Source organism: Myxine glutinosa, chromosome 10 (genome assembly GCF_964187855.1).
Source record: "Myxine glutinosa chromosome 10, kmMyxGlut1.1, whole genome shotgun sequence".
Lineage (NCBI taxonomy): Eukaryota > Metazoa > Chordata > Myxini > Myxiniformes > Myxinidae > Myxine > Myxine glutinosa.
The window spans coordinates 48,793,716-48,865,804 of NC_136270.1; positions in this window are offsets into that span (position 1 = coordinate 48,793,716).

The window sequence follows — 72,089 nt, forward strand, 5'->3', positions numbered from 1 at the left end:
TGAAAACCACTTTTCGCAAATGGGTAGTGTTGCAAAACCACTTGTCGCACTTGTGCTCATGTCGAAAACCACTTTCCACACTTGTGTTAGTGTGTCAAACCACTTTCCGCACTTGTTCTACTGTTGTAAACCACTTTTCACACCTGTATTAGTGTTGCAAAACCACTTTTCGCACTTGTGTTAGTGTTGCAAAACCATTTTCCGCACTTATGCTGGTGTTGAAAACAACTTTTCACACATGTGCTGGCATTGCAAAACCACTTTTCGCACTTGTGCTGGCGTTGAAAACAACATTTTGCACTTCTGGTCGTGTTGAGAATCACTTTTCGTGCTCCTGTTAGTGTTCAAAACCACTTTCGCATTTGTGTTAGTGTTGCAAATCCACTTTCGCACTTGTGTTAGTGTTGCAAAACCACTTTTCGCATTTGTGTTAGTGTTGCAAATCCACTTGTCGCACCTGCGCTCGTGTTGAAAACCACAATTCGCATTTGTCTTGGTGTTTCAAAACCACTTATCGCACTTGTGTCCGTGTTGCCAAACCACTTTTCGCACTTGTGCTTGTGTTGATGTTGCAGATGTTGTTGAGCTCATGTTGCAGAACAACTTTCCGCACTTGTGCTGTTATTGAATACCACTTTTTGCACTTGTGTTCGTGTTGCAGAACCACTTTCGCACTTGTGTTAGTGTAGCAAAACCACTTTTTGCACTTGCGCTAGTGTTGAAAACCACAACTCGCATTTGTCTTCGTGTTGCAAAACCAATTTTCGCATGTGTGCTGGCATTGAAAACCACTTTCCGCACTTGTGCTCGTGTGTCAAACCACTTTCCGCACTCGTTCTACTGTTGTAAACCACTTTTCGCACTTGTATTAGTGTTGCAAAACCACTCTTTGCACTTGAGCTAGTTGTGCAGAACCACTTTTCGCCCTTGGGCTGGCATTGAAAACCACTTTTTGCAGTTGTCTTAGTGTTGCAAAACCACTTTCCAGACTTGTCCTCATATTGCAAAACAACTTTGGGCACTTGTGCTGGCATTGAAAACCACTTTTTCCACTTCTGCTAGTGTTGAAAACCAATTTTCGCGCTCCTGTTAGTGTTCAAAACCGCTTTTTGCACTTGTGTTAGTGTTGCAAAAACCACTTTCTGCGCTCGCACTGGCGTTGAAAACCATTTATCGCACTTGTGTTAGTGTTGCAAAACCACTTTCACACTTGGGTTAGTGTTGCAAAACCACTTTCGCACTTCTGTTCGTGTTGCAAAACCAATTTCCACACTTGTGTTAGTGTGTCAAACCACTTTCCGCACTCATGCTACTGTTGTAAACCACTTTTCGCACTTGTATTAGTGTTGCAAAACCACTTTTCGCACTTGAGCTGGTGCTGCAGAACCACGTTTTGCACTTGTGCTGGCATATAAAACCACTTTCCACACGTGTGCTGGCGTTGAAATCCACTTTTCGCACTTGTGCTAGTGTTGAAATCCACTTTTCGCAAATAGGTAGTGTTGCAAAACCACTTATCGCACTTGTGCTCATGTTGAAAACCACTTTCCACACTTGTGTTAGTGTGTCAAACCACTTTCCGCACTCGTGCTACTGTTGTAAACCACTTTTCGCACTTGTATTAGTGTTGCAAAACCACTTTTCGCACTTGAGCTGGTGCTGCAGAACCACGTTTTGCACTTGTGCTGGCATTTAAAACCACTTTCCGCACTTGTGCTGGCGTTGAAAACAACTTTTTGCACATCTGATCATGTTGAAAACCAATTTTCGCGCTCCTGTTAGTGTTTAAAACCACTTTTCGCACTTTGGTTAGTGTTGAAAACCACTTTTTGCAATTGTGTTCGTGTTTAAAACCACTTTTCACACTTGTATTAGTGCAGCAAAACCACTTTTTGCACTTGCGCTATTGTTGAAAACCACAAATCGCATTTGTCGTCGTGTTGCAAAACCAATTTCCACACGTGTGCTGGCATTGAAAACCACTTTCCGCACTTGTGCTGGTGTTGAAAACCACTTTTCGCAAATGGGTAGTGTTGCAAAACCACTTTTCGCACTTGTGATCATTTTGAAAACCACTTTCCACACTTGTGTTAGTGTGTCAATCCACTTTACGCACTCGATCTACTGTTGTAAACCACTTTTCGCACTTTTATTAGTGTTGCCAAACCACTCTTCGCACTTGAGCTATTGTTGCAGAACCACTTTTCGCACTTGTGCTGGCATTGAAAACCACTTTTTGCAGTTGTGTTAGTGTTGCAAAACCACTTTCCACACTTGTGCTGGCATTTAAAACCACTTTCTGCACTTGAGCTGTTGTTGCAGACCACTTTTCGCACTTGTGCTGGCATTGAAAACCACTTTTCACACATGTGCTCACATTGCAAAACAAATTTGGGCACTTGTGCTGGCGTTGAAAACCACTTTTTCCACTTCTGCCAGTGTTGAAAACCACTTTTTGCGCTCCTGTTAGTGTTCAAAACCGCTTTTTAGACTCGTGTTAGTGTTGCAAAAACTACTTTCCACGCTCGTACTGGCGTTGAAAACCATTTATCGCACTTGTGTTAGTGTTGCAAAACCACTTTCGCACTTGTGTTGGTGTTGCAAAACCACTTTCGCACTTGTGTTAATGTTGCAAAACCACTTTTCGCACTTGTGGTAGTGTTGCAAGTCCACTTTTCGCACTTGCGCTCATGTTAAAAACCACAATACGCATTTGTCTTGGTGTTTCAAAACCACTTATCGCACTTGTGCCCGTGTTGCCAAACCACTTTTCGCACTTGTGCTTGTGTTGAAAAGCACTTTCCGCACTTGAGCTCATGTTGCAGAACAACTTTCCGCACTTATGCTGGTATTGAATACCACTTTTTGCACTTGTGTTAGTGTTGCAGAACCACTTTCGCACTTGTGTTAGTGTAGCAAAACCACTTTTTGCACTTGTGCTAGTGTTGAAAACCACAACTGGCATTTGTCTTCGTGTTGCAAAACCAATTTCCACACGTGTGCTGGCATTGAAAACCACTTTCTGCACTTGTGCTAGTGTTGAAAAGCACTTTTCGCAAATGGGTAGTGTTGCAAAACCACTTATCGCACTTGTGCTCATGTTGAAATCCACTTTCCCCACTTGTGTTAGTGTTGCAAACCACTTTCCGCACTCGTGCTACTGTTGCAAAACCACTTTTCGCACTTGTGTTAGTGTTGCAAAACCATTTCCCGCACTTGTGCTGGTGTTGAAAACCACTTTCTGCACTTTAGCTATTGTTGCAGAACCACGTTTCGCACTTGTGCTGGCATTTAAAACCACTTTTCACACATGTGCTGGCATTGCAAAACCACATTCCGCACGTGTGCTGGCGTTGAAAACAACTTTTTGCACTTCTGATCGTGTTGAGAACCACTTTTAGCGCTCCTGTTAGTGTTCAAAACCTCTTTTCGCACTTTGGTTAGTGTTGAAAACCACTTTTTGCAATTGTGTTCGTGTTGAAAACCACTTTTCACACTTGTGGTAGTGTTGCAAAACCACTTTTCGCACTTGCGCTGGTGTTGAAAACTACAATTTGCATTTGTTTTAGTGTTGCAAAACCAACTTCCACACTTGTGCTGGCATTGAAAACCACTTTCCGTACACATGCTAATGTTGAAAACCATTTTTCGCAATTGTGTTGGTGTTGTAAAAATCACATGCCGCACTCGTGCTCGTTTTGAAAACCACTTATCGTATGTGTGTTAGTGTTGCAAAACCACTTTTCGCACTCATGTTGTTGTTGCAAAAACCACTTTCCACACTCGTACTGGCATTGAAAACCACTTATTGCACTTGTTTTAGTGTTGCAAAACCACTTTCATAGTTGTATTAGTGTTGCAAAACCACTTTTCGCACATGTGTTAGTGTTGGAAAACCATTTTCCGCACTTGTGCTGGTGTTGAAAACCACTTTCCACACTTGAGCTAGTGTTGCAGACCACTTTTCGCACTTGTGCTGGCATTGAAAACCACTTTTTGCACTTGTGTTAGTATTGCAAAACCACTGTCCACACTTGTGCTGGCATTGAAAACCACTTTTCACACATGTGCTCATATTGCAAAACAACTTTGGGCAATTGTGCTGGCGTTGAAAACCACTTTTTCCACTTCTGCTAGTGTTGAAAACCACTTTTTGCGCTCCTGTTAGTGTTCAAAACCGCTTTTTGCACTTGTGTTAGTGTTGCAACAACCACTTTCCGCACTCGTACTGGCATTGAAAACCATTTATCACACTTGTGTTATTGTTGCAAAACCACTTTTGCACTTGTGTTGGTGTTGCAAAACCACTTTCGCACTTGTGTTAGTGTTTCAAAACCACTTATTGCACTTGTGCTTGTGTTGAAAAGCACTTTCCGCACATGAGCTCATGTTGCAGAACAACTTTCCGCACTTGTGCTGGTATTGAATACCACTTTTTGCACTTGTCTTAGTGTTGCAGAACCACTTTTGCACTTGTGTTAGTGCAGCAAAACCACTTTTTGCACTTGCGCTAGTGTTGAAAACAACAACTCGCATTTGTCTTCGTGTTGCAAAACCAATTTCCACACGTGTGCTGGCATTGAAAACCACTTTGCGCACTTGTGCTAGTGTTGAAAACCACTTTTCGCAAATGGGTAGTGTTGCAAAACCACTTGTCGCACTTGTGCTCATGTCGAAAACCACTTTCCACACTTGTGTTAGTGTGTCAAACCACTTTCCGCACTTGTTCTACTGTTGTAAACCACTTTTCACACCTGTATTAGTGTTGCAAAACCACTTTTCGCACTTGTGTTAGTGTTGCAAAACCATTTTCCGCACTTATGCTGGTGTTGAAAACAACTTTTCACACATGTGCTGGCATTGCAAAACCACTTTCCGCACTTGTGCTGGCGTTGAAAACAACATTTTGCACTTCTGGTCGTGTTGAGAATCACTTTTCGTGCTCCTGTTAGTGTTCAAAACCACTTTTCGCACTTTGGTTAGTGTTGAAAACCACTTTTTGCAATTGTGTTCGTGTTGAAAACCACTTTTCACACTTGTGGTGGTGTTGAAAACTACAATTCGCATTTGTCTACGTGTTGCAAAACCAACTTCCACACTTGTGCTGGCATTGAAAACCACTTTCTGCACACGTGCTAATGTTGAAAACCACTTTCGCAATTGGGTTGATGTTGCAAAAAACACATTCCGCGCTCGTGCTCGTTTTGAAAACCACTTATCACACGTGTGTTAGTGTTGGAAAACCACTTTTCGCACTCGTGTTATTGTTGCAAAAACCACTTTCCACACTCGTACTGGCATTGAAAACCACTTATTGCACTTGTGTTAGTGTTGCAAAACCACTTTCATAGTTGTATTAGTGTTGCAAAACCACTTTTCGCACTTGTGTTAGTGTTGCAAAACCATTTTCCGCACTTGTGCTGGTGTTGAAAACCACTTTCCACACTTGAGCTCGTGTTGCAGAACTACTTTCCGCACTTGTGCTGGCATTGAAAACCACTTTCTGCACTTGAGCTGGTGTTGCAGAACCACTTTTCGCCCTTGTGCTGGCATTGAAAACCACTTTTTGCAGTTGTGTTAGTGTTGCAAAACCACTTTCCACACTTGTGCTCATATTGCAAAACAACTTTGGGCACTTGTGCTGGCATTGAAAACCACTTTTTCCACTTCTGCTCGTGTTGAAAACCACTTTTCGCGCTCCTGATAGTGTTCAAAACCGCATTTTGCACTTGTGTTAGTTTTGCAAAAAACACTTTCCACGCTCTTGCTGGCGTTGAAAACCATTTATCGTACTTGTGTTAGTGTTGCAAAACCACTTTCGCATTTGTGTTAGTGTTGCAAATCCACTTTCGCACTTGTGTTAGTGTTGCAAAACCACTTTTCGCATTTGTGTTAGTGTTGCAAATCCACTTGTCGCACCTGCGCTCGTGTTGAAAACCACAATTCGCATTTGTCTTGGTATTTCAAAACCACTTATCGCACTTGTGTCCGTGTTGCCAAACCACTTTTCGCACTTGTGCTTGTGTTGATGTTGCAGATGTTGTTGAGCTCATGTTGCAGAACAACTTTCCGCACTTGTGCTGTTATTGAATACCACTTTTTGCACTTGTGTTCGTGTTGCAGAACCACTTTCGCACTTGTGTTAGTGTAGCAAAACCACTTTTTGCACTTGCGCTAGTGTTGAAAACCACAACTCGCATTTGTCTTCGTGTTGCAAAACCAATTTTCACATGTGTGCTGGCATTGAAAACCACTTTCCGCACTTGTGCTCGTGTGTCAAACCACTTTCCGCACTCGTTCTACTGTTGTAAACCACTTTTCGCACTTGTATTAGTGTTGCAAAACCACTCTTTGCACTTGAGCTAGTTGTGCAGAACCACTTTTCGCCCTTGGGCTGGCATTGAAAACCACTTTTTGCAGTTGTGTTAGTGTTGCAAAACCACTTTCCAGACTTGTCCTCATATTGCAAAACAACTTTGGGCACTTGTGCTGGCATTGAAAACCACTTTTTCCACTTCTGCTAGTGTTGAAAACCAATTTTCGCGCTCCTGTTAGTGTTCAAAACCGCGTTTTGCATTTGTGTTAGTGTTGCAAAAACCACTTTCTGCGCTCGCACTGGCGTTGAAAACCATTTATCGCACTTGTGTTAGTGTTGCAAAACCACTTTCACACTTGGGTTAGTGTTGCAAAACCACTTTCGCACTTGTGTTCGTGTTGCAAAACCAATTTCCACACTTGTGTTAGTGTGTCAAACCACTTTCCGCACTCATGCTACTGTTGTAAACCACTTTTCGCACTTGTATTAGTGTTGCAAAACCACTTTCACACTTGGGTTAGTGTTGCAAAACCACTTTCGCACTTGTATTCGTGTTGCAAAACCAATTTCCACACGTGTGCTGGCATTGAAAACCACTTTCCGCACTTGTGCTAGTGTTGAAAACCACTTTCCACACTTGTGTTAGTGTGTCAAACCACTTTCCGCACTCGTGCTACTGTTGTAAACCACTTTTCGCACTTGTATTAGTGTTGCAAAACCACTTTTCGCACTTGAGCTGGTGCTGCAGAACCACGTTTTGCACTTGTGCTGGCATTTAAAACCACTTTCCACACGTGTGCTGGCGTTGAAAACCACTTTCCGCACTTGTGCTAGTGTTGAAAACCACTTTTCGCAAATAGGTAGTGTTGCAAAACCACTTATCGCACTTGTGCTCATGTTGAAAACCACTTTCCACACTTGTGTTAGTGTGTCAAACCACTTTCCGCCCTCGTGCTACTGTTGTAAACCACTTTTCGCACTTGTATTAGTGTTGCAAAACCACTTTTCGCACTTGTGCTGGTGCTGCAGAACCACGTTTTGCACTTGTGCTGGCATTTAAAACCACTTTCCGCACTTGTGCTGGCGTTGAAAACAACTTTTTGCACTTCTGATCATGTTGAAAACCACTTTTCACGCTCCTGTTAGTGTTCAAAACCACTTTTCGCACTTTGGTTAGTGTTGAAAACCACTTTTTGCAATTGTGTTCATGTTTAAAACCACTTTTCACACTTGTGTTAGTGTTGCAAAACCACTTTTCTCACTTGGGCTGGTGTTGAAAACCACAATTCGCATTTGTCTTGGTGTTAGCAAAACCAATTTCCACACTTGTGCTGGCATTGAAAACCACTTTCCGCACAGGTGCTTATGTTGAATACCACTTTTCGCAATTGGGTTAGTGTTGCAAAAACCACATTCCGCGCTTGTGGTCGTGTTGAAAACCACTTTTCACACATGTGCTCACATTGCAAAACAAATTTGGGCACTTGTGCTGGCGTTGAAAACCACTTTTTCCACTTCTGCCAGTGTTGAAAACCACTTTTTGCGCTCCTGTTAGTGTTCAAAACCGCTTTTTAGACTCGTGTTAGTGTTGCAAAAACTACTTTCCACGCTCGTACTGGCGTTGAAAACCATTTATCGCACTTGTGTTAGTGTTGCAAAACCACTTTCGCACTTGTGTTGGTGTTGCAAAACCACTTTCGCACTTGTGTTAATGTTGCAAAACCACTTTTCGCACTTGTGGTAGTGTTGCAAGTCCACTTTTCGCACTTGCGCTCATGTTAAAAACCACAATACGCATTTGTCTTGGTGTTTCAAAACCACTTATCGCACTTGTGCCCGTGTTGCCAAACCACTTTTCGCACTTGTGCTTGTGTTGAAAAGCACTTTCCGCACTTGAGCTCATGTTGCAGAACAACTTTCCGCACTTATGCTGGTATTGAATACCACTTTTTGCACTTGTGTTAGTGTTGCAGAACCACTTTCGCACTTGTGTTAGTGTAGCAAAACCACTTTTTGCACTTGTGCTAGTGTTGAAAACCACAACTGGCATTTGTCTTCGTGTTGCAAAACCAATTTCCACACGTGTGCTGGCATTGAAAACCACTTTCTGCACTTGTGCTAGTGTTGAAAAGCACTTTTCGCAAATGGGTAGTGTTGCAAAACCACTTATCGCACTTGTGCTCATGTTGAAATCCACTTTCCCCACTTGTGTTAGTGTTGCAAACCACTTTCCGCACTCGTGCTACTGTTGCAAAACCACTTTTCGCACTTGTGTTAGTGTTGCAAAACCATTTCCCGCACTTGTGCTGGTGTTGAAAACCACTTTCTGCACTTTAGCTATTGTTGCAGAACCACGTTTCGCACTTGTGCTGGCATTTAAAACCACTTTTCACACATGTGCTGGCATTGCAAAACCACATTCCGCACGTGTGCTGGCGTTGAAAACAACTTTTTGCACTTCTGATCGTGTTGAGAACCACTTTTAGCGCTCCTGTTAGTGTTCAAAACCTCTTTTCGCACTTTGGTTAGTGTTGAAAACCACTTTTTGCAATTGTGTTCGTGTTGAAAACCACTTTTCACACTTGTGGTAGTGTTGCAAAACCACTTTTCGCACTTGCGCTGGTGTTGAAAACTACAATTTGCATTTGTTTTAGTGTTGCAAAACCAACTTCCACACTTGTGCTGGCATTGAAAACCACTTTCCGTACACATGCTAATGTTGAAAACCATTTTTCGCAATTGTGTTGGTGTTGTAAAAATCACATGCCGCACTCGTGCTCGTTTTGAAAACCACTTATCGTATGTGTGTTAGTGTTGCAAAACCACTTTTCGCACTCATGTTGTTGTTGCAAAAACCACTTTCCACACTCGTACTGGCATTGAAAACCACTTATTGCACTTGTTTTAGTGTTGCAAAACCACTTTCATAGTTGTATTAGTGTTGCAAAACCACTTTTCGCACATGTGTTAGTGTTGGAAAACCATTTTCCGCACTTGTGCTGGTGTTGAAAACCACTTTCCACACTTGAGCTAGTGTTGCAGACCACTTTTCGCACTTGTGCTGGCATTGAAAACCACTTTTTGCACTTGTGTTAGTATTGCAAAACCACTGTCCACACTTGTGCTGGCATTGAAAACCACTTTTCACACATGTGCTCATATTGCAAAACAACTTTGGGCAATTGTGCTGGCGTTGAAAACCACTTTTTCCACTTCTGCTAGTGTTGAAAACCACTTTTTGCGCTCCTGTTAGTGTTCAAAACCGCTTTTTGCACTTGTGTTAGTGTTGCAACAACCACTTTCCGCACTCGTACTGGCATTGAAAACCATTTATCACACTTGTGTTATTGTTGCAAAACCACTTTTGCACTTGTGTTGGTGTTGCAAAACCACTTTCGCACTTGTGTTAGTGTTTCAAAACCACTTATTGCACTTGTGCTTGTGTTGAAAAGCACTTTCCGCACATGAGCTCATGTTGCAGAACAACTTTCCGCACTTGTGCTGGTATTGAATACCACTTTTTGCACTTGTCTTAGTGTTGCAGAACCACTTTTGCACTTGTGTTAGTGCAGCAAAACCACTTTTTGCACTTGCGCTAGTGTTGAAAACAACAACTCGCATTTGTCTTCGTGTTGCAAAACCAATTTCCACACGTGTGCTGGCATTGAAAACCACTTTGCGCACTTGTGCTAGTGTTGAAAACCACTTTTCGCAAATGGGTAGTGTTGCAAAACCACTTGTCGCACTTGTGCTCATGTCGAAAACCACTTTCCACACTTGTGTTAGTGTGTCAAACCACTTTCCGCACTTGTTCTACTGTTGTAAACCACTTTTCACACCTGTATTAGTGTTGCAAAACCACTTTTCGCACTTGTGTTAGTGTTGCAAAACCATTTTCCGCACTTATGCTGGTGTTGAAAACAACTTTTCACACATGTGCTGGCATTGCAAAACCACTTTCCGCACTTGTGCTGGCGTTGAAAACAACATTTTGCACTTCTGGTCGTGTTGAGAATCACTTTTCGTGCTCCTGTTAGTGTTCAAAACCACTTTTCGCACTTTGGTTAGTGTTGAAAACCACTTTTTGCAATTGTGTTCGTGTTGAAAACCACTTTTCACACTTGTGGTGGTGTTGAAAACTACAATTCGCATTTGTCTACGTGTTGCAAAACCAACTTCCACACTTGTGCTGGCATTGAAAACCACTTTCTGCACACGTGCTAATGTTGAAAACCACTTTCGCAATTGGGTTGATGTTGCAAAAAACACATTCCGCGCTCGTGCTCGTTTTGAAAACCACTTATCACACGTGTGTTAGTGTTGGAAAACCACTTTTCGCACTCGTGTTATTGTTGCAAAAACCACTTTCCACACTCGTACTGGCATTGAAAACCACTTATTGCACTTGTGTTAGTGTTGCAAAACCACTTTCATAGTTGTATTAGTGTTGCAAAACCACTTTTCGCACTTGTGTTAGTGTTGCAAAACCATTTTCCGCACTTGTGCTGGTGTTGAAAACCACTTTCCACACTTGAGCTCGTGTTGCAGAACTACTTTCCGCACTTGTGCTGGCATTGAAAACCACTTTCTGCACTTGAGCTGGTGTTGCAGAACCACTTTTCGCCCTTGTGCTGGCATTGAAAACCACTTTTTGCAGTTGTGTTAGTGTTGCAAAACCACTTTCCACACTTGTGCTCATATTGCAAAACAACTTTGGGCACTTGTGCTGGCATTGAAAACCACTTTTTCCACTTCTGCTCGTGTTGAAAACCACTTTTCGCGCTCCTGATAGTGTTCAAAACCGCATTTTGCACTTGTGTTAGTTTTGCAAAAAACACTTTCCACGCTCTTGCTGGCGTTGAAAACCATTTATCGTACTTGTGTTAGTGTTGCAAAACCACTTTCGCATTTGTGTTAGTGTTGCAAATCCACTTTCGCACTTGTGTTAGTGTTGCAAAACCACTTTTCGCATTTGTGTTAGTGTTGCAAATCCACTTGTCGCACCTGCGCTCGTGTTGAAAACCACAATTCGCATTTGTCTTGGTATTTCAAAACCACTTATCGCACTTGTGTCCGTGTTGCCAAACCACTTTTCGCACTTGTGCTTGTGTTGATGTTGCAGATGTTGTTGAGCTCATGTTGCAGAACAACTTTCCGCACTTGTGCTGTTATTGAATACCACTTTTTGCACTTGTGTTCGTGTTGCAGAACCACTTTCGCACTTGTGTTAGTGTAGCAAAACCACTTTTTGCACTTGCGCTAGTGTTGAAAACCACAACTCGCATTTGTCTTCGTGTTGCAAAACCAATTTTCACATGTGTGCTGGCATTGAAAACCACTTTCCGCACTTGTGCTCGTGTGTCAAACCACTTTCCGCACTCGTTCTACTGTTGTAAACCACTTTTCGCACTTGTATTAGTGTTGCAAAACCACTCTTTGCACTTGAGCTAGTTGTGCAGAACCACTTTTCGCCCTTGGGCTGGCATTGAAAACCACTTTTTGCAGTTGTGTTAGTGTTGCAAAACCACTTTCCAGACTTGTCCTCATATTGCAAAACAACTTTGGGCACTTGTGCTGGCATTGAAAACCACTTTTTCCACTTCTGCTAGTGTTGAAAACCAATTTTCGCGCTCCTGTTAGTGTTCAAAACCGCGTTTTGCATTTGTGTTAGTGTTGCAAAAACCACTTTCTGCGCTCGCACTGGCGTTGAAAACCATTTATCGCACTTGTGTTAGTGTTGCAAAACCACTTTCACACTTGGGTTAGTGTTGCAAAACCACTTTCGCACTTGTGTTCGTGTTGCAAAACCAATTTCCACACTTGTGTTAGTGTGTCAAACCACTTTCCGCACTCATGCTACTGTTGTAAACCACTTTTCGCACTTGTATTAGTGTTGCAAAACCACTTTCACACTTGGGTTAGTGTTGCAAAACCACTTTCGCACTTGTATTCGTGTTGCAAAACCAATTTCCACACGTGTGCTGGCATTGAAAACCACTTTCCGCACTTGTGCTAGTGTTGAAAACCACTTTCCACACTTGTGTTAGTGTGTCAAACCACTTTCCGCACTCGTGCTACTGTTGTAAACCACTTTTCGCACTTGTATTAGTGTTGCAAAACCACTTTTCGCACTTGAGCTGGTGCTGCAGAACCACGTTTTGCACTTGTGCTGGCATTTAAAACCACTTTCCACACGTGTGCTGGCGTTGAAAACCACTTTCCGCACTTGTGCTAGTGTTGAAAACCACTTTTCGCAAATAGGTAGTGTTGCAAAACCACTTATCGCACTTGTGCTCATGTTGAAAACCACTTTCCACACTTGTGTTAGTGTGTCAAACCACTTTCCGCCCTCGTGCTACTGTTGTAAACCACTTTTCGCACTTGTATTAGTGTTGCAAAACCACTTTTCGCACTTGTGCTGGTGCTGCAGAACCACGTTTTGCACTTGTGCTGGCATTTAAAACCACTTTCCGCACTTGTGCTGGCGTTGAAAACAACTTTTTGCACTTCTGATCATGTTGAAAACCACTTTTCACGCTCCTGTTAGTGTTCAAAACCACTTTTCGCACTTTGGTTAGTGTTGAAAACCACTTTTTGCAATTGTGTTCATGTTTAAAACCACTTTTCACACTTGTGTTAGTGTTGCAAAACCACTTTTCTCACTTGGGCTGGTGTTGAAAACCACAATTCGCATTTGTCTTGGTGTTAGCAAAACCAATTTCCACACTTGTGCTGGCATTGAAAACCACTTTCCGCACAGGTGCTTATGTTGAATACCACTTTTCGCAATTGGGTTAGTGTTGCAAAAACCACATTCCGCGCTTGTGGTCGTGTTGAAAACCACTTTTCACACTCGTGTTATTGTTGCAAAAACCACTTTTCACACTCGTGTTATTGTTGCAAAAACCACTTTCCACACTCGTACTGGCATTGAAAACTACTTATTGCACTTGTGTTAGTGTTGCAAAACAACTTTCATAGTTGTGGTAGTGTTGCAAAACCACTTTCATCGTTGTGTTAGTGTTGCAAAACCACTTTTCGCACTTGTGTTAGTGTTGCAAAACCACTTTTCGCGCTCGTGCTCGTGTTGAAAACCACTTTTCACACTCGTGTTATTGTTGCAAAAACCACTTTCCACACTCGTACTGGCATTGAAAACTACTTATTGCACTTGTGTTAGTGTTGGAAAACAACTTTCATAGTTGTGGTAGTGTTGCAAAACCACTTTCATAGTTGTGTTAGTGTTGCAAAACCACTTTCCACACTTGAGCTGGTGTTGCAGAACTACTTTCCGCACTTGTGCCGGCATTGAAAACCACTTTCTGCACTTGAGCTATTGTTGCAGAACCACTTTTCGCACTGGTGCTGGCATTGAAAACCACTATTTTGCACTTGTGTTAGTGTTGCAAAACCACTGTCCACACTTGTGCTGGCATTGAAAACCAATTTTCACACATGTGCTCATATTGCAAAACAACTTTGGGCATTTGTGCTGGCATTGAAAACCACTCTTTACACTTCTGCTAGTGTTGAAAACCACTTTTCGCGCTCCTGTTGGTGTTCAAAACCACTTTTTGCACTTGTGTGAGTGTTGCAAAAACCACTTTCCGTGCTCGTCCTGGCATTGAAAACCATTTATCGCACTTGTGTTAGTGTTGAAAACCACAATCGCATTTGTCTTAGTGTTGCAAAACCAACTTCCACACTTGTGCTGGCATTGAAAACCACTTTCTGCACACGTGCTAATGTTGAAAACCACTTTTCGCAATTGGGTTAGTGTTGCAAAAACCACATTCCGCGCTCGTGCTCGTGTTGAAAACCACTTTTCGCACTCGTATTATTGTTGCAAAAACTACATTCCACACTCGCACTGGCATTGAAAACCACTTATTGCACTTGTGTTAGTGTTGCAAAACCACTTTCATAGTTGTGTTCGTGTTGCAAAACCACTTTCATAGTTGTGTTAGTGTTGCAAAACCACTTGTCACACTTGTGTTAGTGTTGCAAAACCACTTTTCGCACTTGTGTTAGTGTTGCAAAACCACTTTTCGCACTTGTGTTAGTGTTGCAAAACCATTTTCCACACTTGTGCTGGTGTTGGAAACCACTTTCCACACTTGAGCTAGTGTTGCAAAACTACTTTCCGCACTTGTGCTGGCATTGAAAACCACTTTCCACACTTGAGCTGGTGTTGCAGAACCACTTTTCGCCCTTGTGCTGGCATTGAAAACCACTTTTTGCAGTTGTGTTAGTGTTGCAAAACCACTTTCCACACTTGTGCTCATATTGCAAAACAACTTTGGGCACTTGTGCTGGCATTGAAAACCACTTTTTGCACTCCTGTTAGTGTTCAAAACCGCTTTTTGCACTTGTGTTAGTGTTGCAAAAACCACTTTCCGCGCTCGTGCTGGCGTTGAAAACCATTTATCGTACTTGTGTTAGTGTTGCAAAACCACTTTCACACTTGTGTTAGTGTTGCAAATCCACTTTCGCACTTGTGTTAGTGTTGCAAAACCACATTTCGCACTTGTGTTAGTGTTGCAAATCCACTTTTCGCACCTGCGCTCGTGTTGAAAACCACAATTCGCATTTGTCTTGGTGCTTCAAAACCACTTATCGCACTTGTGTCCGTGTTGCCAAACCACTTTTCGCACTTGTGCTTGTGTTGAAAAGCACTTTGCGCACTTGAGCTCATGTTGCAGAACAACTTTCCGCACTTATGCTGGTATTGAATACCACTTTTTGCACTTGTGTTAGTGTTGCAGAACCACTTTCGCACTTGTGTTAGTGTAGCAAAACCACTTTTTGCACTTGTGTTAGTGTGTCAATCCACTTTCCGCACTCGTGCTACTGTTGTAAACCACTTTTCGCACTTGTGTTAGTGCAGCAAAACCACTTTTTGCACTTGCACTAGTGTTGAAATCCACAAATCGCATTTGTCTTCGTGTTGCAAAACCAATTTCCACACGTGTGCTGGCATTGAAAACCACTTTCCGCACTTGTGCTGGTGTTGAAAACCACTTTTCGCAAATGGGTAGTGTTGCAAAACCACATTTCGCACTTGTGATCATTTTGAAAACCACTTTCCACACTTGTGTTAGTGTGTCAATCCACTTTACGCACTCGATCTACTGTTGTAAACCACTTTTCGCACTTTTATTAGTGTTGCAAAACCACTCTTCGCACTTGAGCTATTGTTGCAGAACCACTTTTCGCACTTGTGCTGGCATTGAAAACCACTTTTTGCAGTTGTGTTAGTGTTGCAAAACCACTTTCCACACTTGTGCTGGCATTTAAAACCACTTTCTGCACTTGAGCTGTTGTTGCAGACCACTTTTCGCACTTGTGCTGGCATTGAAAACCACTTTTCACACATGTGCTCACATTGCAAAACAAATTTGGGCACTTGTGCTGGCGTTGAAAACCACTTTTTCCACTTCTGCCAGTGTTGAAAACCACTTTTTGCGCTCCTGTTAGTGTTCAAAACCGCTTTTTAGACTCGTGTTAGTGTTGCAAAAACTACTTTCCGCGCTCGTACTGGCGTTGAAAACCATTTATCGCACTTGTGTTAGTGTTGCAAAACCACTTTCGCACTTGTGTTGGTGTTGCAAAACCACTTTCGCACTTGTGTTAATGTTGCAAAACCACTTTTCGCACTTGTGGTAGTGTTGCAAGTCCACTTTTCGCACTTGCGCTCGTGTTAAAAACCACAATACGCATTTGTCTTGGTGTTTCAAAACCACTTATCGCACTTGTGCCCGTGTTGCCAAACCACTTTTCGCACTTGTGCTTGTGTTGAAAAGCACTTTCCGCACTTGAGCTCATGTTGCAGAACAACTTTCCGCACTTATCCTGGCATTTAAAACCACTTTCCACACGTGTGCTGGCGTTGAAAACCACTTTCCGCACTTGTGCTAGTGTTGAAAACCACTTTTCGCAAATAGGTAGTGTTGCAAAACCACTTATCGCACTTGTGCTCATGTTGAAAACCACTTTCCACACTTGTGTTAGTGTGTCAAACCACTTTCCGCCCTCGTGCTACTGTTGTAAACCACTTTTCGCACTTGTATTAGTGTTGCAAAACCACTTTTCGCACTTGTGCTGGTGCTGCAGAACCACGTTTTGCACTTGTGCTGGCATTTAAAACCACTTTCCGCACTTGTGCTGGCGTTGAAAACAACTTTTTGCACATCTGATCATGTTGAAAACCACTTTTCACGCTCCTGTTAGTGTTCAAAACCACTTTTCGCACTTTAGTTAGTGTTGAAAACCACTTTTTGCAATTGTGTTCATGTTTAAAACCACTTTTCACACTTGTGTTAGTGTTGCAAAACCACTTTTCTCACTTGGGCTGGTGTTGAAAACCACAATTCGCATTTGTCTTGGTGTTAGCAAAACCAATTTCCACACTTGTGCTGGCATTGAAAACCACTTTCCGCACAGGTGCTTATGTTGAATACCACTTTTCGCAATTGGGTTAGTGTTGCAAAAACCACATTCCGCGCTTGTGGTCGTGTTGAAAACCACTTTTCACACTCGTGTTATTGTTGCAAAAACCACTTTTCACACTCGTGTTATTGTTGCAAAAACCACTTTCCACACTCGTACTGGCATTGAAAACTACTTATTGCACTTGTGTTAGTGTTGCAAAACAACTTTCATAGTTGTGGTAGTGTTGCAAAACCACTTTCATCGTTGTGTTAGTGTTGCAAAACCACTTTTCGCACTTGTGTTAGTGTTGCAAAACCACTTTTCGCGCTCGTGCTCGTGTTGAAAACCACTTTTCACACTCGTGTTATTGTTGCAAAAACCACTTTCCACACTCGTACTGGCATTGAAAACTACTTATTGCACTTGTGTTAGTGTTGGAAAACAACTTTCATAGTTGTGGTAGTGTTGCAAAACCACTTTCATAGTTGTGTTAGTGTTGCAAAACCACTTTCCACACTTGAGCTGGTGTTGCAGAACTACTTTCCGCACTTGTGCCGGCATTGAAAACCACTTTCTGCACTTGAGCTATTGTTGCAGAACCACTTTTCGCACTGGTGCTGGCATTGAAAACCACTATTTTGCACTTGTGTTAGTGTTGCAAAACCACTGTCCACACTTGTGCTGGCATTGAAAACCAATTTTCACACATGTGCTCATATTGCAAAACAACTTTGGGCATTTGTGCTGGCATTGAAAACCACTCTTTACACTTCTGCTAGTGTTGAAAACCACTTTTCGCGCTCCTGTTGGTGTTCAAAACCACTTTTTGCACTTGTGTGAGTGTTGCAAAAACCACTTTCCGTGCTCGTCCTGGCATTGAAAACCATTTATCGCACTTGTGTTAGTGTTGAAAACCACAATCGCATTTGTCTTAGTGTTGCAAAACCAACTTCCACACTTGTGCTGGCATTGAAAACCACTTTCTGCACACGTGCTAATGTTGAAAACCACTTTTCGCAATTGGGTTAGTGTTGCAAAAACCACATTCCGCGCTCGTGCTCGTGTTTAAAACCACTTTTCGCACTCGTATTATTGTTGCAAAAACTACATTCCACACTCGCACTGGCATTGAAAACCACTTATTGCACTTGTGTTAGTGTTGCAAAACCACTTTCATAGTTGTGTTCGTGTTGCAAAACCACTTTCATAGTTGTGTTAGTGTTGCAAAACCACTTGTCACACTTGTGTTAGTGTTGCAAAACCACTTTTCGCACTTGTGTTAGTGTTGCAAAACCACTTTTCGCACTTGTGTTAGTGTTGCAAAACCATTTTCCACACTTGTGCTGGTGTTGGAAACCACTTTCCACACTTGAGCTAGTGTTGCAAAACTACTTTCCGCACTTGTGCTGGCATTGAAAACCACTTTCCACACTTGAGCTGGTGTTGCAGAACCACTTTTCGCCCTTGTGCTGGCATTGAAAACCACTTTTTGCAGTTGTGTTAGTGTTGCAAAACCACTTTCCACACTTGTGCTCATATTGCAAAACAACTTTGGGCACTTGTGCTGGCATTGAAAACCACTTTTTGCACTCCTGTTAGTGTTCAAAACCGCTTTTTGCACTTGTGTTAGTGTTGCAAAAACCACTTTCCGCGCTCGTGCTGGCGTTGAAAACCATTTATCGTACTTGTGTTAGTGTTGCAAAACCACTTTCACACTTGTGTTAGTGTTGCAAATCCACTTTCGCACTTGTGTTAGTGTTGCAAAACCACATTTCGCACTTGTGTTAGTGTTGCAAATCCACTTTTCGCACCTGCGCTCGTGTTGAAAACCACAATTCGCATTTGTCTTGGTGCTTCAAAACCACTTATCGCACTTGTGTCCGTGTTGCCAAACCACTTTTCGCACTTGTGCTTGTGTTGAAAAGCACTTTGCGCACTTGAGCTCATGTTGCAGAACAACTTTCCGCACTTATGCTGGTATTGAATACCACTTTTTGCACTTGTGTTAGTGTTGCAGAACCACTTTCGCACTTGTGTTAGTGTAGCAAAACCACTTTTTGCACTTGTGTTAGTGTGTCAATCCACTTTCCGCACTCGTGCTACTGTTGTAAACCACTTTTCGCACTTGTGTTAGTGCAGCAAAACCACTTTTTGCACTTGCACTAGTGTTGAAATCCACAAATCGCATTTGTCTTCGTGTTGCAAAACCAATTTCCACACGTGTGCTGGCATTGAAAACCACTTTCCGCACTTGTGCTGGTGTTGAAAACCACTTTTCGCAAATGGGTAGTGTTGCAAAACCACTTTTCGCACTTGTGATCATTTTGAAAACCACTTTCCACACTTGTGTTAGTGTGTCAATCCACTTTACGCACTCGATCTACTGTTGTAAACCACTTTTCGCACTTTTATTAGTGTTGCAAAACCACTCTTCGCACTTGAGCTATTGTTGCAGAACCACTTTTCGCACTTGTGCTGGCATTGAAAACCACTTTTTGCAGTTGTGTTAGTGTTGCAAAACCACTTTCCACACTTGTGCTGGCATTTAAAACCACTTTCTGCACTTGAGCTGTTGTTGCAGACCACTTTTCGCACTTGTGCTGGCATTGAAAACCACTTTTCACACATGTGCTCACATTGCAAAACAAATTTGGGCACTTGTGCTGGCGTTGAAAACCACTTTTTCCACTTCTGCCAGTGTTGAAAACCACTTTTTGCGCTCCTGTTAGTGTTCAAAACCGCTTTTTAGACTCGTGTTAGTGTTGCAAAAACTACTTTCCGCGCTCGTACTGGCGTTGAAAACCATTTATCGCACTTGTGTTAGTGTTGCAAAACCACTTTCGCACTTGTGTTGGTGTTGCAAAACCACTTTCGCACTTGTGTTAATGTTGCAAAACCACTTTTCGCACTTGTGGTAGTGTTGCAAGTCCACTTTTCGCACTTGCGCTCGTGTTAAAAACCACAATACGCATTTGTCTTGGTGTTTCAAAACCACTTATCGCACTTGTGCCCGTGTTGCCAAACCACTTTTCGCACTTGTGCTTGTGTTGAAAAGCACTTTCCGCACTTGAGCTCATGTTGCAGAACATCTTTCCGCACTTATGCTGGTATTGAATACCACTTTTTGCACTTGTGTTAGTGTTGCAGAACCACTTTCGCACTTGTGTTAGTGTAGCAAAACCACTTTTTGCACTTGCGCTAGTGTTGAAAACCACAACTGGCATTTGTCTTCGTGTTGCAAAACCAATTTCCACACGTGTGCTGGCATTGAAAACCACTTTCTGCACTTGTGCTAGTGTTGAAAAGCACTTTTCGCAAATGGGTAGTGTTGCAAAACCACTTATCGCACTTGTGCTCATGTTGAAATCCACTTTCCCCACTTGTGTTAGTGTTGCAAACCACTTTCCGCACTCGTGCTACTGTTGCAAAACCACTTTTCGCACTTGTGTTAGTGTTGCAAAACCATTTCCCGCACTTGTGCTGGTGTTGAAAACCACTTTCTGCACTTTAGCTAGTGTTGCAGAACCACGTTTCGCACTTGTGCTGGCATTTAAAACCACTTTTCACACATGTGCTGGCATTGCAAAACCACATTCCGCACGTGTGCTGGCGTTGAAAACAACTTTTTGCACTTCTGATCGTGTTGAGAACCACTTTTAGCGCTCCTGTTAGTGTTCAAAACCTCTTTTCGCACTTTGGTTAGTGTTGAAAACCACTTTTTGCAATTGTGTTCGTGTTGAAAACCACTTTTCCCACTTGTGGTAGTGTTGCAAAACCACTTTTCGCACTTGCGCTAGTGTTGAAAACTACAATTTGCATTTGTTTTAGTGTTGCAAAACCAACTTCCACACTTGTGCTGGTATTGAAAACCACTTTCCGTACACATGCTAATGTTGAAAACCATTTTTCGCAATTGTGTTGGTGTTGTAAAAATCACATGCCGCACTCGTGCTCGTTTTGAAAACCACTTATCGTATGTGTGTTAGTGTTGCAAAACCACTTTTCGCACTCATGTTATTGTTGCAAAAACCACTTTCCACACTCGTACTGGCATTGAAAACCACTTATTGCACTTGTTTTAGTGTTTCAAAACCACTTTCATAGTTGTATTAGTGTTGCAAAACCACTTTTCGCACATGTGTTAGTGTTGGAAAACCATTTTCCGCACTTGTGCTGGTGTTGAAAACCACTTTCCACACTTGAGCTAGTGTTGCAGACCACTTTTCGCACTTGTGCTGGCATTGAAAACCACTTTTTGCACTTGTGTTAGTATTGCAAAACCACTGTCCACACTTGTGCTGGCATTGAAAACAACTTTTCACACATGTGCTCATATTGCAAAACAACTTTGGGCAATTATTCTGGCGTTGAAAACCACTTTTTCCACTTCTGCTAGTGTTGAAAACCACTTTTTGCGCTCCTGTTAGTGTTCAAAACCGCTTTTTGCACTTGTGTTAGTGTTGCAACAACCACTTTCCGCACTCGTACTGGCATTGAAAACCATTTATCACACTTGTGTTATTGTTGCAAAACCACTTTTGCACTTGTGTTGGTGTTGCAAAACCACTTTCGCACTTGTGTTAGTGTTGCAAAACCACTTTTCGCACTTGTGGTAGTGTTGCAAATCCACTTTTTGCACTTGCGCTCATGTTAAAAACCACAATTCGCATTTGTCTTGGTGTTTCAAAACCACTTGTTGCACTTGTGCTTGTGTTGAAAAGCACTTTCCGCACATGAGCTCATGTTGCAGAACAACTTTCCGCACTTGTGCTGGTAATGAATACCACTTTTTGCACTTGTCTTAGTGTTGCAGAACCACTTTTGCACTTGCGCTAGTGTTGAAAACAACAACTCGCATTTGTCTTCGTGTTGCAAAACCAATTTCCACACGTGTGCTGGCATTGAAAACCACTTTGCGCACTTGTGCTAGTGTTGAAAACCACTTTTCGCAAATGGGTAGTGTTGCAAAACCACTTATCGCACTTGTGCTCATGTCGAAAACCACTTTCCACACTTGTGTTAGTGTGTCAAACCACTTTCCGCACTTGTTCTACTGTTGTAAACCACTTTTCACACCTGTATTAGTGTTGCAAAACCACTTTTCGCACTTGTGTTAGTGTTGCAAAACCATTTTCCGCACTTATGCTGGTGTTGAAAACAACTTTTCACACATGTGCTGGCATTGCAAAACCACTTTCCGCACTTGTGCTGGCGTTGAAAACAACATTTTGCACTTCTGGTCGTGTTGAGAATCACTTTTCGCGCTCCTGTTAGTGTTCAAAACCACTTTTCGCACTTTGGTTAGTGTTGAAAACCACTTTTTGCAATTGTGTTCGTGTTGAAAACCACTTTTCACACTTGTGGTGGTGTTGAAAACTACAATTCGCATTTGTCTACGTGTTATAAAACCAACTTCCACACTTGTGCTGGCATTGAAAACCACTTTCTGCACACGTGCTAATGTTGAAAACCACTTTCGCAATTGGGTTGGTGTTGCAAAAAACACATTCCGCGCTCGTGCTCGTTTTGAAAACCACTTATCACACGTGTGTTAGTGTTGGAAAACCACTTTTCGCACTCGTGTTATTGTTGCAAAAACCACTTTCCACACTCGTACTGGCATTGAAAACCACTTATTGCACTTGTGTTAGTGTTGCAAAACCACTTTCATAGTTGTATTAGTGTTGCAAAACCACTTTTCGCACTTGTGTTAGTGTTGCAAAACCATTTTCCGCACTTGTGCTGGTGTTGAAAACCACTTTCCACACTTGAGCTCGTGTTGCAGAACTACTTTCCGCACTTGTGCTGGCATTGAAAACCACTTTCTGCACTTGAGCTGGTGTTGCAGAAGCACTTTTCGCCCTTGTGCTGGCATTGAAAACCACTTTTTGCAGTTGTGTTAGTGTTGCAAAACCACTTTCCACACTTGTGCTCATATTGCAAAACAACTTTGGGCACTTGTGCTGGCATTGAAAACCACTTTTTCCACTTCTGCTAGTGTTGAAAACCACTTTTCGCGCTCCTGTTAGTGTTCAAAACCGCATTTTGCACTTGTGTTAGTTTTGCAAAAAACACTTTCCACGCTCTTGCTGGCGTTGAAAACCATTTATCGTACTTGTGTTAGTGTTGCAAAACCACTTTCGCATTTGTGTTAGTGTTGCAAATCCACTTTCGCACTTGTGTTAGTGTTGCAAAACCACTTTTCGCATTTGTGTTAGTGTTGCAAATCCACTTGTCGCACCTGCGCTCGTGTTGAAAACCACAATTCGCATTTGTCTTGGTGTTTCAAAACCACTTATCGCACTTGTGTCCGTGTTGCCAAACCACTTTTCGCACTTGTGCTTGTGTTGATGTTGCAGAACAACTTTCCGCACTTGTGCTGTTATTGAATATCACTTTTTGCACTTGTGTTCGTGTTGCAGAACCACTTTCGCACTTGTGTTAGTGTAGCAAAACCACTTTTTGCACTTGCGCTAGTGTTGAAAACCACAACTCGCATTTGTCTTCGTGTTGCAAAACCAATTTTCACATGTGTGCTGGCATTGAAAACCACTTTCCGCACTTGTGCTCGTGTGTCAAACCACTTTCCGCACTCGTTCTACTGTTGTAAACCACTTTTCGCACTTGTATTAGTGTTGCAAAACCACTCTTTGCACTTGAGCTAGTTGTGCAGAACCACTTTTCGCCCTTGGGCTGGCATTGAAAACCACTTTTTGCAGTTGTGTTAGTGTTGCAAAACCACTTTCCAGACTTGTCCTCATATTGCAAAACAACTTTGGGCACTTGTGCTGGCATTGAAAACCACTTTTTCCACTTCTGCTAGTGTTGAAAACCAATTTTCGCGCTCCTGTTAGTGTTCAAAACCGCGTTTTGCACTTGTGTTAGTGTTGCAAAAACCACTTTCTGCGCTCGCACTGGCGTTGAAAACCATTTATCGCACTTGTGTTAGTGTTGCAAAACCACTTTCACACTTGGGTTAGTGTTGCAAAACCACTTTCGCACTTGTGTTCGTGTTGCAAAACCAATTTCCACACTTGTGTTAGTGTGTCAAACCACTTTCCGCACTCATGCTACTGTTGTAAACCACCTTTCGCACTTGTATTAGTGTTGCAAAACCACTTTTCGCACTTGAGCTGGTGCTGCAGAACCACGTTTTGCACTTGTGCTGGCATATAAAACCACTTTCCACACGTGTGCTGGCGTTGAAAACCACTTTCCGCACTTGTGCTAGTGTTGAAATCCACTTTTCGCAAATAGGTAGTGTTGCAAAACCACTTATCGCACTTGTGCTCATGTTGAAAACCACTTTCCACACTTGTGTTAGTGTGTCAAACCACTTTCCGCACTCGTGCTACTGTTGTAAACCACTTTTCGCACTTGTATTAGTGTTGCAAAACCACTTTTCGCACTTGAGCTGGTGCTGCAGAACCACGTTTTGCACTTGTGCTGGCATTTAAAACCACTTTCCGCACTTGTGCTGGCGTTGAAAACAACTTTTTGCACATCTGATCATGTTGAAAACCAATTTTCGCGCTCCTGTTAGTGTTTAAAACCACTTTTCGCACTTTGGTTAGTGTTGAAAACCACTTTTTGCAATTGTGTTCGTGTTTAAAACCACTTTTCACACTTGTATTAGTGCAGCAAAACCACTTTTTGCACTTGCACTATTGTTGAAAACCACAAATCGCATTTGTCGTCGTGTTGCAAAACCAATTTCCACACGTGTGCTGGCATTGAAAACCACTTTCCGCACTTGTGCTGGTGTTGAAAACCACTTTTCGCAAATGGGTAGTGTTGCAAAACCACTTTTCGCACTTGTGATCATTTTGAAAACCACTTTCCACACTTGTGTTAGTGTGTCAATCCACTTTACGCACTCGATCTACTGTTGTTAACCACTTTTCGCACTTTTATTAGTGTTGCAAAACCACTCTTCGCACTTGAGCTATTGTTGCAGAACCACTTTTCGCACTTGTGCTGGCATTGAAAACCACTTTTTGCAGTTGTGTTAGTGTTGCAAAACCACTTTCCACACTTGTGCTGGCATTTAAAACCACTTTCTGCACTTGAGCTGTTGTTGCAGACCACTTTTCGCACTTGTGCTGGCATTGAAAACCACTTTTCACACATGTGCTCACATTGCAAAACAAATTTGGGCACTTGTGCTGGCGTTGAAAACCACTTTTTCCACTTCTGCCAGTGTTGAAAACCACTTTTTGCGCTCCTGTTAGTGTTCAAAACCGCTTTTTAGACTCGTGTTAGTGTTGCAAAAACTACTTTCCGCGCTCGTACTGGCGTTGAAAACCATTTATCGCACTTGTGTTAGTGTTGCAAAACCACTTTCGCACTTGTGTTGGTGTTGCAAAACCACTTTCGCACTTGTGTTAATGTTGCAAAACCACTTTTCGCACTTGTGGTAGTGTTGCAAGTCCACTTTTCGCACTTGCGCTCATGTTAAAAACCACAATACGCATTTGTCTTGGTGTTTCAAAACCACTTATCGCACTTGTGCCCGTGTTGCCAAACCACTTTTCGCACTTGTGCTTGTGTTGAAAAGCACTTTCCGCACTTGAGCTCATGTTGCAGAACAACTTTCCGCACTTATGGTGGTATTGAATACCACTTTTTGCACTTGTGTTAGTGTTGCAGAACCACTTTCGCACTTGTGTTAGTGTAGCAAAACCACTTTTTGCACTTGTGCTAGTGTTGAAAACCACAACTGGCATTTGTCTTCGTGTTGCAAAACCAATTTCCACACGTGTGCTGGCATTGAAAACCACTTTCTGCACTTGTGCTAGTGTTGAAAAGCACTTTTCGCAAATGGGTAGTGTTGCAAAACCACTTATCGCACTTGTGCTCATGTTGAAATCCACTTTCCCCACTTGTGTTAGTGTTGCAAACCACTTTCCGCACTCGTGCTACTGTTGCAAAACCACTTTTCGCACTTGTGTTAGTGTTGCAAAACCATTTCCCGCACTTGTGCTGGTGTTGAAAACCACTTTCTGCACTTTAGCTAGTGTTGCAGAACCACGTTTCGCACTTGTGCTGGCATTTAAAACCACTTTTCACACAAGTGCTGGCATTGCAAAACCACATTCCGCACGTGTGCTGGCGTTGAAAACAACTTTTTGCACTTCTGATCGTGTTGAGAACCACTTTTAGCGCTCCTGTTAGTGTTCAAAACCTCTTTTCGCACTTTGGTTAGTGTTGAAAACCACTTTTTGCAATTGTGTTCGTGTTGAAAACCACTTTTCACACTTGTGGTAGTGTTGCAAAACCACTTTTCGCACTTGCGCTAGTGTTGAAAACTACAATTTGCATTTGTTTTAGTGTTGCAAAACCAACTTCCACACTTGTGCTGGCATTGAAAACCACTTTCCGTACACATGCTAATGTTGAAAACCATTTTTCGCAATTGTGTTGGTGTTGTAAAAATCACATGCCGCACTCGTGCTCGTTTTGAAAACCACTTATCGTATGTGTGTTAGTGTTGCAAAACCACTTTTCGCACTCATGTTATTGTTGCAAAAACCACTTTCCACACTCGTACTGGCATTGAAAACCACTTATTGCACTTGTTTTAGTGTTGCAAAACCACTTTCATAGTTGTATTAGTGTTGCAAAACCACTTTTCGCACATGTGTTAGTGTTGGAAAACCATTTTCCGCACTTGTGCTGGTGTTGAAAACCACTTTCCACACTTGAGCTAGTGTTGCAGACCACTTTTCGCACTTGTGCTGGCATTGAAAACCACTTTTTGCACTTGTGTTAGTATTGCAAAACCACTGTCCACACTTGTGCTGGCATTGAAAACCACTTTTCACACATGTGCTCATATTGCAAAACAACTTTGGGCAATTGTGCTGGCGTTGAAAACCACTTTTTCCACTTCTGCTAGTGTTGAAAACCACTTTTTGCGCTCCTGTTAGTGTTGAAAACCGCTTTTTGCACTTGTGTTAGTGTTGCAACAACCACTTTCCGCACTCGTACTGGCATTGAAAACCATTTATCACACTTGTGTTATTGTTGCAAAACCACCTTTGCACTTGTGTTGGTGTTGCAAAACCACTTTCGCACTTGTGTTAGTGTTTCAAAACCACTTATTGCACTTGTGCTTGTGTTGAAAAGCACTTTCCGCACATGAGCTCATGTTGCAGAACAACTTTCCGCACTTGTGCTGGTATTGAATACCACTTTTTGCACTTGTCTTAGTGTTGCAGAACCACTTTTGCACTTGTGTTAGTGCAGCAAAACCACTTTTTGCACTTGCGCTAGTGTTGAAAACAACAACTCGCATTTGTCTTCGTGTTGCAAAACCAATTTCCACACGTGTGCTGGCATTGAAAACCACTTTGCGCACTTGTGCTAGTGTTGAAAACCACTTTTCGCAAATGGGTAGTGTTGCAAAACCACTTGTCGCACTTGTGCTCATGTCGAAAACCACTTTCCACACTTGTGTTAGTGTGTCAAACCACTTTCCGCACTTGTTCTACTGTTGTAAACCACTTTTCACACCTGTATTAGTGTTGCAAAACCACTTTTCGCACTTGTGTTAGTGTTGCAAAACCATTTTCCGCACTTATGCTGGTGTTGAAAACAACTTTTCACACATGTGCTGGCATTGCAAAACCACTTTCCGCACTTGCGCTGGCGTTGAAAACAACATTTTGCACTTCTGGTCGTGTTGAGAATCACTTTTCGTGCTCCTGTTAGTGTTCAAAACCACTTTCGCATTTGTGTTAGTGTTGCAAATCCACTTTCGCACTTGTGTTAGTGTTGCAAAACCACTTTTCGCATTTGTGTTAGTGTTGCAAATCCACTTGTCGCACCTGCGCTCGTGTTGAAAACCACAATTCGCATTTGTCTTGGTGTTTCAAAACCACTTATCGCACTTGTGTCCGTGTTGCCAAACCACTTTTCGCACTTGTGCTTGTGTTGATGTTGCAGATGTTGTTGAGCTCATGTTGCAGAACAACTTTCCGCACTTGTGCTGGTATTGAATATCACTTTTTGCACTTGTGTTCGTGTTGCAGAACCACTTTCGCACTTGTGTTAGTGTAGCAAAACCACTTTTTGCACTTGCGCTAGTGTTGAAAACCACAACTCGCATTTGTCTTCGTGTTGCAAAACCAATTTTCACATGTGTGCTGGCATTGAAAACCACTTTCCGCACTTGTGCTCGTGTGTCAAACCACTTTCCGCACTCGTTCTACTGTTGTAAACCACTTTTCGCACTTGTATTAGTGTTGCAAAACCACTCTTTGCACTTGAGCTAGTTGTGCAGAACCACTTTTCGCCCTTGGGCTGGCATTGAAAACCACTTTTTGCAGTTGTGTTAGTGTTGCAAAACCACTTTCCAGACTTGTCCTCATATTGCAAAACAACTTTGGGCACTTGTGCTGGCATTGAAAACCACTTTTTCCACTTCTGCTAGTGTTGAAAACCAATTTTCGCGCTCCTGTTAGTGTTCAAAACCGCGTTTTGCACTTGTGTTAGTGTTGCAAAAACCACTTTCTGCGCTCGCACTGGCGTTGAAAACCATTTATCGCACTTGTGTTAGTGTTGCAAAACCACTTTCACACTTGGGTTAGTGTTGCAAAACCACTTTCGCACTTGTGTTCGTGTTGCAAAACCAATTTCCACACTTGTGTTAGTGTGTCAAACCACTTTCCGCACTCATGCTACTGTTGTAAACCACCTTTCGCACTTGTATTAGTGTTGCAAAACCACTTTTCGCACTTGAGCTGGTGCTGCAGAACCACGTTTTGCACTTGTGCTGGCATATAAAACCACTTTCCACACGTGTGCTGGCGTTGAAAACCACTTTCCGCACTTGTGCTAGTGTTGAAATCCACTTTTCGCAAATAGGTAGTGTTGCAAAACCACTTATCGCACTTGTGCTCATGTTGAAAACCACTTTCCACACTTGTGTTAGTGTGTCAAACCACTTTCCGCACTCGTGCTACTGTTGTAAACCACTTTTCGCACTTGTATTAGTGTTGCAAAACCACTTTTCGCACTTGAGCTGGTGCTGCAGAACCACGTTTTGCACTTGTGCTGGCATTTAAAACCACTTTCCGCACTTGTGCTGGCGTTGAAAACAACTTTTTGCACATCTGATCATGTTGAAAACCAATTTTCGCGCTCCTGTTAGTGTTTAAAACCACTTTTCGCACTTTGGTTAGTGTTGAAAACCACTTTTTGCAATTGTGTTCGTGTTTAAAACCACTTTTCACACTTGTATTAGTGCAGCAAAACCACTTTTTGCACTTGCGCTATTGTTGAAAACCACAAATCGCATTTGTCGTCGTGTTGCAAAACCAATTTCCACACGTGTGCTGGCATTGAAAACCACTTTCCGCACTTGTGCTGGTGTTGAAAACCACTTTTCGCAAATGGGTAGTGTTGCAAAACCACTTTTCGCACTTGTGATCATTTTGAAAACCACTTTCCACACTTGTGTTAGTGTGTCAATCCACTTTACGCACTCGATCTACTGTTGTTAACCACTTTTCGCACTTTTATTAGTGTTGCAAAACCACTCTTCGCACTTGAGCTATTGTTGCAGAACCACTTTTCGCACTTGTGCTGGCATTGAAAACCACTTTTTGCAGTTGTGTTAGTGTTGCAAAACCACTTTCCACACTTGTGCTGGCATTTAAAACCACTTTCTGCACTTGAGCTGTTGTTGCAGACCACTTTTCGCACTTGTACTGGCATTGAAAACCACTTTTCACACATGTGCTCACATTGCAAAACAAATTTGGGCACTTGTGCTGGCGTTGAAAACCACTTTTTCCACTTCTGCCAGTGTTGAAAACCACTTTTTGCGCTCCTGTTAGTGTTCAAAACCGCTTTTTAGACTCGTGTTAGTGTTGCAAAAACTACTTTCCGCGCTCGTACTGGCGTTGAAAACCATTTATCGCACTTGTGTTAGTGTTGCAAAACCACTTTCGCACTTGTGTTGGTGTTGCAAAACCACTTTCGCACTTGTGTTAATGTTGCAAAACCACTTTTCGCACTTGTGGTAGTGTTGCAAGTCCACTTTTCGCACTTGCGCTCATGTTAAAAACCACAATACGCATTTGTCTTGGTGTTTCAAAACCACTTATCGCACTTGTGCCCGTGTTGCCAAACCACTTTTCGCACTTGTGCTTGTGTTGAAAAGCACTTTCCGCACTTGAGCTCATGTTGCAGAACAACTTTCCGCACTTATGCTGGTATTGAATACCACTTTTTGCACTTGTGTTAGTGTTGCAGAACCACTTTCGCACTTGTGTTAGTGTAGCAAAACCACTTTTTGCACTTGTGCTAGTGTTGAAAACCACAACTGGCATTTGTCTTCGTGTTGCAAAACCAATTTCCACACGTGTGCTGGCATTGAAAACCACTTTCTGCACTTGTGCTAGTGTTGAAAAGCACTTTTCGCAAATGGGTAGTGTTGCAAAACCACTTATCGCACTTGTGCTCATGTTGAAATCCACTTTCCCCACTTGTGTTAGTGTTGCAAACCACTTTCCGCACTCGTGCTACTGTTGCAAAACCACTTTTCGCACTTGTGTTAGTGTTGCAAAACCATTTCCCGCACTTGTGCTGGTGTTGAAAACCACTTTCTGCACTTTAGCTAGTGTTGCAGAACCACGTTTCGCACTTGTGCTGGCATTTAAAACCACTTTTCACACATGTGCTGGCATTGCAAAACCACATTCCGCACGTGTGCTGGCGTTGAAAACAACTTTTTGCACTTCTGATCGTGTTGAGAACCACTTTTAGCGCTCCTGTTAGTGTTCAAAACCTCTTTTCGCACTTTGGTTAGTGTTGAAAACCACTTTTTGCAATTGTGTTCGTGTTGAAAACCACTTTTCACACTTGTGGTAGTGTTGCAAAACCACTTTTCGCACTTGCGCTAGTGTTGAAAACTACAATTTGCATTTGTTTTAGTGTTGCAAAACCAACTTCCACACTTGTGCTGGCATTGAAAACCACTTTCCGTACACATGCTAATGTTGAAAACCATTTTTCGCAATTGTGTTGGTGTTGTAAAAATCACATGCCGCACTCGTGCTCGTTTTGAAAACCACTTATCGTATGTGTGTTAGTGTTGCAAAACCACTTTTCGCACTCATGTTATTGTTGCAAAAACCACTTTCCACACTCGTACTGGCATTGAAAACCACTTATTGCACTTGTTTTAGTGTTGCAAAACCACTTTCATAGTTGTATTAGTGTTGCAAAACCACTTTTCGCACATGTGTTAGTGTTGGAAAACCATTTTCCGCACTTGTGCTGGTGTTGAAAACCACTTTCCACACTTGAGCTAGTGTTGCAGACCACTTTTCGCACTTGTGCTGGCATTGAAAACCACTTTTTGCACTTGTGTTAGTATTGCAAAACCACTGTCCACACTTGTGCTGGCATTGAAAACCACTTTTCACACATGTGCTCATATTGCAAAACAACTTTGGGCAATTGTGCTGGCGTTGAAAACCACTTTTTCCACTTCTGCTAGTGTTGAAAACCACTTTTTGCGCTCCTGTTAGTGTTCAAAACCGCTTTTTGCACTTGTGTTAGTGTTGCAACAACCACTTTCCGCACTCGTACTGGCATTGAAAACCATTTATCACACTTGTGTTATTGTTGCAAAACCACCTTTGCACTTGTGTTGGTGTTGCAAAACCACTTTCGCACTTGTGTTAGTGTTTCAAAACCACTTATTGCACTTGTGCTTGTGTTGAAAAGCACTTTCCGCACATGAGCTCATGTTGCAGAACAACTTTCCGCACTTGTGCTGGTATTGAATACCACTTTTTGCACTTGTCTTAGTGTTGCAGAACCACTTTTGCACTTGTGTTAGTGCAGCAAAACCACTTTTTGCACTTGCGCTAGTGTTGAAAACAACAACTCGCATTTGTCTTCGTGTTGCAAAACCAATTTCCACACGTGTGCTGGCATTGAAAACCACTTTGCGCACTTGTGCTAGTGTTGAAAACCACTTTTCGCAAATGGGTAGTGTTGCAAAACCACTTGTCGCACTTGTGCTCATGTCGAAAACCACTTTCCACACTTGTGTTAGTGTGTCAAACCACTTTCCGCACTTGTTCTACTGTTGTAAACCACTTTTCACACCTGTATTAGTGTTGCAAAACCACTTTTCGCACTTGTGTTAGTGTTGCAAAACCATTTTCCGCACTTATGCTGGTGTTGAAAACAACTTTTCACACATGTGCTGGCATTGCAAAACCACTTTCCGCACTTGCGCTGGCGTTGAAAACAACATTTTGCACTTCTGGTCGTGTTGAGAATCACTTTTCGTGCTCCTGTTAGTGTTCAAAACCACTTTCGCATTTGTGTTAGTGTTGCAAATCCACTTTCGCACTTGTGTTAGTGTTGCAAAACCACTTTTCGCATTTGTGTTAGTGTTGCAAATCCACTTGTCGCACCTGCGCTCGTGTTGAAAACCACAATTCGCATTTGTCTTGGTGTTTCAAAACCACTTATCGCACTTGTGTCCGTGTTGCCAAACCACTTTTCGCACTTGTGCTTGTGTTGATGTTGCAGATGTTGTTGAGCTCAGGTTGCAGAACAACTTTCCGCACTTGTGCTGTTATTGAATACCACTTTTTGCACTTGTGTTCGTGTTGCAGAACCACTTTCGCACTTGTGTTAGTGTAGCAAAACCACTTTTTGCACTTGCGCTAGTGTTGAAAACCACAACTCGCATTTGTCTTCGTGTTGCAAAACCAATTTTCACATGTGTGCTGGCATTGAAAACCACTTTCCGCACTTGTGCTCGTGTGTCAAACCACTTTCCGCACTCGTTCTACTGTTGTAAACCACTTTTCGCACTTGTATTAGTGTTGCAAAACCACTCTTTGCACTTGAGCTAGTTGTGCAGAACCACTTTTCGCCCTTGGGCTGGCATTGAAAACCACTTTTTGCAGTTGTGTTAGTGTTGCAAAACCACTTTCCAGACTTGTCCTCATATTGCAAAACAACTTTGGGCACTTGTGCTGGCATTGAAAACCACTTTTTCCACTTCTGCTAGTGTTGAAAACCAATTTTCGCGCTCCTGTTAGTGTTCAAAACCGCTTTTTGCACTTGTGTTAGTGTTGCAAAAACCACTTTCTGCGCTCGCACTGGCGTTGAAAACCATTTATCGCACTTGTGTTAGTGTTGCAAAACCACTTTCACACTTGGGTTAGTGTTGCAAAACCACTTTCGCACTTGTGTTCGTGTTGCAAAACCAATTTCCACACTTGTGTTAGTGTGTCAAACCACTTTCCGCACTCATGCTACTGTTGTAAACCACTTTTCGCACTTGTATTAGTGTTGCAAAACCACTTTTCGCACTTGAGCTGGTGCTGCAGAACCACGTTTTGCACTTGTGCTGGCATATAAAACCACTTTCCACACGTGTGCTGGCGTTGAAAACCACTTTCCGCACTTGTGCTAGTGTTGAAATCCACTTTTCGCAAATAGGTAGTGTTGCAAAACCACTTATCGCACTTGTGCTCATGTTGAAAACCACTTTCCACACTTGTGTTAGTGTGTCAAACCACTTTCCGCACTCGTGCTACTGTTGTAAACCACTTTTCGCACTTGTATTAGTGTTGCAAAACCACTTTTCGCACTTGAGCTGGTGCTGCAGAACCACGTTTTGCACTTGTGCTGGCATTTAAAACCACTTTCCGCACTTGTGCTGGCGTTGAAAACAACTTTTTGCACATCTGATCATGTTGAAAACCAATTTTCGCGCTCCTGTTAGTGTTTAAAACCACTTTTCGCACTTTGGTTAGTGTTGAAAACCACTTTTTGCAATTGTGTTCGTGTTTAAAACCACTTTTCACACTTGTATTAGTGCAGCAAAACCACTTTTTGCACTTGCGCTATTGTTGAAAACCACAAATCGCATTTGTCGTCGTGTTGCAAAACCAATTTCCACACGTGTGCTGGCATTGAAAACCACTTTCCGCACTTGTGCTGGTGTTGAAAACCACTTTTCGCAAATGGGTAGTGTTGCAAAACCACTTTTCGCACTTGTGATCATTTTGAAAACCACTTTCCACACTTGTGTTAGTGTGTCAATCCACTTTACGCACTCGATCTACTGTTGTAAACCACTTTTCGCACTTTTATTAGTGTTGCAAAACCACTCTTCGCACTTGAGCTATTGTTGCTGAACCACTTTTCGCACTTGTGCTGGCATTGAAAACCACTTTTTGCAGTTGTGTTAGTGTTGCAAAACCACTTTCCACACTTGTGCTGGCATTTAAAACCACTTTCTGCACTTGAGCTGTTGTTGCAGACCACTTTTCGCACTTGTGCTGGCATTGAAAACCACTTTTCACACATGTGCTCACATTGCAAAACAAATTTGGGCACTTGTGCTGGCGTTGAAAACCACTTTTTCCACTTCTGCCAGTGTTGAAAACCACTTTTTGCGCTCCTGTTAGTGTTCAAAACCGCTTTTTAGACTCGTGTTAGTGTTGCAAAAACTACTTTCCGCGCTCGTACTGGCGTTGAAAACCATTTATCGCACTTGTGTTAGTGTTGCAAAACCACTTTCGCACTTGTGTTGGTGTTGCAAAACCACTTTCGCACTTGTGTTAATGTTGCAAAACCACTTTTCGCACTTGTGGTAGTGTTGCAAGTCCACTTTTCGCACTTGCGCTCATGTTAAAAACCACAATACGCATTTGTCTTGGTGTTTCAAAACCACTTATCGCACTTGTGCCCGTGTTGCCAAACCACTTTTCGCACTTGTGCTTGTGTTGAAAAGCACTTTCCGCACTTGAGCTCATGTTGCAGAACAACTTTCCGCACTTATGCTGGTATTGAATACCACTTTTTGCACTTGTGTTAGTGTTGCAGAACCACTTTCGCACTTGTGTTAGTGTAGCAAAACCACTTTTTGCACTTGTGCTAGTGTTGAAAACCACAACTGGCATTTGTCTTCGTGTTGCAAAACCAATTTCCACACGTGTGCTGGCATTGAAAACCACTTTCTGCACTTGTGCTAGTGTTGAAAAGCACTTTTCGCAAATGGGTAGTGTTGCAAAACCACTTATCGCACTTGTGCTCATGTTGAAATCCACTTTCCCCACTTGTGTTAGTGTTGCAAACCACTTTCCGCACTCGTGCTACTGTTGCAAAACCACTTTTCGCACTTGTGTTAGTGTTGCAAAACCATTTCCCGCACTTGTGCTGGTGTTGAAAACCACTTTCTGCACTTTAGCTAGTGTTGCAGAACCACGTTTCGCACTTGTGCTGGCATTTAAAACCACTTTTCACACATGTGCTGGCATTGCAAAACCACATTCCGCACGTGTGCTGGCGTTGAAAACAACTTTTTGCACTTCTGATCGTGTTGAGAACCACTTTTAGCGCTCCTGTTAGTGTTCAAAACCTCTTTTCGCACTTTGGTTAGTGTTGAAAACCACTTTTTGCAATTGTGTTCGTGTTGAAAACCACTTTTCACACTTGTGGTAGTGTTGCAAAACCACTTTTCGCACTTGCGCTAGTGTTGAAAACTACAATTTGCATTTGTTTTAGTGTTGCAAAACCAACTTCCACACTTGTGCTGGCATTGAAAACCACTTTCCGTACACATGCTAATGTTGAAAACCATTTTTCGCAATTGTGTTGGTGTTGTAAAAATCACATGCCGCACTCGTGCTCGTTTTGAAAACCACTTATCGTATGTGTGTTAGTGTTGCAAAACCACTTTTCGCACTCATGTTATTGTTGCAAAAACCACTTTCCACACTCGTACTGGCATTGAAAACCACTTATTGCACTTGTTTTAGTGTTGCAAAACCACTTTCATAGTTGTATTAGTGTTGCAAAACCACTTTTCGCACATGTGTTAGTGTTGGAAAACCATTTTCCGCACTTGTGCTGGTGTTGAAAACCACTTTCCACACTTGAGCTAGTGTTGCAGACCACTTTTCGCACTTGTGCTGGCATTGAAAACCACTTTTTGCACTTGTGTTAGTATTGCAAAACCACTGTCCACACTTGTGCTGGCATTGAAAACCACTTTTCACACATGTGCTCATATTGCAAAACAACTTTGGGCAATTGTACTGGCGTTGAAAACCACTTTTTCCACTTCTGCTAGTGTTGAAAACCACTTTTTGCGCTCCTGTTAGTGTTCAAAACCGCTTTTTGCACTTGTGTTAGTGTTGCAACAACCACTTTCCGCACTCGTACTGGCATTGAAAACCATTTATCACACTTGTGTTATTGTTGCAAAACCACTTTTGCACTTGTGTTGGTGTTGCAAAACCACTTTCGCACTTGTGTTAGTGTTTCAAAACCACTTATTGCACTTGTGCTTGTGTTGAAAAGCACTTTCCGCACATGAGCTCATGTTGCAGAACAACTTTCCGCACTTGTGCTGGTATTGAATACCACTTTTTGCACTTGTCTTAGTGTTGCAGAACCACTTTTGCACTTGTGTTAGTGCAGCAAAACCACTTTTTGCACTTGCGCTAGTGTTGAAAACAACAACTCGCATTTGTCTTCGTGTTGCAAAACCAATTTCCACACGTGTGCTGGCATTGAAAACCACTTTGCGCACTTGTGCTAGTGTTGAAAACCACTTTTCGCAAATGGGTAGTGTTGCAAAACCACTTGTCGCACTTGTGCTCATGTCGAAAACCACTTTCCACACTTGTGTTAGTGTGTCAAACCACTTTCCGCACTTGTTCTACTGTTGTAAACCACTTTTCACACCTGTATTAGTGTTGCAAAACCACTTTTCGCACTTGTGTTAGTGTTGCAAAACCATTTTCCGCACTTATGCTGGTGTTGAAAACAACTTTTCACACATGTGCTGGCATTGCAAAACCACTTTCCGCACTTGTGCTGGCGTTGAAAACAACATTTTGCACTTCTTGTCGTGTTGAGAATCACTTTTCGTGCTCCTGTTAGTGTTCAAAACCACTTTTCGCACTTTGGTTAGTGTTGAAAACCACTTTTTGCAATTGTGTTCGTGTTGAAAACCACTTTTCACACTTGTGGTGGTGTTGAAAACTACAATTCGCATTTGTCTACGTGTTGCAAAACCAACTTCCACACTTGTGCTGGCATTGAAAACCACTTTCTGCACACGTGCTAATGTTGAAAACCACTTTCGCAATTGGGTTGGTGTTGCAAAAAACACATTCCGCGCTCGTGCTCGTTTTGAAAACCACTTATCACACGTGTGTTAGTGTTGGAAAACCACTTTTCGCACTCGTGTTATTGTTGCAAAAACCACTTTCCACACTCGTACTGGCATTGAAAACCACTTATTGCACTTGTGTTAGTGTTGCAAAACCACTTTCATAGTTGTATTAGTGTTGCAAAACCACTTTTCGCACTTGTGTTAGTGTTGCAAAACCATTTTCCGCACTTGTGCTGGTGTTGAAAACCACTTTCCACACTTGAGCTCGTGTTGCAGAACTACTTTCCGCACTTGTGCTGGCATTGAAAACCACTTTCTGCACTTGAGCTGGTGTTGCAGAAGCACTTTTCGCCCTTGTGCTGGCATTGAAAACCACTTTTTGCAGTTGTGTTAGTGTTGCAAAACCACTTTCCACACTTGTGCTCATATTGCAAAACAACTTTGGGCACTTGTGCTGGCATTGAAAACCACTTTTTCCACTTCTGCTCGTGTTGAAAACCACTTTTCGCGCTCCTGTTAGTGTTCAAAACCGCATTTTGCACTTGTGTTAGTTTTGCAAAAAACACTTTCCACGCTCTTGCTGGCGTTGAAAACCATTTATCGTACTTGTGTTAGTGTTGCAAAACCACTTTCGCATTTGTGTTAGTGTTGCAAATCCACTTTCGCACTTGTGTTAGTGTTGCAAAACCACTTTTCGCATTTGTGTTAGTGTTGCAAATCCACTTGTCGCACCTGCGCTCGTGTTGAAAACCACAATTCGCATTTGTCTTGGTGTTTCAAAACCACTTATCGCACTTGTGTCCGTGTTGCCAAACCACTTTTCGCACTTGTGCTTGTGTTGATGTTGCAGATGTTGTTGAGCTCATGTTGCAGAACAACTTTCCGCACTTGTGCTGTTATTGAATACCACTTTTTGCACTTGTGTTCGTGTTGCAGAACCACTTTCGCACTTGTGTTAGTGTAGCAAAACCACTTTTTGCACTTGCGCTAGTGTTGAAAACCACAACTCGCATTTGTCTTCGTGTTGCAAAACCAATTTTCACATGTGTGCTGGCATTGAAAACCACTTTCCGCACTTGTGCTCGTGTGTCAAACCACTTTCCGCACTCGTTCTACTGTTGTAAACCACTTTTCGCACTTGTATTAGTGTTGCAAAACCACTCTTTGCACTTGAGCTAGTTGTGCAGAACCACTTTTCGCCCTTGGGCTGGCATTGAAAACCACTTTTTGCAGTTGTGTTAGTGTTGCAAAACCACTTTCCAGACTTGTCCTCATATTGCAAAACAACTTTGGGCACTTGTGCTGGCATTGAAAACCACTTTTTCCACTTCTGCTAGTGTTGAAAACCAATTTTCGCGCTCCTGTTAGTGTTCAAAACCGCGTTTTGCACTTGTGTTAGTGTTGCAAAAACCACTTTCTGCGCTCGCACTGGCGTTGAAAACCATTTATCGCACTTGTGTTAGTGTTGCAAAACCACTTTCACACTTGGGTTAGTGTTGCAAAACCACTTTCGCACTTGTGTTCGTGTTGCAAAACCAATTTCCACACTTGTGTTAGTGTGTCAAACCACTTTCCGCACTCATGCTACTGTTGTAAACCACTTTTCGCACTTGTATTAGTGTTGCAAAACCACTTTTCGCACTTGAGCTGGTGCTGCAGAACCACGTTTTGCACTTGTGCTGGCATATAAAACCACTTTCCACACGTGTGCTGGCGTTGAAAACCACTTTCCGCACTTGTGCTAGTGTTGAAATCCACTTTTCGCAAATAGGTAGTGTTGCAAAACCACTTATCGCACTTGTGCTCATGTTGAAAACCACTTTCCACACTTGTGTTAGTGTGTCAAACCACTTTCCGCACTCGTGCTACTGTTGTAAACCACTTTTCGCACTTGTATTAGTGTTGCAAAACCACTTTTCGCACTTGAGCTGGTGCTGCAGAACCACGTTTTGCACTTGTGCTGGCATTTAAAACCACTTTCCGCACTTGTGCTGGCGTTGAAAACAACTTTTTGCACATCTGATCATGTTGAAAACCAATTTTCGCGCTCCTGTTAGTGTTTAAAACCACTTTTCGCACTTTGGTTAGTGTTGAAAACCACTTTTTGCAATTGTGTTCGTGTTTAAAACCACTTTTCACACTTGTATTAGTGCAGCAAAACCACTTTTTGCACTTGCGCTATTGTTGAAAACCACAAATCGCATTTGTCGTCGTGTTGCAAAACCAATTTCCACACGTGTGCTGGCATTGAAAACCACTTTCCGCACTTGTGCTGGTGTTGAAAACCACTTTTCGCAAATGGGTAGTGTTGCAAAACCACTTTTCGCACTTGTGATCATTTTGAAAACCACTTTCCACACTTGTGTTAGTGTGTCAATCCACTTTACGCACTCGATATACTGTTGTAAACCACTTTTCGCACTTTTATTAGTGTTGCAAAACCACTCTTCGCACTTGAGCTATTGTTGCAGAACCACTTTTCGCACTTGTGCTGGCATTGAAAACCACTTTTTGCAGTTGTGTTAGTGTTGCAAAACCACTTTCCACACTTGTGCTGGCATTTAAAACCACTTTCTGCACTTGAGCTGTTGTTGCAGACCACTTTTCGCACTTGTGCTGGCATTGAAAACCACTTTTCACACATGTGCTCACATTGCAAAACAAATTTGGGCACTTGTGCTGGCGTGAAAACCACTTTTTCCACTTCTGCCAGTGTTGAAAACCACTTTTTGCGCTCCTGTTAGTGTTCAAAACCGCTTTTTAGACTCGTGTTAGTGTTGCAAAAACTACTTTCCGCGCTCGTACTGGCGTTGAAAACCATTTATCGCACTTGTGTTAGTGTTGCAAAACCACTTTCGCACTTGTGTTGGTGTTGCAAAACCACTTTCGCACTTGTGTTAATGTTGCAAAACCACTTTTCGCACTTGTGGTAGTGTTGCAAGTCCACTATTCGCACTTGCGCTCATGTTAAAAACCACAATACGCATTTGTCTTGGTGTTTCAAAACCACTTATCGCACTTGTGCCCGTGTTGCCAAACCACTTTTCGCACTTGTGCTTGTGTTGAAAAGCACTTTCCGCACTTGAGCTCATGTTGCAGAACAACTTTCCGCACTTATGGTGGTATTGAATACCACTTTTTGCACTTGTGTTAGTGTTGCAGAACCACTTTCGCACTTGTGTTAGTGTAGCAAAACCACTTTTTGCACTTGTGCTAGTGTTGAAAACCACAACTGGCATTTGTCTTCGTGTTGCAAAACCAATTTCCACACGTGTGCTGGCATTGAAAACCACTTTCTGCACTTGTGCTAGTGTTGAAAAGCACTTTTCGCAAATGGGTAGTGTTGCAAAACCACTTATCGCACTTGTGCTCATGTTGAAATCCACTTTCCCCACTTGTGTTAGTGTTGCAAACCACTTTCCGCACTCGTGCTACTGTTGCAAAACCACTTTTCGCACTTGTGTTAGTGTTGCAAAACCATTTCCCGCACTTGTGCTGGTGTTGAAAACCACTTTCTGCACTTTAGCTAGTGTTGCAGAACCACGTTTCGCACTTGTGCTGGCATTTAAAACCACTTTTCACACATGTGCTGGCATTGCAAAACCACATTCCGCACGTGTGCTGGCGTTGAAAACAACTTTTTGCACTTCTGATCGTGTTGAGAACCACTTTTAGCGCTCCTGTTAGTGTTCAAAACCTCTTTTCGCACTTTGGTTAGTGTTGAAAACCACTTTTTGCAATTGTGTTCGTGTTGAAAACCACTTTTCACACTTGTGGTAGTGTTGCAAAACCACTTTTCGCACTTGCGCTAGTGTTGAAAACTACAATTTGCATTTGTTTTAGTGTTGCAAAACCAACTTCCACACTTGTGCTGGCATTGAAAACCACTTTCCGTACACATGCTAATGTTGAAAACCATTTTTCGCAATTGTGTTGGTGTTGTAAAAATCACATGCCGCACTCGTGCTCGTTTTGAAAACCACTTATCGTATGTGTGTTAGTGTTGCAAAACCACTTTTCGCACTCATGTTATTGTTGCAAAAACCACTTTCCACACTCGTACTGGCATTGAAAACCACTTATTGCACTTGTTTTAGTGTTGCAAAACCACTTTCATAGTTGTATTAGTGTTGCAAAACCACTTTTCGCACATGTGTTAGTGTTGGAAAACCATTTTCCGCACTTGTGCTGGTGTTGAAAACCACTTTCCACACTTGAGCTAGTGTTGCAGACCACTTTTCGCACTTGTGCTGGCATTGAAAACCACTTTTTGCACTTGTGTTAGTATTGCAAAACCACTGTCCACACTTGTGCTGGCATTGAAAACCACTTTTCACACATGTGCTCATATTGCAAAACAACTTTGGGCAATTGTACTGGCGTTGAAAACCACTTTTTCCACTTCTGCTAGTGTTGAAAACCACTTTTTGCGCTCCTGTTAGTGTTCAAAACCGCTTTTTGCACTTGTGTTAGTGTTGCAACAACCACTTTCCGCACTCGTACTGGCATTGAAAACCATTTATCACACTTGTGTTATTGTTGCAAAACCACTTTTGCACTTGTGTTGGTGTTGCAAAACCACTTTCGCACTTGTGTTAGTGTTTCAAAACCACTTATTGCACTTGTGCTTGTGTTGAAAAGCACTTTCCGCACATGAGCTCATGTTGCAGAACAACTTTCCGCACTTGTGCTGGTATTGAATACCACTTTTTGCACTTGTCTTAGTGTTGCAGAACCACTTTTGCACTTGTGTTAGTGCAGCAAAACCACTTTTTGCACTTGCGCTAGTGTTGAAAACAACAACTCGCATTTGTCTTCGTGTTGCAAAACCAATTTCCACACGTGTGCTGGCATTGAAAACCACTTTGCGCACTTGTGCTAGTGTTGAAAACCACTTTTCGCAAATGGGTAGTGTTGCAAAACCACTTGTCGCACTTGTGCTCATGTCGAAAACCACTTTCCACACTTGTGTTAGTGTGTCAAACCACTTTCCGCACTTGTTCTACTGTTGTAAACCACTTTTCACACCTGTATTAGTGTTGCAAAACCACTTTTCGCACTTGTGTTAGTGTTGCAAAACCATTTTCCGCACTTATGCTGGTGTTGAAAACAACTTTTCACACATGTGCTGGCATTGCAAAACCACTTTCCGCACTTGTGCTGGCGTTGAAAACAACATTTTGCACTTCTGGTCGTGTTGAGAATCACTTTTCGTGCTCCTGTTAGTGTTCAAAACCACTTTTCGCACTTTGGTTAGTGTTGAAAACCACTTTTTGCAATTGTGTTCGTGTTGAAAACCACTTTTCACACTTGTGGTGGTGTTGAAAACTACAATTCGCATTTGTCTACGTGTTGCAAAACCAACTTCCACACTTGTGCCTGCATTGAAAACCACTTTCTGCACACGTGCTAATGTTGAAAACCACTTTCGCAATTGGGTTGGTGTTGCAAAAAACACATTCCGCGCTCGTGCTCGTTTTGAAAACCACTTATCACACGTGTGTTAGTGTTGGAAAACCACTTTTCGCACTCGTGTTATTGTTGCAAAAACCACTTTCCACACTCGTACTGGCATTGAAAACCACTTATTGCACTTGTGTTAGTGTTGCAAAACCACTTTCATAGTTGTATTAGTGTTGCAAAACCACTTTTCGCACTTGTGTTAGTGTTGCAAAACCATTTTCCGCACTTGTGCTGGTGTTGAAAACCACTTTCCACACTTGAGCTCGTGTTGCAGAACTACTTTCCGCACTTGTGCTGGCATTGAAAACCACTTTCTGCACTTGAGCTGGTGTTGCAGAAGCACTTTTCGCCCTTGTGTTGGCATTGAAAACCACTTTTTGCAGTTGTGTTAGTGTTGCAAAACCACTTTCCACACTTGTGCTCATATTGCAAAACAACTTTGGGCACTTGTGCTGGCATTGAAAACCACTTTTTCCACTTCTGCTCGTGTTGAAAACCACTTTTCACGCTCCTGTTAGTGTTCAAAACCGCATTTTGCACTTGTGTTAGTTTTGCAAAAAACACTTTCCACGCTCTTGCTGGCGTTGAAAACCATTTATCGTACTTGTGTTAGTGTTGCAAAACCACTTTCGCATTTGTGTTAGTGTTGCAAATCCACTTTCGCACTTGTGTTAGTGTTGCAAAACCACTTTTCGCATTTGTGTTAGTGTTGCAAATCCACTTGTCGCACCTGCGCTCGTGTTGAAAACCACAATTCGCATTTGTCTTGGTGTTTCAAAACCACTTATCGCACTTGTGTCCGTGTTGCCAAACCACTTTTCGCACTTGTGCTTGTGTTGATGTTGCAGATGTTGTTGAGCTCATGTTGCAGAACAACTTTCCGCACTTGTGCTGTTATTGAATACCACTTTTTGCACTTGTGTTCGTGTTGCAGAACCACTTTCGCACTTGTGTTAGTGTAGCAAAACCACTTTTTGCACTTGCGCTAGTGTTGAAAACCACAACTCGCATTTGTCTTCGTGTTGCAAAACCAATTTTCACATGTGTGCTGGCATTGAAAACCACTTTCCGCACTTGTGCTCGTGTGTCAAACCACTTTCCGCACTCGTTCTACTGTTGTAAACCACTTTTCGCACTTGTATTAGTGTTGCAAAACCACTCTTTGCACTTGAGCTAGTTGTGCAGAACCACTTTTCGCCCTTGGGCTGGCATTGAAAACCACTTTTTGCAGTTGTGTTAGTGTTGCAAAACCACTTTCCAGACTTGTCCTCATATTGCAAAACAACTTTGGGCACTTGTGCTGGCATTGAAAACCACTTTTTCCACTTCTGCTAGTGTTGAAAACCAATTTTCGCGCTCCTGTTAGTGTTCAAAACCGCGTTTTGCACTTGTGTTAGTGTTGCAAAAACCACTTTCTGCGCTCGCACTGGCGTTGAAAACCATTTATCGCACTTGTGTTAGTGTTGCAAAACCACTTTCACACTTGGGTTAGTGTTGCAAAACCACTTTCGCACTTGTGTTCGTGTTGCAAAACCAATTTCCACACTTGTGTTAGTGTGTCAAACCACTTTCCGCACTCATGCTACTGTTGTAAACCACTTTTCGCACTTGTATTAGTGTTGCAAAACCACTTTTCGCACTTGAGCTGGTGCTGCAGAACCACGTTTTGCACTTGTGCTGGCATATAAAACCACTTTCCACACGTGTGCTGGCGTTGAAAACCACTTTCCGCACTTGTGCTAGTGTTGAAATCCACTTTTCGCAAATAGGTAGTGTTGCAAAACCACTTATCGCACTTGTGCTCATGTTGAAAACCACTTTCCACACTTGTGTTAGTGTGTCAAACCACTTTCCGCACTCGTGCTACTGTTGTAAACCACTTTTCGCACTTGTATTAGTGTTGCAAAACCACTTTTCGCACTTGAGCTGGTGCTGCAGAACCACGTTTTGCACTTGTGCTGGCATTTAAAACCACTTTCCGCACTTGTGCTGGCGTTGAAAACAACTTTTTGCACATCTGATCATGTTGAAAACCAATTTTCGCGCTCCTGTTAGTGTTTAAAACCACTTTTCGCACTTTGGTTAGTGTTGAAAACCACTTTTTGCAATTGTGTTCGTGTTTAAAACCACTTTTCACACTTGTATTAGTGCAGCAAAACCACTTTTTGCACTTGCGCTATTGTTGAAAACCACAAATCGCATTTGTCGTCGTGTTGCAAAACCAATTTCCACACGTGTGCTGGCATTGAAAACCACTTTCCGCACTTGTGCTGGTGTTGAAAACCACTTTTCGCAAATGGGTAGTGTTGCAAAACCACTTTTCGCACTTGTGATCATTTTGAAAACCACTTTCCACACTTGTGTTAGTGTGTCAATCCACTTTACGCACTCGATCTACTGTTGTAAACCACTTTTCGCACTTTTATTAGTGTTGCAAAACCACTCTTCGCACTTGAGCTATTGTTGCAGAACCACTTTTCGCACTTGTGCTGGCATTGAAAACCACTTTTTGCAGTTGTGTTAGTGTTGCAAAACCACTTTCCACACTTGTGCTGGCATTTAAAACCACTTTCTGCACTTGAGCTGTTGTTGCAGACCACTTTTCGCACTTGTGCTGGCATTGAAAACCACTTTTCACACATGTGCTCACATTGCAAAACAAATTTGGGCACTTGTGCTGGCGTGAAAACCACTTTTTCCACTTCTGCCAGTGTTGAAAACCACTTTTTGCGCTCCTGTTAGTGTTCAAAACCGCTTTTTAGACTCGTGTTAGTGTTGCAAAAACTACTTTCCGCGCTCGTACTGGCGTTGAAAACCATTTATCGCACTTGTGTTAGTGTTGCAAAACCACTTTCGCACTTGTGTTGGTGTTGCAAAACCACTTTCGCACTTGTGTTAATGTTGCAAAACCACTTTTCGCACTTGTGGTAGTGTTGCAAGTCCACTATTCGCACTTGCGCTCATGTTAAAAACCACAATACGCATTTGTCTTGGTGTTTCAAAACCACTTATCGCACTTGTGCCCGTGTTGCCAAACCACTTTTCGCACTTGTGCTTGTGTTGAAAAGCACTTTCCGCACTTGAGCTCATGTTGCAGAACAACTTTCCGCACTTATGCTGGTATTGAATACCACTTTTTGCACTTGTGTTAGTGTTGCAGAACCACTTTCGCACTTGTGTTAGTGTAGCAAAACCACTTTTTGCACTTGTGCTAGTGTTGAAAACCACAACTGGCATTTGTCTTCGTGTTGCAAAACCAATTTCCACACGTGTGCTGGCATTGAAAACCACTTTCTGCACTTGTGCTAGTGTTGAAAAGCACTTTTCGCAAATGGGTAGTGTTGCAAAACCACTTATCGCACTTGTGCTCATGTTGAAATCCACTTTCCCCACTTGTGTTAGTGTTGCAAACCACTTTCCGCACTCGTGCTACTGTTGCAAAACCACTTTTCGCACTTGTGTTAGTGTTGCAAAACCATTTCCCGCACTTGTGCTGGTGTTGAAAACCACTTTCTGCACTTTAGCTAGTGTTGCAGAACCACGTTTCGCACTTGTGCTGGCATTTAAAACCACTTTTCACACATGTGCTGGCATTGCAAAACCACATTCCGCACGTGTGCTGGCGTTGAAAACAACTTTTTGCACTTCTGATCGTGTTGAGAACCACTTTTAGCGCTCCTGTTAGTGTTCAAAACCTCTTTTCGCACTTTGGTTAGTGTTGAAAACCACTTTTTGCAATTGTGTTCGTGTTGAAAACCACTTTTCACACTTGTGCTAGTGTTGCAAAACCACTTTTCGCACTTGCGCTAGTGTTGAAAACTACAATTTGCATTTGTTTTAGTGTTGCAAAACCAACTTCCACACTTGTGCTGGCATTGAAAACCACTTTCCGTACACATGCTAATGTTGAAAACCATTTTTCGCAATTGTGTTGGTGTTGTAAAAATCACATGCCGCACTCGTGCTCGTTTTGAAAACCACTTATCGTATGTGTGTTAGTGTTGCAAAACCACTTTTCGCACTCATGTTATTGTTGCAAAAACCACTTTCCACACTCGTACTGGCATTGAAAACCACTTATTGCACTTGTTTTAGTGTTGCAAAACCACTTTCATAGTTGTATTAGTGTTGCAAAACCACTTTTCGCACATGTGTTAGTGTTGGAAAACCATTTTCCGCACTTGTGCTGGTGTTGAAAACCACTTTCCACACTTGAGCTAGTGTTGCAGACCACTTTTCGCACTTGTGCTGGCATTGAAAACCACTTTTTGCACTTGTGTTAGTATTGCAAAACCACTGTCCACACTTGTGCTGGCATTGAAAACCACTTTTCACACATGTGCTCATATTGCAAAACAACTTTGGGCAATTGTGCTGGCATTGAAAACCACTTTTTCCACTTCTGCTAGTGTTGAAAACCACTTTTTGCGCTCCTGTTAGTGTTCAAAACCGCTTTTTGCACTTGTGTTAGTGTTGCAACAACCACTTTCCGCACTCGTACTGGCATTGAAAACCATTTATCACACTTGTGTTATTGTTGCAAAACCACTTTTGCACTTGTGTTGGTGTTGCAAAACCACTTTCGCACTTGTGTTAGTGTTTCAAAACCACTTATTGCACTTGTGCTTGTGTTGAAAAGCACTTTCCGCACATGAGCTCATGTTGCAGAACAACTTTCCGCACTTGTGCTGGTATTGAATACCACTTTTTGCACTTGTCTTAGTGTTGCAGAACCACTTTTGCACTTGTGTTAGTGCAGCAAAACCACTTTTTGCACTTGCGCTAGTGTTGAAAACAACAACTCGCATTTGTCTTCGTGTTGCAAAACCAATTTCCACACGTGTGCTGGCATTGAAAACCACTTTGCGCACTTGTGCTAGTGTTGAAAACCACTTTTCGCAAATGGGTAGTGTTGCAAAACCACTTGTCGCACTTGTGCTCATGTCGAAAACCACTTTCCACACTTGTGTTAGTGTGTCAAACCACTTTCCGCACTTGTTCTACTGTTGTAAACCACTTTTCACACCTGTATTAGTGTTGCAAAACCACTTTTCGCACTTGTGTTAGTGTTGCAAAACCATTTTCCGCACTTATGCTGGTGTTGAAAACAACTTTTCACACATGTGCTGGCATTGCAAAACCACTTTCCGCACTTGTGCTGGCGTTGAAAACAACATTTTGCACTTCTGGTCGTGTTGAGAATCACTTTTCGTGCTCCTGTTAGTGTTCAAAACCACTTTCGCATTTGTGTTAGTGTTGCAAATCCACTTTCGCACTTGTGTTAGTGTTGCAAAACCACTTTTCGCATTTGTGTTAGTGTTGCAAATCCACTTGTCGCACCTGCGCTCGTGTTGAAAACCACAATTCGCATTTGTCTTGGTGTTTCAAAACCACTTATCGCACTTGTGTCCGTGTTGCCAAACCACTTTTCGCACTTGTGCTTGTGTTGATGTTGCAGATGTTGTTGAGCTCATGTTGCAGAACAACTTTCCGCACTTGTGCTGTTATTGAATACCACTTTTTGCACTTGTGTTCGTGTTGCAGAACCACTTTCGCACTTGTGTTAGTGTAGCAAAACCACTTTTTGCACTTGCGCTAGTGTTGAAAACCACAACTCGCATTTGTCTTCGTGTTGCAAAACCAATTTTCACATGTGTGCTGGCATTGAAAACCACTTTCCGCACTTGTGCTCGTGTGTCAAACCACTTTCCGCACTCGTTCTACTGTTGTAAACCACTTTTCGCACTTGTATTAGTGTTGCAAAACCACTCTTTGCACTTGAGCTAGTTGTGCAGAACCACTTTTCGCCCTTGGGCTGGCATTGAAAACCACTTTTTGCAGTTGTGTTAGTGTTGCAAAACCACTTTCCAGACTTGTCCTCATATTGCAAAACAACTTTGGGCACTTGTGCTGGCATTGAAAACCACTTTTTCCACTTCTGCTAGTGTTGAAAACCAATTTTCGCGCTCCTGTTAGTGTTCAAAACCGCTTTTTGCACTTGTGTTAGTGTTGCAAAAACCACTTTCTGCGCTCGCACTGGCGTTGAAAACCATTTATCGCACTTGTGTTAGTGTTGCAAAACCACTTTCACACTTGGGTTAGTGTTGCAAAACCACTTTCGCACTTGTGTTCGTGTTGCAAAACCAATTTCCACACTTGTGTTAGTGTGTCAAACCACTTTCCGCACTCATGCTACTGTTGTAAACCACTTTTCGCACTTGTATTAGTGTTGCAAAACCACTTTTCGCACTTGAGCTGGTGCTGCAGAACCACGTTTTGCACTTGTGCTGGCATATAAAACCACTTTCCACACGTGTGCTGGCGTTGAAAACCACTTTCCGCACTTGTGCTAGTGTTGAAATCCACTTTTCGCAAATAGGTAGTGTTGCAAAACCACTTATCGCACTTGTGCTCATGTTGAAAACCACTTTCCACACTTGTGTTAGTGTGTCAAACCACTTTCCGCACTCGTGCTACTGTTGTAAACCACTTTTCGCACTTGTATTAGTGTTGCAAAACCACTTTTCGCACTTGAGCTGGTGCTGCAGAACCACGTTTTGCACTTGTGCTGGCATTTAAAACCACTTTCCGCACTTGTGCTGGCGTTGAAAACAACTTTTTGCACATCTGATCATGTTGAAAACCAATTTTCGCGCTCCTGTTAGTGTTTAAAACCACTTTTCGCACTTTGGTTAGTGTTGAAAACCACTTTTTGCAATTGTGTTCGTGTTTAAAACCACTTTTCACACTTGTATTAGTGCAGCAAAACCACTTTTTGCACTTGCGCTATTGTTGAAAACCACAAATCGCATTTGTCGTCGTGTTGCAAAACCAATTTCCACACGTGTGCTGGCATTGAAAACCACTTTCCGCACTTGTGCTGGTGTTGAAAACCACTTTTCGCAAATGGGTAGTGTTGCAAAACCACTTTTCGCACTTGTGATCATTTTGAAAACCACTTTCCACACTTGTGTTAGTGTGTCAATCCACTTTACGCACTCGATCTACTGTTGTAAACTACTTTTCGCACTTTTATTAGTGTTGCAAAACCACTCTTCGCACTTGAGGTATTGTTGCAGAACCACTTTTCGCACTTGTGCTGGCATTGAAAACCACTTTTTGCAGTTGTGTTAGTGTTGCAAAACCACTTTCCACACTTGTGCTGGCATTTAATACCACTTTCTGCACTTGAGCTGTTGTTGCAGACCACTTTTCGCACTTGTGCTGGCATTGAAAACCACTTTTCACACATGTGCTCACATTGCAAAACAAATTTGGGCACTTGTGCTGGCGTTGAAAACCACTTTTTCCACTTCTGCCAGTGTTGAAAACCACTTTTTGCGCTCCTGTTAGTGTTCAAAACCGCTTTTTAGACTCGTGTTAGTGTTGCAAAAACGACTTTCCGCGCTCGTACTGGCGTTGAAAACCATTTATCGCACTTGTGTTAGTGTTGCAAAACCACTTTCGCACTTGTGTTGGTGTTGCAAAACCACTTTCGCACTTGTGTTAATGTTGCAAAACCACTTTTCGCACTTGTGGTAGTGCTGCAAGTCCACTTTTCGCACTTGCGCTCATGTTAAAAACCACAATACGCATTTGTCTTGGTGTTTCAAAACCACTTATCGCACTTGTGCCCGTGTTGCCAAACCACTTTTCGCACTTGTGCTTGTGTTGAAAAGCACTTTCCGCACTTGAGCTCATGTTGCAGAACAACTTTCCGCACTTATGCTGGTATTGAATACCACTTTTTGCACTTGTGTTAGTGTTGCAGAACCACTTTCGCACTTGTGTTAGTGTAGCAAAACCACTTTTTGCACTTGTGCTAGTGTTGAAAACCACAACTGGCATTTGTCTTCGTGTTGCAAAACCAATTTCCACACGTGTGCTGGCATTGAAAACCACTTTCTGCACTTGTGCTAGTGTTGAAAAGCACTTTTCGCAAATGGGTAGTGTTGCAAAACCACTTATCGCACTTGTGCTCATGTTGAAATCCACTTTCCCCACTTGTGTTAGTGTTGCAAACCACTTTCCGCACTCGTGCTACTGTTGCAAAACCACTTTTCGCACTTGTGTTAGTGTTGCAAAACCATTTCCCGCACTTGTGCTGGTGTTGAAAACCACTTTCTGCACTTTAGCTAGTGTTGCAGAACCACGTTTCGCACTTGTGCTGGCATTGCAAAACCACTTTCCGCACTTGTGCTGGCGTTGAAAACAACATTTTGCACTTCTGGTCGTGTTGAGAATCACTTTTCGTGCTCCTGTTAGTGTTCAAAACCACTTTTCGCACTTTGGTTAGTGTTGAAAACCACTTTTTGCAATTGTGTTCGTGTTGAAAACCACTTTTCACACTTGTGGTGGTGTTGAAAACTACAATTCGCATTTGTCTACGTGTTGCAAAACCAACTTCCACACTTGTGCTGGCATTGAAAACCACTTTCTGCACACGTGCTAATGTTGAAAACCACTTTCGCAATTGGGTTGGTGTTGCAAAAAACACATTCCGCGCTCGTGCTCGTTTTGAAAACCACTTATCACACGTGTGTTAGTGTTGGAAAACCACTTTTCGCACTCGTGTTATTGTTGCAAAAACCACTTTCCACACTCGTACTGGCATTGAAAACCACTTATTGCACTTGTGTTAGTGTTGCAAAACCACTTTCATAGTTGTATTAGTGTTGCAAAACCACTTTTCGCACTTGTGTTAGTGTTGCAAAACCATTTTCCGCACTTGTGCTGGTGTTGAAAACCACTTTCCACACTTGAGCTCGTGTTGCAGAACTACTTTCCGCACTTGTGCTGGCATTGAAAACCACTTTCTGCACTTGAGCTGGTGTTGCAGAAGCACTTTTCGCCCTTGTGCTGGCATTGAAAACCACTTTTTGCAGTTGTGTTAGTGTTGCAAAACCACTTTCCACACTTGTGCTCATATTGCAAAACAACTTTGGGCACTTGTGCTGGCATTGAAAACCACTTTTTCCACTTCTGCTCGTGTTGAAAACCACTTTTCGCGCTCCTGTTAGTGTTCAAAACCGCATTTTGCACTTGTGTTAGTTTTGCAAAAAACACTTTCCACGCTCTTGCTGGCGTTGAAAACCATTTATCGTACTTGTGTTAGTGTTGCAAAACCACTTTCGCATTTGTGTTAGTGTTGCAAATCCACTTTCGCACTTGTGTTAGTGTTGCAAAACCACTTTTCGCATTTGTGTTAGTGTTGCAAATCCACTTGTCGCACCTGCGCTCGTGTTGAAAACCACAATTCGCATTTGTCTTGGTGTTTCAAAACCACTTATCGCACTTGTGTCCGTGTTGCCAAACCACTTTTCGCACTTGTGCTTGTGTTGATGTTGCAGATGTTGTTGAGCTCATGTTGCAGAACAACTTTCCGCACTTGTGCTGTTATTGAATACCACTTTTTGCACTTGTGTTCGTGTTGCAGAACCACTTTCGCACTTGTGTTAGTGTAGCAAAACCACTTTTTGCACTTGCGCTAGTGTTGAAAACCACAACTCGCATTTGTCTTCGTGTTGCAAAACCAATTTTCACATGTGTGCTGGCATTGAAAACCACTTTCCGCACTTGTGCTCGTGTGTCAAACCACTTTCCGCACTCGTTCTACTGTTGTAAACCACTTTTCGCACTTGTATTAGTGTTGCAAAACCACTCTTTGCACTTGAGCTAGTTGTGCAGAACCACTTTTCGCCCTTGGGCTGGCATTGAAAACCACTTTTTGCAGTTGTGTTAGTGTTGCAAAACCACTTTCCAGACTTGTCCTCATATTGCAAAACAACTTTGGGCACTTGTGCTGGCATTGAAAACCACTTTTTCCACTTCTGCTAGTGTTGAAAACCAATTTTCGCGCTCCTGTTAGTGTTCAAAACCGCGTTTTGCACTTGTGTTAGTGTTGCAAAAACCACTTTCTGCGCTCGCACTGGCGTTGAAAACCATTTATCGCACTTGTGTTAGTGTTGCAAAACCACTTTCACACTTGGGTTAGTGTTGCAAAACCACTTTTCGCACTTGTGTTCGTGTTGCAAAAACCACATTCCGCGCTCGTGCTCGTGTTGAAAACCACTTTTCGCACTCGTATTATTGTTGCAAAAACTACATTCCACACTCGCACTGGCATTGAAAACCACTTATTGCACTTGTGTTAGTGTTGCAAAACCACTTTCATAGTTGTGTTCGTGTTGCAAAACCACTTTCATAGTTGTGTTAGTGTTGCAAAACCACTTGTCACACTTGTGTTAGTGTTGCAAAACCACTTTTCGCACTTGTGTTAGTGTTGCAAAACCACTTTTCGCACTTGTGTTAGTGTTGCAAAACCATTTTCCACACTTGTGCTGGTGTTGGAAACCACTTTCCACACTTGAGCTAGTGTTGCAAAACTACTTTCCGCACTTGTGCTGGCATTGAAAACCACTTTCCACACTTGAGCTGGTGTTGCAGAACCACTTTTCGCCCTTGTGCTGGCATTGAAAACCACTTTTTGCAGTTGTGTTAGTGTTGCAAAACCACTTTCCACACTTGTGCTCATATTGCAAATCAACTTTGGGCACTTGTGCTGGCATTGAAAACCACTTTTTGCACTCCTGTTAGTGTTCAAAACCGCTTTTTGCACTTGTGTTAGTGTTGCAAAAACCACTTTCCGCGCTCGTGCTGGCGTTGAAAACCATTTATCGTACTTGTGTTAGTGTTGCAAAACCACTTTCACACTTGTGTTAGTGTTGCAAATCCACTTTCGCACTTGTGTTAGTGTTGCAAAACCACATTTCGCACTTGTGTTAGTGTTGCAAATCCACTTTTCGCACCTGCGCTCGTGTTGAAAACCACAATTCGCATTTGTCTTGGTGCTTCAAAACCACTTATCGCACTTGTGTCCGTGTTGCCAAACCACTTTTCGCACTTGTGCTTGTGTTGAAAAGCACTTTGCGCACTTGAGCTCATGTTGCAGAACAACTTTCCGCACTTATGCTGGTATTGAATACCACTTTTTGCACTTGTGTTAGTGTTGCAGAACCACTTTCGCACTTGTGTTAGTGTAGCAAAACCACTTTTTGCACTTGTGTTAGTGTGTCAATCCACTTTCCGCACTCGTGCTACTGTTGTAAACCACTTTTCGCACTTGTGTTAGTGCAGCAAAACCACTTTTTGCACTTGCACTAGTGTTGAAATCCACAAATCGCATTTGTCTTCGTGTTGCAAAACCAATTTCCACACGTGTGCTGGCATTGAAAACCACTTTCCGCACTTGTGCTGGTGTTGAAAACCACTTTTCGCAAATGGGTAGTGTTGCAAAACCACTTTTCGCACTTGTGATCATTTTGAAAACCACTTTCCACACTTGTGTTAGTGTGTCAATCCACTTTACGCACTCGATCTACTGTTGTAAACCACTTTTCGCACTTTTATTAGTGTTGCAAAACCACTCTTCGCACTTGAGCGATTGTTGCAGAACCACTTTTCGCACTTGTGCTGGCATTGAAAACCACTTTTTGCAGTTGTGTTAGTGTTGCAAAACCACTTTCCACACTTGTGCTGGCATTTAAAACCACTTTCTGCACTTGAGCTGTTGTTGCAGACCACTTTTCGCACTTGTGCTGGCATTGAAAACCACTTTTCACACATGTGCTCACATTGCAAAACAAATTTGGGCACTTGTGCTGGCGTTGAAAACCACTTTTTCCACTTCTGCCAGTGTTGAAAACCACTTTTTGCGCTCCTGTTAGTGTTCAAAACCGCTTTTTAGACTCGTGTTAGTGTTGCAAAAACTACTTTCCGCGCTCGTACTGGCGTTGAAAACCATTTATCGCACTTGTGTTAGTGTTGCAAAACCACTTTCGCACTTGTGTTGGTGTTGCAAAACCACTTTCGCACTTGTGTTAATGTTGCAAAACCACTTTTCGCACTTGTGGTAGTGTTGCAAGTCCACTTTTCGCACTTGCGCTCATGTTAAAAACCACAATACGCATTTGTCTTGGTGTTTCAAAACCACTTATCGCACTTGTGCCCGTGTTGCCAAACCACTTTTCGCACTTGTGCTTGTGTTGAAAAGCACTTTCCGCACTTGAGCTCATGTTGCAGAACAACTTTCCGCACTTATGCTGGTATTGAATACCACTTTTTGCACTTGTGTTAGTGTTGCAGAACCACTTTCGCACTTGTGTTAGTGTAGCAAAACCACTTTTTGCACTTGCGCTAGTGTTGAAAACCACAACTGGCATTTGTCTTCGTGTTGCAAAACCAATTTCCACACGTGTGCTGGCATTGAAAACCACTTTCTGCACTTGTGCTAGTGTTGAAAAGCACTTTTCGCAAATGGGTAGTGTTGCAAAACCACTTATCGCACTTGTGCTCATGTTGAAATCCACTTTCCCCACTTGTGTTAGTGTTGCAAACCACTTTCCGCACTCGTGCTACTGTTGCAAAACCACTTTTCGCACTTGTGTTAGTGTTGCAAAACCATTTCCCGCACTTGTGCTGGTGTTGAAAACCACTTTCTGCACTTTAGCTAGTGTTGCAGAACCACGTTTCGCACTTGTGCTGGCATTTAAAACCACTTTTCACACATGTGCTGGCATTGCAAAACCACATTCCGCACGTGTGCTGGCGTTGAAAACAACTTTTTGCACTTCTGATCGTGTTGAGAACCACTTTTAGCGCTCCTGTTAGTGTTCAAAACCTCTTTTCGCACTTTGGTTAGTGTTGAAAACCACTTTCTGCAATTGTGTTCGTGTTGAAAACCACTTTTCCCACTTGTGGTAGTGTTGCAAAACCACTTTTCGCACTTGCGCTAGTGTTGAAAACTACAATTTGCATTTGTTTTAGTGTTGCAAAACCAACTTCCACACTTGTGCTGGTATTGAAAACCACTTTCCGTACACATGCTAATGTTGAAAACCATTTTTCGCAATTGTGTTGGTGTTGTAAAAATCACATGCCGCACTCGTGCTCGTTTTGAAAACCACTTATCGTATGTGTGTTAGTGTTGCAAAACCACTTTTCGCACTCATGTTATTGTTGCAAAAACCACTTTCCACACTCGTACTGGCATTGAAAACCACTTATTGCACTTGTTTTAGTGTTGCAAAACCACTTTCATAGTTGTATTAGTGTTGCAAAACCACTTTTCGCACATGTGTTAGTGTTGGAAAACCATTTCCCGCACTTGTGCTGGTGTTGAAAACCACTTTCTGCACTTTAGCTAGTGTTGCAGAACCACGTTTCGCACTTGTGCTGGCATTGCAAAACCACTTTCCGCACTTGTGCTGGCGTTGAAAACAACATTTTGCACTTCTGGTCGTGTTGAGAATCACTTTTCGTGCTCCTGTTAGTGTTCAAAACCACTTTTCGCACTTTGGTTAGTGTTGAAAACCACTTTTTGCAATTGTGTTCGTGTTGAAAACCACTTTTCACACTTGTGGTGGTGTTGAAAACTACAATTCGCATTTGTCTACGTGTTGCAAAACCAACTTCCACACTTGTGCTGGCATTGAAAACCACTTTATGCACACGTGCTAATGTTGAAAACCACTTTCGCAATTGGGTTGGTGTTGCAAAAAACACATTCCGCGCTCGTGCTCGTTTTGAAAACCACTTATCACACGTGTGTTAGTGTTGGAAAACCACTTTTCGCACTCGTGTTATTGTTGCAAAAACCACTTTCCACACTCGTACTGGCATTGAAAACCACTTATTGCACTTGTGTTAGTGTTGCAAAACCACTTTCATAGTTGTATTAGTGTTGCAAAACCACTTTTCGCACTTGTGTTAGTGTTGCAAAACCATTTTCCGCACTTGTGCTGGTGTTGAAAACCACTTTCCACACTTGAGCTCGTGTTGCAGAACTACTTTCCGCACTTGTGCTGGCATTGAAAACCACTTTCTGCACTTGAGCTGGTGTTGCAGAAGCACTTTTCGCCCTTGTGCTGGCATTGAAAACCACTTTTTGCAGTTGTGTTAGTGTTGCAAAACCACTTTCCACACTTGTGCTCATATTGCAAAACAACTTTGGGCACTTGTGCTGGCATTGAAAACCACTTTTTCCACTTCTGCTCGTGTTGAAAACCACTTTTCGCGCTCCTGTTAGTGTTCAAAACCGCATTTTGCACTTGTGTTAGTTTTGCAAAAAACACTTTCCACGCTCTTGCTGGCGTTGAAAACCATTTATCGTACTTGTGTTAGTGTTGCAAAACCACTTTCGCATTTGTGTTAGTGTTGCAAATCCACTTTCGCACTTGTGTTAGTGTTGCAAAACCACTTTTCGCATTTGTGTTAGTGTTGCAAATCCACTTGTCGCACCTGCGCTCGTGTTGAAAACCACAATTCGCATTTGTCTTGGTGTTTCAAAACCACTTATCGCACTTGTGTCCGTGTTGCCAAACCACTTTTCGCACTTGTGCTTGTGTTGATGTTGCAGATGTTGTTGAGCTCATGTTGCAGAACAACTTTCCGCACTTGTGCTGTTATTGAATACCACTTTTTGCACTTGTGTTCGTGTTGCAGAACCACTTTCGCACTTGTGTTAGTGTAGCAAAACCACTTTTTGCACTTGCGCTAGTGTTGAAAACCACAACTCGCATTTGTCTTCGTGTTGCAAAACCAATTTTCACATGTGTGCTGGCATTGAAAACCACTTTCCGCACTTGTGCTCGTGTGTCAAACCACTTTCCGCACTCGTTCTACTGTTGTAAACCACTTTTCGCACTTGTATTAGTGTTGCAAAACCACTCTTTGCACTTGAGCTAGTTGTGCAGAACCACTTTTCGCCCTTGGGCTGGCATTGAAAACCACTTTTTGCAGTTGTGTTAGTGTTGCAAAACCACTTTCCAGACTTGTCCTCATATTGCAAAACAACTTTGGGCACTTGTGCTGGCATTGAAAACCACTTTTTCCACTTCTGCTAGTGTTGAAAACCAATTTTCGCGCTCCTGTTAGTGTTCAAAACCGCGTTTTGCACTTGTGTTAGTGTTGCAAAAACCACTTTCTGCGCTCGCACTGGCGTTGAAAACCATTTATCGCACTTGTGTTAGTGTTGCAAAACCACTTTCACACTTGGGTTAGTGTTGCAAAACCACTTTTCGCACTTGTGTTCGTGTTGCAAAAACCACATTCCGCGCTCGTGCTCGTGTTGAAAACCACTTTTCGCACTCGTATTATTGTTGCAAAAACTACATTCCACACTCGCACTGGCATTGAAAACCACTTATTGCACTTGTGTTAGTGTTGCAAAACCACTTTCATAGTTGTGTTCGTGTTGCAAAACCACTTTCATAGTTGTGTTAGTGTTGCAAAACCACTTGTCACACTTGTGTTAGTGTTGCAAAACCACTTTTCGCACTTGTGTTAGTGTTGCAAAACCACTTTTCGCACTTGTGTTAGTGTTGCAAAACCATTTTCCACACTTGTGCTGGTGTTGGAAACCACTTTCCACACTTGAGCTAGTGTTGCAAAACTACTTTCCGCACTTGTGCTGGCATTGAAAACCACTTTCCACACTTGAGCTGGTGTTGCAGAACCACTTTTCGCCCTTGTGCTGGCATTGAAAACCACTTTTTGCAGTTGTGTTAGTGTTGCAAAACCACTTTCCACACTTGTGCTCATATTGCAAAACAACTTTGGGCACTTGTGCTGGCATTGAAAACCACTTTTTGCACTCCTGTTAGTGTTCAAAACCGCTTTTTGCACTTGTGTTAGTGTTGCAAAAACCACTTTCCGCGCTCGTGCTGGCGTTGAAAACCATTTATCGTACTTGTGTTAGTGTTGCAAAACCACTTTCACACTTGTGTTAGTGTTGCAAATCCACTTTCGCACTTGTGTTAGTGTTGCAAAACCACATTTCGCACTTGTGTTAGTGTTGCAAATCCACTTTTCGCACCTGCGCTCGTGTTGAAAACCACAATTCGCATTTGTCTTGGTGCTTCAAAACCACTTATCGCACTTGTGTCCGTGTTGCCAAACCACTTTTCGCACTTGTGCTTGTGTTGAAAAGCACTTTGCGCACTTGAGCTCATGTTGCAGAACAACTTTCCGCACTTATGCTGGTATTGAATACCACTTTTTGCACTTGTGTTAGTGTTGCAGAACCACTTTCGCACTTGTGTTAGTGTAGCAAAACCACTTTTTGCACTTGTGTTAGTGTGTCAATCCACTTTCCGCACTCGTGCTACTGTTGTAAACCACTTTTCGCACTTGTGTTAGTGCAGCAAAACCACTTTTTGCACTTGCACTAGTGTTGAAATCCACAAATCGCATTTGTCTTCGTGTTGCAAAACCAATTTCCACACGTGTGCTGGCATTGAAAACCACTTTCCGCACTTGTGCTGGTGTTGAAAACCACTTTTCGCAAATGGGTAGTGTTGCAAAACCACTTTTCGCACTTGTGATCATTTTGAAAACCACTTTCCACACTTGTGTTAGTGTGTCAATCCACTTTACGCACTCGATCTACTGTTGTAAACCACTTTTCGCACTTTTATTAGTGTTGCAAAACCACTCTTCGCACTTGAGCTATTGTTGCAGAACCACTTTTCGCACTTGTGCTGGCATTGAAAACCACTTTTTGCAGTTGTGTTAGTGTTGCAAAACCACTTTCCACACTTGTGCTGGCATTTAAAACCACTTTCTGCACTTGAGCTGTTGTTGCAGACCACTTTTCGCACTTGTGCTGGCATTGAAAACCACTTTTCACACATGTGCTCACATTGCAAAACAAATTTGGGCACTTGTGCTGGCGTTGAAAACCACTTTTTCCACTTCTGCCAGTGTTGAAAACCACTTTTTGCGCTCCTGTTAGTGTTCAAAACCGCTTTTTAGACTCGTGTTAGTGTTGCAAAAACTACTTTCCGCGCTCGTACTGGCGTTGAAAACCATTTATCGCACTTGTGTTAGTGTTGCAAAACCACTTTCGCACTTGTGTTGGTGTTGCAAAACCACTTTCGCACTTGTGTTAATGTTGCAAAACCACTTTTCGCACTTGTGGTAGTGTTGCAAGTCCACTTTTCGCACTTGCGCTCATGTTAAAAACCACAATACGCATTTGTCTTGGTGTTTCAAAACCACTTATCGCACTTGTGCCCGTGTTGCCAAACCACTTTTCGCACTTGTGCTTGTGTTGAAAAGCACTTTCCGCACTTGAGCTCATGTTGCAGAACAACTTTCCGCACTTATGCTGGTATTGAATACCACTTTTTGCACTTGTGTTAGTGTTGCAGAACCACTTTCGCACTTGTGTTAGTGTAGCAAAACCACTTTTTGCACTTGCGCTAGTGTTGAAAACCACAACTGGCATTTGTCTTCGTGTTGCAAAACCAATTTCCACACGTGTGCTGGCATTGAAAACCACTTTCTGCACTTGTGCTAGTGTTGAAAAGCACTTTTCGCAAATGGGTAGTGTTGCAAAACCACTTATCGCACTTGTGCTCATGTTGAAATCCACTTTCCCCACTTGTGTTAGTGTTGCAAACCACTTTCCGCACTCGTGCTACTGTTGCAAAACCACTTTTCGCACTTGTGTTAGTGTTGCAAAACCATTTCCCGCACTTGTGCTGGTGTTGAAAACCACTTTCTGCACTTTAGCTAGTGTTGCAGAACCACGTTTCGCACTTGTGCTGGCATTTAAAACCACTTTTCACACATGTGCTGGCATTGCAAAACCACATTCCGCACGTGTGCTGGCGTTGAAAACAACTTTTTGCACTTCTGATCGTGTTGAGAACCACTTTTAGCGCTCCTGTTAGTGTTCAAAACCTCTTTTCGCACTTTGGTTAGTGTTGAAAACCACTTTCTGCAATTGTGTTCGTGTTGAAAACCACTTTTCCCACTTGTGGTAGTGTTGCAAAACCACTTTTCGCACTTGCGCTAGTGTTGAAAACTACAATTTGCATTTGTTTTAGTGTTGCAAAACCAACTTCCACACTTGTGCTGGTATTGAAAACCACTTTCCGTACACATGCTAATGTTGAAAACCATTTTTCGCAATTGTGTTGGTGTTGTAAAAATCACATGCCGCACTCGTGCTCGTTTTGAAAACCACTTATCGTATGTGTGTTAGTGTTGCAAAACCACTTTTCGCACTCATGTTATTGTTGCAAAAACCACTTTCCACACTCGTACTGGCATTGAAAACCACTTATTGCACTTGTTTTAGTGTTGCAAAACCACTTTCATAGTTGTATTAGTGTTGCAAAACCACTTTTCGCACATGTGTTAGTGTTGGAAAACCATTTTCCGCACTTGTGCTGGTGTTGAAAACCACTTTCCACACTTGAGCTAGTGTTGCAGACCACTTTTCGCACTTGTGCTGGCATTGAAAACCACTTTTTGCACTTGTGTTAGTATTGCAAAACCACTGTCCACACTTGTGCTGGCATTGAAAACCACTTTTCACACATGTGCTCATATTGCAAAACAACTTTGGGCAATTATGCTGGCGTTGAAAACCACTTTTTCCACTTCTGCTAGTGTTGAAAACCACTTTTTGCGCTCCTGTTAGTGTTCAAAACCGCTTTTTGCACTTGTGTTAGTGTTGCAACAACCACTTTCCGCACTCGTACTGGCATTGAAAACCATTTATCACACTTGTGTTATTGTTGCAAAACCACTTTTGCACTTGTGTTGGTGTTGCAAAACCACTTTCGCACTTGTGTTAGTGTTGCAAAACCACTTTTCGCACTTGTGGTAGTGTTGCAAATCCACTTTTTGCACTTGCGCTCATGTTAAAAACCACAATTCGCATTTGTCTTGGTGTTTCAAAACCACTTGTTGCACTTGTGCTTGTGTTGAAAAGCACTTTCCGCACATGAGCTCATGTTGCAGAACAACTTTCCGCACTTGTGCTGGTAATGAATACCACTTTTTGCACTTGTCTTAGTGTTGCAGAACCACTTTTGCACTTGCGCTAGTGTTGAAAACAACAACTCGCATTTGTCTTCGTGTTGCAAAACCAATTTCCACACGTGTGCTGGCATTGAAAACCACTTTGCGCACTTGTGCTAGTGTTGAAAACCACTTTTCGCAAATGGGTAGTGTTGCTAAACCACTTATCGCACTTGTGCTCATGTCGAAAACCACTTTCCACACTTGTGTTAGTGTGTCAAACCACTTTCCGCACTTGTTCTACTGTTGTAAACCACTTTTCACACCTGTATTAGTGTTGCAAAACCACTTTTCGCACTTGTGTTAGTGTTGCAAAACCATTTTCCGCACTTATGCTGGTGTTGAAAACAACTTTTCACACATGTGCTGGCATTGCAAAACCACTTTCCGCACTTGTGCTGGCGTTGAAAACAACATTTTGCACTTCTGGTCGTGTTGAGAATCACTTTTCGCGCTCCTGTTAGTGTTCAAAACCACTTTTCGCACTTTGGTTAGTGTTGAAAACCACTTTTTGCAATTGTGTTCGTGTTGAAAACCACTTTTCACACTTGTGGTGGTGTTGAAAACTACAATTCGCATTTGTCTACGTGTTATAAAACCAACTTCCACACTTGTGCTGGCATTGAAAACCACTTTCTGCACACGTGCTAATGTTGAAAACCACTTTCGCAATTGGGTTGGTGTTGCAAAAAACACATTCCGCGCTCGTGCTCGTTTTGAAAACCACTTATCACACGTGTGTTAGTGTTGGAAAACCACTTTTCGCACTCGTGTTATTGTTGCAAAAACCACTTTCCACACTCGTACTGGCATTGAAAACCACTTATTGCACTTGTGTTAGTGTTGCAAAACCACTTTCATAGTTGTATTAGTGTTGCAAAACCACTTTTCGCACTTGTGTTAGTGTTGCAAAACCATTTTCCGCACTTGTGCTGGTGTTGAAAACCACTTTCCACACTTGAGCTCGTGTTGCAGAACTACTTTTCGCACTTGTGCTGGCATTGAAAACCACTTTTTGCACTTGTGTTAGTATTGCAAAACCACTGTCCACACTTGTGCTGGCATTGAAAACCACTTTTCACACATGTGCTCATATTGCAAAACAACTTTGGGCAATTGTGCTGGCGTTGAAAACCACTTTTTCCACTTCTGCTAGTGTTGAAAACCACTTTTTGCGCTCCTGTTAGTGTTCAAAACCGCTTTTTGCACTTGTGTTAGTGTTGCAACAACCACTTTCCGCACTCGTACTGGCATTGAAAACCATTTATCACACTTGTGTTATTGTTGCAAAACCACTTTTGCACTTGTGTTGGTGTTGCAAAACCACTTTCGCACTTGTGTTAGTGTTTCAAAACCACTTATTGCACTTGTGCTTGTGTTGAAAAGCACTTTCCGCACATGAGCTCATGTTGCAGAACAACTTTCCGCACTTGTGCTGGTATTGAATACCACTTTTTGCACTTGTCTTAGTGTTGCAGAACCACTTTTGCACTTGTGTTAGTGCAGCAAAACCACTTTTTGCACTTGCGCTAGTGTTGAAAACAACAACTCGCATTTGTCTTCGTGTTGCAAAACCAATTTCCACACGTGTGCTGGCATTGAAAACCACTTTGCGCACTTGTGCTAGTGTTGAAAACCACTTTTCGCAAATGGGTAGTGTTGCAAAACCACTTGTCGCACTTGTGCTCATGTCGAAAACCACTTTCCACACTTGTGTTAGTGTGTCAAACCACTTTCCGCACTTGTTCTACTGTTGTAAACCACTTTTCACACCTGTATTAGTGTTGCAAAACCACTTTTCGCACTTGTGTTAGTGTTGCAAAACCATTTTCCGCACTTATGCTGGTGTTGAAAACAACTTTTCACACATGTGCTGGCATTGCAAAACCACTTTCCGCACTTGTGCTGGCGTTGAAAACAACATTTTGCACTTCTGGTCGTGTTGAGAATCACTTTTCGTGCTCCTGTTAGTGTTCAAAACCACTTTCGCATTTGTGTTAGTGTTGCAAATCCACTTTCGCACTTGTGTTAGTGTTGCAAAACCACTTTTCGCATTTGTGTTAGTGTTGCAAATCCACTTGTCGCACCTGCGCTCGTGTTGAAAACCACAATTCGCATTTGTCTTGGTGTTTCAAAACCACTTATCGCACTTGTGTCCGTGTTGCCAAACCACTTTTCGCACTTGTGCTTGTGTTGATGTTGCAGATGTTGTTGAGCTCATGTTGCAGAACAACTTTCCGCACTTGTGCTGTTATTGAATACCACTTTTTGCACTTGTGTTCGTGTTGCAGAACCACTTTCGCACTTGTGTTAGTGTAGCAAAACCACTTTTTGCACTTGCGCTAGTGTTGAAAACCACAACTCGCATTTGTCTTCGTGTTGCAAAACCAATTTTCACATGTGTGCTGGCATTGAAAACCACTTTCCGCACTTGTGCTCGTGTGTCAAACCACTTTCCGCACTCGTTCTACTGTTGTAAACCACTTTTCGCACTTGTATTAGTGTTGCAAAACCACTCTTTGCACTTGAGCTAGTTGTGCAGAACCACTTTTCGCCCTTGGGCTGGCATTGAAAACCACTTTTTGCAGTTGTGTTAGTGTTGCAAAACCACTTTCCAGACTTGTCCTCATATTGCAAAACAACTTTGGGCACTTGTGCTGGCATTGAAAACCACTTTTTCCACTTCTGCTAGTGTTGAAAACCAATTTTCGCGCTCCTGTTAGTGTTCAAAACCGCTTTTTGCACTTGTGTTAGTGTTGCAAAAACCACTTTCTGCGCTCGCACTGGCGTTGAAAACCATTTATCGCACTTGTGTTAGTGTTGCAAAACCACTTTCACACTTGGGTTAGTGTTGCAAAACCACTTTCGCACTTGTGTTCGTGTTGCAAAACCAATTTCCACACTTGTGTTAGTGTGTCAAACCACTTTCCGCACTCATGCTACTGTTGTAAACCACTTTTCGCACTTGTATTAGTGTTGCAAAACCACTTTTCGCACTTGAGCTGGTGCTGCAGAACCACGTTTTGCACTTGTGCTGGCATATAAAACCACTTTCCACACGTGTGCTGGCGTTGAAAACCACTTTCCGCACTTGTGCTAGTGTTGAAATCCACTTTTCGCAAATAGGTAGTGTTGCAAAACCACTTATCGCACTTGTGCTCATGTTGAAAACCACTTTCCACACTTGTGTTAGTGTGTCAAACCACTTTCCGCACTCGTGCTACTGTTGTAAACCACTTTTCGCACTTGTATTAGTGTTGCAAAACCACTTTTCGCACTTGAGCTGGTGCTGCAGAACCACGTTTTGCACTTGTGCTGGCATTTAAAACCACTTTCCGCACTTGTGCTGGCGTTGAAAACAACTTTTTGCACATCTGATCATGTTGAAAACCAATTTTCGCGCTCCTGTTAGTGTTTAAAACCACTTTTCGCACTTTGGTTAGTGTTGAAAACCACTTTTTGCAATTGTGTTCGTGTTTAAAACCACTTTTCACACTTGTATTAGTGCAGCAAAACCACTTTTTGCACTTGCGCTATTGTTGAAAACCACAAATCGCATTTGTCGTCGTGTTGCAAAACCAATTTCCACACGTGTGCTGGCATTGAAAACCACTTTCCGCACTTGTGCTGGTGTTGAAAACCACTTTTCGCAAATGGGTAGTGTTGCAAAACCACTTTTCGCACTTGTGATCATTTTGAAAACCACTTTCCACACTTGTGTTAGTGTGTCAATCCACTTTACGCACTCGATCTACTGTTGTAAACCACTTTTCGCACTTTTATTAGTGTTGCAAAACCACTCTTCGCACTTGAGCTATTGTTGCAGAACCACTTTTCGCACTTGTGCTGGCATTGAAAACCACTTTTTGCAGTTGTGTTAGTGTTGCAAAACCACTTTCCACACTTGTGCTGGCATTTAAAACCACTTTCTGCACTTGAGCTGTTGTTGCAGACCACTTTTCGCACTTGTGCTGGCATTGAAAACCACTTTTCACACATGTGCTCACATTGCAAAACAAATTTGGGCACTTGTGCTGGCGTTGAAAACCACTTTTTCCACTTCTGCCAGTGTTGAAAACCACTTTTTGCGCTCCTGTTAGTGTTCAAAACCGCTTTTTAGACTCGTGTTAGTGTTGCAAAAACTACTTTCCGCGCTCGTACTGGCGTTGAAAACCATTTATCGCACTTGTGTTAGTGTTGCAAAACCACTTTCGCACTTGTGTTGGTGTTGCAAAACCACTTTCGCACTTGTGTTAATGTTGCAAAACCACTTTTCGCACTTGTGGTAGTGTTGCAAGTCCACTTTTCGCACTTGCGCTCATGTTAAAAACCACAATACGCATTTGTCTTGGTGTTTCAAAACCACTTATCGCACTTGTGCCCGTGTTGCCAAACCACTTTTCGCACTTGTGCTTGTGTTGAAAAGCACTTTCCGCACTTGAGCTCATGTTGCAGAACAACTTTCCGCACTTATGCTGGTATTGAATACCACTTTTTGCACTTGTGTTAGTGTTGCAGAACCACTTTCGCACTTGTGTTAGTGTAGCAAAACCACTTTTTGCACTTGTGCTAGTGTTGAAAACCACAACTGGCATTTGTCTTCGTGTTGCAAAACCAATTTCCACACGTGTGCTGGCATTGAAAACCACTTTCTGCACTTGTGCTAGTGTTGAAAAGCACTTTTCGCAAATGGGTAGTGTTGCAAAACCACTTATCGCACTTGTGCTCATGTTGAAATCCACTTTCCCCACTTGTGTTAGTGTTGCAAACCACTTTCCGCACTCGTGCTACTGTTGCAAAACCACTTTTCGCACTTGTGTTAGTGTTGCAAAACCATTTCCCGCACTTGTGCTGGTGTTGAAAACCACTTTCTGCACTTTAGCTAGTGTTGCAGAACCACGTTTCGCACTTGTGCTGGCATTTAAAACCACTTTTCACACATGTGCTGGCATTGCAAAACCACATTCCGCACGTGTGCTGGCGTTGAAAACAACTTTTTGCACTTCTGATCGTGTTGAGAACCACTTTTAGCGCTCCTGTTAGTGTTCAAAACCTCTTTTCGCACTTTGGTTAGTGTTGAAAACCACTTTTTGCAATTGTGTTCGTGTTGAAAACCACTTTTCACACTTGTGGTAGTGTTGCAAAACCACTTTTCGCACTTGCGCTAGTGTTGAAAACTACAATTTGCATTTGTTTTAGTGTTGCAAAACCAACTTCCACACTTGTGCTGGCATTGAAAACCACTTTCCGTACACATGCTAATGTTGAAAACCATTTTTCGCAATTGTGTTGGTGTTGTAAAAATCACATGCCGCACTCGTGCTCGTTTTGAAAACCACTTATCGTATGTGTGTTAGTGTTGCAAAACCACTTTTCGCACTCATGTTATTGTTGCAAAAACCACTTTCCACACTCGTACTGGCATTGAAAACCACTTATTGCACTTGTTTTAGTGTTGCAAAACCACTTTCATAGTTGTATTAGTGTTGCAAAACCACTTTTCGCACATGTGTTAGTGTTGGAAAACCATTTTCCGCACTTGTGCTGGTGTTGAAAACCACTTTCCACACTTGAGCTAGTGTTGCAGACCACTTTTCGCACTTGTGCTGGCATTGAAAACCACTTTTTGCACTTGTGTTAGTATTGCAAAACCACTGTCCACACTTGTGCTGGCATTGAAAACCACTTTTCACACATGTGCTCATATTGCAAAACAACTTTGGGCAATTGTGCTGGCGTTGAAAACCACTTTTTCCACTTCTGCTAGTGTTGAAAACCACTTTTTGCGCTCCTGTTAGTGTTCAAAACCGCTTTTTGCACTTGTGTTAGTGTTGCAACAACCACTTTCCGCACTCGTACTGGCATTGAAAACCATTTATCACACTTGTGTTATTGTTGCAAAACCACTTTTGCACTTGTGTTGGTGTTGCAAAACCACTTTCGCACTTGTGTTAGTGTTTCAAAACCACTTATTGCACTTGTGCTTGTGTTGAAAAGCACTTTCCGCACATGAGCTCATGTTGCAGAACAACTTTCCGCACTTGTGCTGGTATTGAATACCACTTTTTGCACTTGTCTTAGTGTTGCAGAACCACTTTTGCACTTGTGTTAGTGCAGCAAAACCACTTTTTGCACTTGCGCTAGTGTTGAAAACAACAACTCGCATTTGTCTTCGTGTTGCAAAACCAATTTCCACACGTGTGCTGGCATTGAAAACCACTTTGCGCACTTGTGCTAGTGTTGAAAACCACTTTTCGCAAATGGGTAGTGTTGCAAAACCACTTGTCGCACTTGTGCTCATGTCGAAAACCACTTTCCACACTTGTGTTAGTGTGTCAAACCACTTTCCGCACTTGTTCTACTGTTGTAAACCACTTTTCACACCTGTATTAGTGTTGCAAAACCACTTTTCGCACTTGTGTTAGTGTTGCAAAACCATTTTCCGCACTTATGCTGGTGTTGAAAACAACTTTTCACACATGTGCTGGCATTGCAAAACCACTTTCCGCACTTGTGCTGGCGTTGAAAACAACATTTTGCACTTCTGGTCGTGTTGAGAATCACTTTTCGTGCTCCTGTTAGTGTTCAAAACCACTTTCGCATTTGTGTTAGTGTTGCAAATCCACTTTCGCACTTGTGTTAGTGTTGCAAAACCACTTTTCGCATTTGTGTTAGTGTTGCAAATCCACTTGTCGCACCTGCGCTCGTGTTGAAAACCACAATTCGCATTTGTCTTGGTGTTTCAAAACCACTTATCGCACTTGTGTCCGTGTTGCCAAACCACTTTTCGCACTTGTGCTTGTGTTGATGTTGCAGATGTTGTTGAGCTCATGTTGCAGAACAACTTTCCGCACTTGTGCTGTTATTGAATACCACTTTTTGCACTTGTGTTCGTGTTGCAGAACCACTTTCGCACTTGTGTTAGTGTAGCAAAACCACTTTTTGCACTTGCGCTAGTGTTGAAAACCACAACTCGCATTTGTCTTCGTGTTGCAAAACCAATTTTCACATGTGTGCTGGCATTGAAAACCACTTTCCGCACTTGTGCTCGTGTGTCAAACCACTTTCCGCACTCGTTCTACTGTTGTAAACCACTTTTCGCACTTGTATTAGTGTTGCAAAACCACTCTTTGCACTTGAGCTAGTTGTGCAGAACCACTTTTCGCCCTTGGGCTGGCATTGAAAACCACTTTTTGCAGTTGTGTTAGTGTTGCAAAACCACTTTCCAGACTTGTCCTCATATTGCAAAACAACTTTGGGCACTTGTGCTGGCATTGAAAACCACTTTTTCCACTTCTGCTAGTGTTGAAAACCAATTTTCGCGCTCCTGTTAGTGTTCAAAACCGCTTTTTGCACTTGTGTTAGTGTTGCAAAAACCACTTTCTGCGCTCGCACTGGCGTTGAAAACCATTTATCGCACTTGTGTTAGTGTTGCAAAACCACTTTCACACTTGGGTTAGTGTTGCAAAACCACTTTCGCACTTGTGTTCGTGTTGCAAAACCAATTTCCACACTTGTGTTAGTGTGTCAAACCACTTTCCGCACTCATGCTACTGTTGTAAACCACTTTTCGCACTTGTATTAGTGTTGCAAAACCACTTTTCGCACTTGAGCTGGTGCTGCAGAACCACGTTTTGCACTTGTGCTGGCATATAAAACCACTTTCCACACGTGTGCTGGCGTTGAAAACCACTTTCCGCACTTGTGCTAGTGTTGAAATCCACTTTTCGCAAATAGGTAGTGTTGCAAAACCACTTATCGCACTTGTGCTCATGTTGAAAACCACTTTCCACACTTGTGTTAGTGTGTCAAACCACTTTCCGCACTCGTGCTACTGTTGTAAACCACTTTTCGCACTTGTATTAGTGTTGCAAAACCACTTTTCGCACTTGAGCTGGTGCTGCAGAACCACGTTTTGCACTTGTGCTGGCATTTAAAACCACTTTCCGCACTTGTGCTGGCGTTGAAAACAACTTTTTGCACATCTGATCATGTTGAAAACCAATTTTCGCGCTCCTGTTAGTGTTTAAAACCACTTTTCGCACTTTGGTTAGTGTTGAAAACCACTTTTTGCAATTGTGTTCGTGTTTAAAACCACTTTTCACACTTGTATTAGTGCAGCAAAACCACTTTTTGCACTTGCGCTATTGTTGAAAACCACAAATCGCATTTGTCGTCGTGTTGCAAAACCAATTTCCACACGTGTGCTGGCATTGAAAACCACTTTCCGCACTTGTGCTGGTGTTGAAAACCACTTTTCGCAAATGGGTAGTGTTGCAAAACCACTTTTCGCACTTGTGATCATTTTGAAAACCACTTTCCACACTTGTGTTAGTGTGTCAATCCACTTTACGCACTCGATCTACTGTTGTAAACCACTTTTCGCACTTTTATTAGTGTTGCAAAACCACTCTTCGCACTTGAGCTATTGTTGCAGAACCACTTTTCGCACTTGTGCTGGCATTGAAAACCACTTTTTGCAGTTGTGTTAGTGTTGCAAAACCACTTTCCACACTTGTGCTGGCATTTAAAACCACTTTCTGCACTTGAGCTGTTGTTGCAGACCACTTTTCGCACTTGTGCTGGCATTGAAAACCACTTTTCACACATGTGCTCACATTGCAAAACAAATTTGGGCACTTGTGCTGGCGTTGAAAACCACTTTTTCCACTTCTGCCAGTGTTGAAAACCACTTTTTGCGCTCCTGTTAGTGTTCAAAACCGCTTTTTAGACTCGTGTTAGTGTTGCAAAAACTACTTTCCGCGCTCGTACTGGCGTTGAAAACCATTTATCGCACTTGTGTTAGTGTTGCAAAACCACTTTCGCACTTGTGTTGGTGTTGCAAAACCACTTTCGCACTTGTGTTAATGTTGCAAAACCACTTTTCGCACTTGTGGTAGTGTTGCAAGTCCACTTTTCGCACTTGCGCTCATGTTAAAAACCACAATACGCATTTGTCTTGGTGTTTCAAAACCACTTATCGCACTTGTGCCCGTGTTGCCAAACCACTTTTCGCACTTGTGCTTGTGTTGAAAAGCACTTTCCGCACTTGAGCTCATGTTGCAGAACAACTTTCCGCACTTATGCTGGTATTGAATACCACTTTTTGCACTTGTGTTAGTGTTGCAGAACCACTTTCGCACTTGTGTTAGTGTAGCAAAACCACTTTTTGCACTTGTGCTAGTGTTGAAAACCACAACTGGCATTTGTCTTCGTGTTGCAAAACCAATTTCCACACGTGTGCTGGCATTGAAAACCACTTTCTGCACTTGTGCTAGTGTTGAAAAGCACTTTTCGCAAATGGGTAGTGTTGCAAAACCACTTATCGCACTTGTGCTCATGTTGAAATCCACTTTCCCCACTTGTGTTAGTGTTGCAAACCACTTTCCGCACTCGTGCTACTGTTGCAAAACCACTTTTCGCACTTGTGTTAGTGTTGCAAAACCATTTCCCGCACTTGTGCTGGTGTTGAAAACCACTTTCTGCACTTTAGCTAGTGTTGCAGAACCACGTTTCGCACTTGTGCTGGCATTTAAAACCACTTTTCACACATGTGCTGGCATTGCAAAACCACATTCCGCACGTGTGCTGGCGTTGAAAACAACTTTTTGCACTTCTGATCGTGTTGAGAACCACTTTTAGCGCTCCTGTTAGTGTTCAAAACCTCTTTTCGCACTTTGGTTAGTGTTGAAAACCACTTTTTGCAATTGTGTTCGTGTTGAAAACCACTTTTCACACTTGTGGTAGTGTTGCAAAACCACTTTTCGCACTTGCGCTAGTGTTGAAAACTACAATTTGCATTTGTTTTAGTGTTGCAAAACCAACTTCCACACTTGTGCTGGCATTGAAAACCACTTTCCGTACACATGCTAATGTTGAAAACCATTTTTCGCAATTGTGTTGGTGTTGTAAAAATCACATGCCGCACTCGTGCTCGTTTTGAAAACCACTTATCGTATGTGTGTTAGTGTTGCAAAACCACTTTTCGCACTCATGTTATTGTTGCAAAAACCACTTTCCACACTCGTACTGGCATTGAAAACCACTTATTGCACTTGTTTTAGTGTTGCAAAACCACTTTCATAGTTGTATTAGTGTTGCAAAACCACTTTTCGCACATGTGTTAGTGTTGGAAAACCATTTTCCGCACTTGTGCTGGTGTTGAAAACCACTTTCCACACTTGAGCTAGTGTTGCAGACCACTTTTCGCACTTGTGCTGGCATTGAAAACCACTTTTTGCACTTGTGTTAGTATTGCAAAACCACTGTCCACACTTGTGCTGGCATTGAAAACCACTTTTCACACATGTGCTCATATTGCAAAACAACTTTGGGCAATTGTACTGGCGTTGAAAACCACTTTTTCCACTTCTGCTAGTGTTGAAAACCACTTTTTGCGCTCCTGTTAGTGTTCAAAACCGCTTTTTGCACTTGTGTTAGTGTTGCAACAACCACTTTCCGCACTCGTACTGGCATTGAAAACCATTTATCACACTTGTGTTATTGTTGCAAAACCACTTTTGCACTTGTGTTGGTGTTGCAAAACCACTTTCGCACTTGTGTTAGTGTTTCAAAACCACTTATTGCACTTGTGCTTGTGTTGAAAAGCACTTTCCGCACATGAGCTCATGTTGCAGAACAACTTTCCGCACTTGTGCTGGTATTGAATACCACTTTTTGCACTTGTCTTAGTGTTGCAGAACCACTTTTGCACTTGTGTTAGTGCAGCAAAACCACTTTTTGCACTTGCGCTAGTGTTGAAAACAACAACTCGCATTTGTCTTCGTGTTGCAAAACCAATTTCCACACGTGTGCTGGCATTGAAAACCACTTTGC